The sequence below is a fragment of the Falco rusticolus genome, chromosome 4 (genome assembly GCF_015220075.1).
Source record: "Falco rusticolus isolate bFalRus1 chromosome 4, bFalRus1.pri, whole genome shotgun sequence".
In the NCBI taxonomy this organism is placed as follows: Eukaryota; Metazoa; Chordata; class Aves; order Falconiformes; family Falconidae; genus Falco; species Falco rusticolus.
The window spans coordinates 103,905,517-103,966,936 of record NC_051190.1 but is presented as its reverse complement, the minus strand read 5'-3'; the positions used below and the strand labels follow the sequence as shown (position 1 = coordinate 103,966,936).

Sequence of the window (61,420 nt, the reverse complement as noted above, 5' to 3'; positions counted from 1 at the left end):
GAGAAGAGACCAACCCCCACCTGCCTACACCCTCCTTTCAGGTAGTTGTAGAGAGCAATAGTCCCCCCTCAGCCTCCTTTTCTCCAGGCTAAACCCCAGTTCCCTCAGCCGCTCCTCATAAGACTTGTTCTCCAGACCCTTCCCCAGCTCCATCGCCCATCTCTGGACATGCTCCAGCATGTCTGCAACCCTCTTGTAGTGAGGGGCCCAAACCTGCACACAGGATTCGAGGTGCGGTCTCACCAGTGCTGAGTACAGGGGGACGATCACTGCCCTGGTCCTGCTGACCACACTGTTCTGCTCTTTTTCTTTAACGTGGTATAAAGATGCGTCTAAAATGCTTTTCTTTTAGAAAATCTCAGAACTAGCATTTAGCTGAAACTAAATACAGGAGGAATTTTGAATGGAAACTGGCAAATTCACTCTGCATTAGTCAAGTGCTGATGAACACCCTTTCAGACAGTTCCCTGTCACTGTGCTGTTCTGTATTAAGAGTGAGACTAGCTCTTTCTAATTCCACTCAAAGTGCCAATTTACATTCTGATGCAAAGTACGTAGTCCATCATACATCATTCTGTCACTCCTGAGCTGCCATAACCTACTACTTTTTAAGATGCCTGTGACACAATTTTGATGCCTACACTCACTATGCATATGCAATTTCCAAATAAAACCTGAATAGTCTTACACTTGCTTGGATTCATTGAAAGGTCAGCAAACATTTATTTCAACATAAACTATTCTTGACAATCATTTCAAATGAATACAGTGGTAGAAGGGTCAGAAAAAGGAACAAAAAGCTTTAAAACCACTGATCTTGAGAACACCATCCCTAATTTTCACTTATTTTAAAATAAAACTATAGTTTTAACTTTGCGTTATAGTCCTGTAATAGAAAATTTCTTGTAAAATCCAGCCATAGCCTTCCTCAAATTTTCTGATGGCTACCTAACCTGAACATTCACTCTGTACTTTAGTCACAGTACTTCTACATCTGACATCTCCTGGGTGGCAGTTTTAATTACATTTAATGAAAAGAAATTTAAACACTTCAATAACAAACAGAAAAACTGTATGCGCTTTTACATCAAATCTGGGAATAGTATTCAAAGCAACTCAAGACAACAGCTCAAAAAGTGATTTAAGCCTACGTGGTTAATAAATCTTTTAAAAAGTGGGCACATATGAATTTGTATCATTTAAAAATATTTATAATGAATAAACTATTTTTTCATAGAAAAAAGTTCTAACGTTCTTACTCAGTTTTAAGTCTCAATTTCATATCACAAGCCATGATAATTTTAGGTAGATAATGAACACTCCATTCAAAATTAGTTTATTTTCCTAGCACACCATCGTATTTCCAAACAATTTTAGGTATTAAACGCAAGTTTAATACTTAGCTATGTAATAAGACCATTTCAAGATTGTTTCAAAATTCATCTTAATTTCAGCTCTTCTGGTTATTACACGAAATCATAATTTTATTTTAAAATGTCTAAGTCTTCTATTGTTCTTTAAAATACTTTTAAATCATCACAACCATCTGTTGTAATCAGGAAATGGAATTCAAACTGTTTTTCCAAGAAGTAGATCATAAAAAAAAACCCAGCAAGCCAACCCCAAAACTCCAAATTAAAATCAATTACAATTGCTCTGTGCTCTTATGATCATGTTTTCTTCCTATAACCTGTTGCCTTTTCATCATAAAGTTTAAGAAAAGGGTATGTAATGGTTCAATGCCTTGATTTTGGTGTTTGCTTTTAAAGCGAAGAGGTTGTCATTGTGATGTTTACCTATTCAATACACGTGCAGTTTCAAGTTGGTTAAATGGAAGTAGTGAAACAGGAAATAAGCTGCCAGCAGGATGAACAGTAACTGCAAACCAAATCTTCATGTTGTATCTGTGGCATAACGTCTTCATGGACTCCAAAGAACATCTTTTCAGTTCAGGTTCTCAGAGGTCACTGAGTTTTATAATTATCTCCAAGCCATTTTCTCCACATCCTGTTAAGCTGTCTCTAAACAGCTGTGTGTGTTGCCATGCAGCTTCGCCATCCCCTCCATTTAGAACCGCTTCCAACATAACTTCCGTTGCACCAGAAAAATCTGAATAGGAGTAAAGATTTTTATCTATTGGAGGAAGAGATAAACAATTCAGTAAGCCACTGCTCCAGACAGCATATACTGCTAGAATGCATGTTAAGAAGGGTAAGTTGTAATAAATGTTTAAGGATCTCAGCTGCAACTACTCAAATTCATCTGTCAGTCAGTGGCAAGGAAAAAAAACAAAACCTGAAAATTTTTGGTTATTATTTGTTAAGTGCTCATGCCTTAGAGGACCTATTAAAGATTGAAGCCACCGCACACAGAAGCATCTATCCTTCCTAGTAAAACACGAAAGTATCTTGTATCCACTCTGTGTTCTTGCTAACCCTGCTCTGTTGCAGGTAGGGGGTGTGTATATTAATAAAACCGGTGTTTGTACCAGTTTTGGTTAAAAGCACAGCACTTTCTTGACCTTGCTAAGAAAAACTGAGTTTAAAAAGTCAAAATACATTTGCATTTATTTTTTTAGTATTTGGACAGTGCTCTCTCCATACAAACTATTTATTTCCAGTTACACCTTTGCTGCTTGATATAATTATTTAAAGTCCACACTTACCTCCTACCAGAGCAATTTCTGCTGTTGGAGAGCAAAGTCTCCACTTTATTCTTCCACTCTGAAACGTCTGACTGCTTGTTCTAACTGAAATGTTATCTATTTTTAGACCAACTGACTTGCACTCAAACTTCCAGCTGATGGAAGCAGAGGATGACCCCTCTTTTCGGGCTAAATAAACCTAAATGCAAAGACGACATAGTTAGCATATCAAAAACTGAGACCACCAACAATGATTAATTAGATGTGTGTAACAAGGACATAACATCTAAAGATAACACGCTTTCATTCATTATCAAGCCTCTAAACATTACAAAATGGTAGTATCTACAGTTTTAATATAACCTCATTCTGAATCCTTAAGTCTATTCCACAGTTAGGTAATAGTATATGTTCATAGTCCTTCACTAGGGAACACTATTTCAACATAGCTGGTGAAGTTTAAGCCACAAAAATACCTAAGTTTATTATTTTTACAAAAAAGCAGACTTCTGTTTTTCATATAAATGCACAAGCCCACACACTTTTGTTGTTCATTTTGGTTGGTCAGTATCGCTGATGAAGAAAACTGTGTAACCAGCATTTTAGATTCTTCAGATGTGGCTGCATACTACTTGTCCTAGGACTTGACAAGTCTTGGTTAAAGCAAATTATACATGCTAGCCATATATAAATCCTGTATTAACTTTACTTGAACTGTTAGGAGATTTGCGTAATTTAATGTACTCCCAATGCTGTTCTAAACTTCACCTGACTTCAGTCAAGCCCATAGGTTAACATTCATTAAAGTTATTACCAACCCTCATGATAACTTTGTGGTAAGTGTCTGATGGTCCTTTCAAGTCTAGTTATCTATTATCAGCAAACCAAGGTAAAAGATGTTACAGATTGCTGCCATGATCCTTTCAGAATCCTTAGTTAAGAAAACTTATCAAAACTCTGTCATGTCCAAGCTTCTGATTATCATCATACTGAATGGATTTAGATAGCTCTTTAGTTTTCAATCTGGAAAGAACAACCCTGAATAAAATAGTAAACACAGTAGTATGTTTTGCTAAAGATCTCACCCTAATATAGAAATGTCATTGACAGACTATGAAGCAGAATTTGTGTTACTACGAACCAGACAAAAATACTAATTCCCATGTTTAAGAAAGCTGAGAAACCCCAAAGGTGTGAGGTGTTATGTTCCCTAGGTGTGAAGATCAACTATGGAAATCAAACAATTTAACCTGCTTTCATGTGAATATAATGATGTTCATGAAAGGGCTGATCTCCACACTGTATTTTTTAAGTACCTAGCTATTTCTAGCAAGAGATTTCCCTTGATCAGTTCCCACGGAATTGCCATATTTAAGCAAGGAAAGCAAAAAAATCCGTTAATTACTACTTGGTTGAGGTGCACTAAACATATGCTTTTAGGACCTGTCTCATCTTCCATTATAAAATCCAAGCATTTAACCAGAAAAACAGAAGTTAGTTTCCTTCTGTGTCTTTTTGACTGTCCTCTAACTTTCATACCTGGCTACTCATTTTCCAGTATCATTTGAAAAAAGTCTTAATTCGGGGCGGGGAAGACTCAAATTCCTTCTACTGGAGCAATTCTTCAGGAAAACAAGCTTTTAGAAATCCATGGATTTCAGATCTACAGGTTCTTAGATTCTCATTATCACCTACTGCAGTCTGCTTGTTTGAGCCCTGGGTGCCAAATTACCTCTAGGTAATGTGATTACATTTGTATTTTGTATCTGTTTAATTTGTATACCATATAGTCAAGTGATACAGAATAGCAAGAACATACACAAATACAGGCTACAGTCAGATCGGCCAAATCTATCATCTATCTGAATCATTCTGATCAACAACACTGCAAAGACAGAATAGGTAACTGATGGTTCTTTTTTGTTACTCTTGGGCTAATATCTATAGTTACTTTTTCTTACTGTGGCTTTTGTATTTAAATTCCTTTCTGTTCATCACATACTAAATGATAAACAAAGTATGAAGGCTCCTTTGGCTGCCAAGTTTCTCGGACAGCTGCTGAATCAATCTCCAAATCCATACCTTGCAGATCTGCTACAGGCATTACAAAAAAGAACAGGCAAACACCAAACAACCTTTCCCTCTGTCTCCCGTAATACAATCAAACAACAAAAAGTCATTTTAGATTCATACACAGACTTTCAGCAGGATGCTCTTCCTGCCTTACCCACAAGTCTGAGATACACCTGGATCTGTAGTTCCCGATTTCTCAAGGCCACCCTCTCATCCTTTATTTAGAAAAATTGAGTTGCTGTTAAATAACAAGGGTAAAACCTTTTTGTCTGGTCTCATAGATTGGACCCTCCCTGTATTACACAATTAGTAGAGCTAAGCAGAACAGCAGACTTGCAGTTGGTTTCAGTGCAAAGGTAGTATGTTTCTTGCAAAAGTGAGGATAACTGATCATTGGAGACTTTAAGATATAACATGCCATTAGATTTTTAGCAGATCCTAGGGAAGCAGAGAACAGTTGTCCCTCATTTTGAGTTTTTGTTACTTCTCTTCTCCTATTAGCCTACTCTGTTGAAACATTTTTTATTCTCCATATATTATTATTTCGTCCCTTATTCCTTCTCTTTTATGCAGAATAACTTCCCCAAACTATTCCCCCATCGCATTTTGCAAGTCAATTACGTAGAGACCCAGCACAGAAAACTTCAGAAGACAGTTATATACTTAGCTCCATTTTACATCGATGGGAAGTAAACCATTGCCAACGCTAGAAGAGTATTTGGCCAGAGACCTTTCAGACTAGTGAAATGACATGGGAAGAAAGCAATGACATGCTATAGTCCTTGACAGGAACGCTCAGTTCCATAGTGGTAGCTGTTGCAGGAATTGCTGTTTGCTAGTAAATGACCCCTTCCCATCTTACAGGCATCGGTTCTCTTCTTAGGTTAGAGCATACGACTCTGCTGCTGCTCAGTGTCCCGACAGATGGAAAGGATTCTGGGCAGGGTATACAATAATCTGGGTAACTAACAGGGTTTTGCATTCTTCCAGACGGAACTCGTAATATTTAGGAAAACAATTTCTTCCTTTGGCTGTGTATCAAAGAGATATGATATATGATAAAGCCATTCTCTAAAACAAGAACAAACCCATCTTTTTTGGAGAGAAGTACTGCTTTTCAACAAGACAGTATTTCTATGTTTGCCCAAAAGCGTTAAGAAGAATGCCATTTTTTTTTTATTTGATAACTTCAGCAAGGATTTTACTTATCTGCAGAAAATTCAGTTATCCTTTCTGAAAGACAAGCTAAATTTATTTCCAATTTCTTAAATCATCTGGTAATCCTACCCGAAGCTTAACAGTTATTTTTATTAACATTAGCTAAATTCTATGGGCACCAAGAGAGGTTTTGATGCCAAACACTGGCAAGGGTTTTCTACTTTACTGGAGTTACTGTACTTTCAGGGTAGATTTTACACTTCTTATAATTGTTATCCTTACCATTTTCCAATCCGTTTCAACCTTTCTCCAAACAGACTCTGCCTTCCAAACACCTGTTTCCCAGCCATTTATTTTTTCATTATTATTGGAAATACGTGTGTAACAATCTTCTACTACATTGTAGATGAGGTGGAAGAATTTAGATGTCTTCTCTTTTTCAGAGGGAATAAAAAGTACTTCTTTTCTTTTCTGAAAAAGGCAAAAAATACAAGCACCTTCATTCCCCAAGACATTTCAGTAAGACTATCTTACTTTTAAACAGCATGCCATGATTTCCCAATTCAGTTTTGCTGTCAACTGAAAAAAATGTCATTTCTAAGAGAGGTCATGGACTAAAGCATTTCTGCAAAACGAAAGTTTTAAACCAGTTTCCAACAATAGATCTGCACCTTTTTCAAAGGGGAGCAGTAATTTTATTTTTGAAATTTTCATATAATTACTTTTAGAAGTAAATTATTAATAAAATAATATAAAATTAGCAAATTTCAGTAAGATATTACCGTTAGGAATAGAAATTTTTCATGTGGAGTATATTTCTTGTACAATTAATAAGTAAATGGTTATTTTGAATAACATATAATTCTGTGACTATCATACACAGCTGCTTGTATATGACAGTTTACAAATCTATGTAAAAAAACTTAAGGTACAAACTTCCTAACTTCACAGTATTATATTTTTTTTTTAAGATTCATTGTTCTTACGCGTTTCAGAAAAGCAGAAATTCAATCTTCTAAACTATGGAGAACTGAAATAAACTCTTAATATCTCAAAGTTAAACAACCCTAAGAAACTCATTAATTTCACTTAACTGTGAAGGTTTAGGATTCTGTTTAGGATTTTTAGTCATTCCACACGACAGGATCACTAAGTAACTGATGTAACGAGTGATGGGGTAAGCCATACCTTTGCATGCTGGCTCAACTCAAATATAGCTATGGTTCTGAGAAACTGTATCTTAGCATAAAATAATTAAAAATAAAAACTTGCTTTTGGAAACAGTCAAAAAACATTGATAGGAAAAATCAATTGAGTTTGTAAATTCAAGTTGTCTCAAACTTGAGAGATTGTTCCACTTACACAATCCTAAGTGCTCCCACATTGTTTTATTAACAAGAACAGTTGGTCAAAACCTACTTCCAGGCTTTAACCAATGGAAACTAATAAAACCACAAATAAACATTTCTTAAAGTTTTCCCAATTGCTTTCAACTGCCTTAAACTTTTAATTCTGTCACACTGTAATTACTTAAAAGGAAAAAAAGTGTTTTTTATGAACTTGTACATGCAAAACACACTTTAGATCAAGGATTCCCAAACATTTTTAGAATCAACACACCACCACTAATCCTCAAAAATTACTTGTGGACTTCTGATTTCACATTAAACTTGCACCTCATGTTTTTGCAAATTGCACTGTTTGAACTAAATCTGTAGGCTACCTACCATAAAGTGCTATTCCTCTGTAGACCACAATCATAGAACCTCTAGTTAGCTACCTCTAAGATGGTCACCAGTGCAAAAGTTAAATACCTCTGGACCAACTTCACCTCTGGCTACTCGCCAAGCCAGTGAACCTGATGTCCTTCCACCATATTCTCCAGGTTTAGGTGTTTTAGGAGAAATAAATTCAACAAGCTCCACAATTGTTCTTTCCAAAAGCTCTCTTTTTCTATTTTCTGACAAAGATTGTTGTCTCTGAAAATACATTTAAGAAACAAAGTAAAAAATCCAGAAAAATAGTATTTGTAATTCTGCTCTAGTTACACCAATGGAGGGGAAAGAGAACTGAAAATAAAAAAAAAAATAAAAAAAGGAGACCAACATTTAAAGTCTAGACTGAGTGTTACAAACACTGATTCTATACCACATGTACAAATATAAATGAGTCATAACTGCATGGTTATTAAACAGCGGTGCTTTTCCTGTGAACTTGCATGCACTATGTGGATTTCTTTTAAAATAAGGTTTGTGCTGGTTTTTGTACATTTGCTTGGATGACAAAACACTTCCATAGCATATTTTATAGCTATTCTTATGTATTCTGTACCACAGTTGTTCTAGGTATTATTTGGGGGAAAGAGAAAGCAAGCATAATTTTTGGGTCGAATTTTTCTAAGGTGGAGCGATTTGATTGGCAACATTCTTCGTTTTGTGATTAAGCCCAAACAAAAGATTCCGTCGGTCTCCGAAACAGTTATTTCACAGTGACTGATTCTATCATAAACAATCTATGACATTCATATTTTTGCAGGTATCAGAAAACAGAAAAGCGTGTCACGTACATTTCCTGGTAAGTTAGTGGAAAAGAGAAAGAATTACATAACACTTTCTTTGCTCCCATGAATAAAACTATGGGCACAAACTTCAAAAAAATTAATTGAGAAGCTGGGGTTTTGTCTCCATGATTTTCACATCAAATATACAGAGCTGACATGCAAAAACTTCTTCCTTAACTGTGGATACACCCACACAGGGCTGGAAAATTAAGTACAATTTTGAGTATGCAAATGATTACATATCATCTTTTTTTTCCTGCTTTGGTGATTGCCCAAGGCATGCATACTCAGCCCACTAGGACCCAAAACTTCAGGGCAGTAAGTATTCCAATTATCTCAAAAGCAGTCCTGACCCCAGAAAGTTTTGCTATTAAGGATCAGGAAAGGCATTTGAGGAGGTTTTGTTCCAGACAACCACGTGGAACTTGGTAAAGAAAAGCAGATACAGAGAAATGATGAGAAACAGCTCCAGCTCAACAAACTCCAGCTGCCAAACACCAGTTCTAACACAGCAAGAGGGCAATACACTTCTGTGTTGATGGATGACAAGCAGTGACTCCAGCAGCTCATGAAACACCAGACCTTCCTGAATCTAACACTTGCCTGGGCACTTCGAACACCCATATGCTGTACTACAGATCTCACGCCAGTTCAGAGTAAGTTTGATATGGATTACTCTAAGTTAACGACACCAATCTACAATTTTCTTCAAGCCACTTTGATGTAGGGAAACCTAGCATCAGGAATCATCACGACTGAAGTTAGCGATGCCACACTGAGGCTTCCTTGCCCTTCCTCTGCAGCTGTTAAAGAGCAGTGCTTCAGCACAAAAAAGTTACTTCAGAAGACAGGCCTTTTATGTACGATACAAGAAATAAGGAAGTTCCTCAACCATAAAAAGCACAAGTATGCCAATTCTTGTCATCTCACTCCATCCAGCAAACTGTTGCATATGAACACTAGCAGCAGTTAAGATGTGCATAATGCTCAGACGCTGCAGAGATCAATGCTGCCTGGGCTGGGAAAACCTGCAACTAAGTTTCCTACAAATGACACTGTCATCAATAGCATCCACGTACTGAAAGGGATTCCAAGAACTCCATTATCAACTGCCACGGCTCAAGCTTCCTGCTTTTGTTTTTTTCTTAAGGTATTACCCTCTAGACACATGCTCAGGCCCCACCTTTCTTTGGCAGACAAAGGGAAAAGGAAGGAAGACCGATTGTGAACTGCAGCTTTAAAATCAGTTCTGCATCATGTGCAAGTTATGCTGTTGATGGTTCCTGAAGGACTCTGTGCTTTCAAGAGATTGATAACCTATGATTTAAGTGGACCCACTGCCAGGCAAGCAACAGTTAATTTGAGGGTAAAAATTCAATTTTAAACCTTTAAACAGAGAATACTGGTTCACCTCAAATCAATCACCACAAAATGGTTGCAATTCAACCTAAAATACTAGTTTGCCTTTTAAGAGCTGATGTGGCTGTAGCTAGACCCATTCACAATCACTACCAAAAAACGGGGCCTGTAGCAAATAAAAATAAGTAGTGTGTTTCCCTGTCCTACCATCCAGTGTCCAATGAAAGCAGTAGAAAGTTGAGGGTCTTCTCCCCAATTTCTATAGGGCTGATATACAATGGACTGGAATAGGGCAATGCCCATACAAAGTAGGTGAAGAAAATTTGTAGTCAGGGTGTGATACAGTACTATAGAATAACATCAGATGGTTGGTAATCCAGAGGCTACATGCCCATTTAGGAATGCCTGACACAAATAAAACACACACAGTATTTCTGAGAAGTAAAACAGTGTACTAAACAGATTAAATTATCCTTGCCTGTTTTCCATTTAACAGTGAGTCACTCAACATGCTTTGAACTGTTGCATGGTCTCTGCTCGGTGACTAAACAGACAGACATACAGAGAAATAATGACCACAATCATTGCTCTTGATGCAGAAAAGAACAATAACAATGTCTCAGATTCCATTTGTACTAAAATTGCAGTATAGGTGACAACGTATACTGCATACCATGCTTCTCTTGAGTTGCAACTTAGAAGAACTGAGCTTGAGAAATGCAGTGCTGGAGCTCTGCATCAAAAGATACGAAGACTATAATCCATCCTAGCATGGAACCAGTCTCTAGGAGATGATGGGAAAAGGGAAAGTTAGTAGAGGCCTCTGCCTACGTCACTTATCTGCTGAACAGGCTGCAGTGAAGGAAATTGCATACTAGCTGAAATGGACGCTTCTGACTGAGCAGAGTAATGAAAACATGCTATAAGATGTCTTGATAGCTGTAGGGGTGAGCTGCCTTACCCTTCCTCTACTGACTGCAGAAGCTGCCCAATATAACAGAGATCCCCAAATAGCAACTTTTTAATGGCCCCTTGATTCCCACTGCGTTAGCAACTTAGCAGGAACTTTAGGAAAGGCCCTTTGGCTAGGACTAATGTTGGAAGCCCCAGGCCCTGCCCTCAGATTGCTAAAACAAACTGCCTCCAAGTCCCTGAAATCCAATTCCAACTATATCAGACAAAAGAAAAAAGGAGTAAGAGCAGTTACTTACAGGGTTTAAATTCATTAGTTTAATAAATTAATCAAACAGGCTGAACAGGTACTGAGCAAAAGGAAGCGCGTGTAGGAGGCCAGGAGTGTGAGTATCATTCAGCTTATAAAAAGGGGGAGTAAGTTGTTGCTCAGAATAAGAGATCATCAAAAAGATTGACTAAGGTGTTCTAATAAAATCACAAGACAGCTTTAATAATACTGGAAAGCAATAGGGAAAGCATGCAGCATAGACAAGAAAGGGCCAGGCTATGGGCAGAGAAAGGAAGACAGGAGAAATAAAGGAGTGTCCTGGAAGCACATGTATAGCTTTCTTCCCTGTACTCAGTTTTTAATGAAGTTTTCATTTAAAACATGAGCAGAATGCCCAATCTTTCTGTTTGAAAACTGCTCATGTCAGCTTATGAGCTGCACAGGCCTGTAAAGTAGATGGAAAGGAGTAAGAAATGTGCCAATAGACCAACACGCAGCACCACCTGTTGGAGATGGCAATGGCACTTTTTTACCGGAGTTCTCTAAACTTAAGTGAAACAAAGCATGATCCTAAGGTGACATTCATGAGGCGAGGAAGAGGTGAGGCAAGCGAGCCCATGAGTCAGTTGCACATACTTTCCTGATCCCATTAATATTGTCAGGTTGATTTTTTTAACTTAATAGTGTCCCATTTCCCATGTTCTTTCCCTACAGACAACTGGTGGAGGAGGAGTCTGGTGACTGGTTTCTATCACCAGTCGATCAGAAGAAAGGCCCCTCAGATCAGTTTTTTAGCCAGTAAGGGTCCAATGCTCAGAGAGGATGCCATTAAATTCCTGCAACCCTGCACAAAGTGCATGCATTTCTCAATGTGAATTTCTCATTTACCTCCTTTTATTTCGCTAAATTTCTCAGTGCTCCACTCTGCTATGTAACTGATTTTTCTTTATTGATTTCAGGCCCTGGCCTCAAACTTAAGTCCAGCTTAATTCCTTCATACTCTTAGCGCAAGGTTATAACCCTCAAGCCAGCAGGCCTCCAAGAAAGGCATAATCTCTCTTTATTAAGCCATCAGCTGTATACTATCACTGGAACTAAAGTTTTATGCACAGGAACTAGTCATGGAAGGAAGTGGGGACAGAATGGAACCTTACACAGGTCATTCAAGGTTTTGTGACATTCTAGAATACTGAGTCAAGAAAAGTTCACCCTGCCTCAAGCAGGGAGTGGAAAAAGCTTAGCAGAGGTGCTGAGTGCACTCATGTTTTGTGACTATGACATGCAGATGGCAAATGGCTCCAAGTGTTTTGGGGACATCAGGCATGAACAGTCTACATGGCTCTGAGCCAAAACTCTGCCGATGGTATCAACACTTCTTGAAAGTCTTAGACACAGCCTGTGAATCATTCCTCCTGCTTCCTAGAGCTTAAAGAGTCACAGAAAATAAATCAGTATTTATAGTTATAAGAAACACAGCCCTCATTTGTTTTCAAGTTTTAGTATTATTGAAAACGCTCAGCCACCCCCAGGGATTCCACATAGTTACAAAGCAGTTGTGGTTTACCCCCAAAATCTTTTTATGTACAAGTCTACTCCAAAGCCATCAAGAAAAAATATATATATACACAGAATTTTTTTTAACACGTACATGTATATACACACACACATTTGACTGTGTAAGACATAATATGATCATCCTCTTACATACAATTTTTCATCTTATTTCACAGATTCAGCACTGTGACTGATACTTAGGTATTCAGTGTAAAATGAGGTCTGTATAGTTAGCAGCATTTTATATTCCACACCGCACGGACATTCCTATCAGGTTACCAAATGCATTCCTTTGTTCAAGGACTTCACATTCTGGAAAGACACTTATGTTTCACTTAAAGAAATCCATTTAAGAAAAACTACATACCGTTCTATTTAGTGCGTTAATTGTCTCACGTAGCGTAGCTTCACTGAGCGCTGTTCTTCTGGAGAGCACTTCTTGATGTTTACAGCTATATCTCCAGGTGACATCAACAACCTCAAGCACAAGTTGAAGAAGAAAATAAAAATTCCCGTGTATCTTGCTTCATTTAAAGAGGCTAGCTAATCAAAGTATGTTTTTCTATAATAATTCTGGAAATACAGATAGAACATATTGCACACTTGCCTCAGGGCAAGTTTATTAACATCATTACTCCTACCTCGTCTTTGGAGAACGCAATTACATAAGAAAGCTTCTTTCCCCACCCAGTTTCATAGAGAAGAGGTTTATCACAGACATTTTCACATGGATCACAGTGAAGCCATCTTTTCTGAGATGAAGAATATACTTCAGTCCAAACATGATCTATATAACAAAGACCAAGGATAAATAATGAATTATTATATAATATTGTAAGTTTTCCTGATTTAAATGAAGGAACAGGTGAAAAAAAGACCTCATTTTCTGTTCATCTACATTCAGAAACATTACCAGAGCTTTCTCTTTCTATCTTAGGATCACAGTCCTTTATGAATTAACTCAAGATTGTATCATTTTGAAGTCAAACATATAGCCTTACTTCCAGAGATACATTTCACCTCATCAGACAAGAAGTAAACTGAATTCATATTGTCTTTGTTAGCTGAACTGCATAACTCTATATGCTGCCTGATGCCTAATATAATCTGAGAACCATAAGATATATCACCTCATTTTGCACAGGTTTGTATTAACATTACAATATTTTAGAATACTAATACCTGTACAGTCCCAAACGTATCTAGCTTCAAAACCTACAGCTCTGCAACACAGTGTAAAACAGTTAGCCCACTCGCCACAGCGTCCACATCTAGTTTCCAGAAGCTTTTCAGGGTTGTTATACCTACAGGAGAAAATCAAAATAAAACCCAAATTATTGAAAATACATTTCACCTTTCAAAAGCTTTACATCATGACTGTCCTTGTCACGAGTGCCATTCAGACCACAGAAGACAATGGAAATGATTGCTGTACTGCACAGAACAAGCGCAAGCAGAATGCTACTTTTGACTCACATGACTCCATCATGTTTACAGCAGCACTGAAGGTTTTTTGTTTGGGTTTTTTTTTTTTTTTTCAGTTTTCAAAATTGACTTAGACTTCATCTTAAAACATGATTTTTATATACTGGTCTTTTGAGAGTTAACAAAAATATTTTTTAAAAAATGGATATTCACGCTTTTGCTATAGACTCAGCAAAAGATACACATTACCCTTTGATTTCCTTTAGAAGTGCAAGTTTTCCCTGAAATAACAAAACCCTACCTACACACTATGCCAATATTAATTTTAAATAAAAGTTGTACTTTTAACAGTAAAAAATAATAATAATCAAACAAGTCCACAAGAACAAGGCCACATAAGAGAAAGCTATATATTCTTTTTAAAAATCTCTAATCTTACAGAGCAATTGCAGGTTCATCAACTATCTTTATCATGTTTCTTAAATCAGCTTCTCTAATCTTTCAACCAACAACTTATCACTTGTTCACAAAACGCACAAATGCAAAGCTGTTTCTTGAAAGACAACAAGAAAAAGACAAAGCAAATCTTTGTATGCTCACCTTGGGAATCTGTTACAAAACTGACACTGGTTGCAGTAATGATTTTCCACTCGACTGGCATTCCACCTTAGATCATCTTCGGTAGGCAACAAGTAGTCACTTTTAGGCTCTGTCTGCCCACCACACCTGCTGCAAGGAAGATTATTCACCCAATGAAAAAAGTAATTCTTAAACCAGTCCAAGAGCTCCAACAGTAAGAAGTCCTCTTCATTCACATGTGCACCTGTAAAATTTATACAGCACAGTTAGGTCAAATGGAAAAATAATTTAGTTGAACTTTCCAGTATCTACATAAATCACCATCTCTAGGCCTTTATTATAATTCAGAAGTCCCGTTATAAAAAAAGCTTCATATGTTAAACACACACAAAAAAGAAAATCTTAATTCTCAAAACTGAGTAACGTCAAACTGTCTATGTAAAGAACAAAAAACTGCATGAAACTGCTCAAAATGAGAAGATTTCAAGCACAGGCCATACTTTCTTTTCTTGGATAACAATATTTAAACCAGAACCCATCTATGAAAATTTAACTGCTATCATATGAATATCCTTCTCTTGGTTTGCAAAATAAATCCTTCATGAAAACATTGCATGGAAAGAATGACAAATGTGATTTATTTGAACAGAAAGCAGTTGCAGTCGGCTGTGACATGCAGCTATTCTTGACTGCACAATCCATCTTTCTAATGAAAGTAATAAAGGGAAACAGTAAAAAAAATATCCGTACTTCTGATCAAATGACTCTTTAGCACAGTCTTTATGAGCCAAAAATGTCTATTAAGCATTGTAAGGGAAGTCCTAAAAACAAGTGTCCCCCAGCACTAAGCAGTTATTCCCACAGGTGACAGTCTTAAAACAGCAGTACAGATAAACCAAAGCAGCTGAAAGGGCCAATTACCCATACATCTCATACACAGTCCATTCCCAAAGGAATGTTTCTATAAAGTTCTTTCAATGTTTTCAAACTGTCACAATCCAAAACAGTGGAGTTCCACCCCTGCCCCATTATTGTATCTAAATTCAGGTCTCAAAGCCATTGACTGAAGCCATCTAGATCAGCTTGATGGCTTGGGAAGTTCTGTGCAAAGCAGTATCAGAGCAGAGTCTAAGCGGGATGCTTGGATTTTTTTTCCTTTTTAAAAGAATTTAAAGTTTTCATTACTGTTAAGTCTCTTTTCCCCATTGCATCGTTCTATGCTGCTGAATGAGAATGCTTTGTACTTGTTCATTTAGTTTCCTACTTCCCAGTATGGCTTTATAAAAAGAGAAAAAAATACTAAGAAAATCCACTGACGAAGAGCTCTCTAATGCCAAAGGTACAATTACATATTAGTGTGTGGCCGTATGAGACATCGCAAAGTCTTTCATAAAAAAGATGAGAAAAGCTTATTTTTGGTTTGCAAATCAACAGCGCTCCCATCAAGTTAGCAGAATTGCTTCAGTCTTCTATCAAAGATTCACAGTGAAAAGGATTTTTTTTTTTGTTTAAATATGGTCTTGGAATCATTTGGGTGGGGTTTTTTTACATATTTATCTCATACAAGTAAAATTTCACTGTATTGCAAAAACAAATCTAAAACTGTCACTTAAAAATATTTTAACTGACAAAGATTTTGTACCTTCAAAAAAATCTGCATTTATGAAGGAAATACACGTGTTTTAGCCGTTGATGCCACAAATATTTATGCCTGTGTTTCACTTCTGGCTCTGAGAAGATGGCATGTGAACAACCCTATTCATTTAAGCATTAGCAAGAGGTGATTTTTTGTATCAATTGTGTCTTGGAAAGGTCTCATACAGTGTCTCACCAATAACATCACTTCAAAAAGAGAAGCAGTATTTCAAAATTTTATTCTGAGTTTGCAGTTGTAGTACGTATGGGAACACTGCACTCCAACAATTTCAAAACAATGACTACCCAAGCAAGAAGCTCCCCTCCTCTTGTAGCTATTCCACTCTAGATGCAAGGAATGTAACAGTACATGCTCATCTCATTTTTTCCCCTGCATTGTTAACTATTAATTCAGAAATAGAGTTCAGAATTTCTACATGAAAGCAGTAAAGGATGAATGACAAAAATGAAAAAAAAGAAAAAAACAAAAACAAAAACAGAAGGAAAGAGAGAAGTAGAAAATTTGAAAATTAGGAAGGTAATTCTGAATTAGAGACAGCAATTGGAACCTGCAAGCATGTGACCAAATCCACATACCTAAAGCATAGTAGATACACGCATCATTCCAATGTTTGAAAGAATATTTCTAGTTTCATATCCATTATAACTTGACAGCATTACCTTTGTCCAGTCTTGTAGCTTGTGCTAGCTTTTTCTGAGCCTTCGTTTTCAATTGCTGGAGGGGAATTGAAGCTAGCGCTTTCTGCTGAATAGAAGGATTCTCATACATCAATACATGATGCTCAAATTTTGTTTGAAGTGTTTTCAAGATATCTGCAGCCTGCAAAAGGATTTTCAGTCACAAGATGATTTATGAACTTTCACCTTAAGCGAGAAGAACCAAGCTCTCCTATTTTAGTCAGTCGTAATTCTATACTTACAGTTACATTATATGTTGCTTAACAGGCGAAATATTTATTTGTAAAGATATCAGTAAAATTCTGGACACCACCACCCAAACTGTAAAGCCAGCCTTGTCATCTTTGAGCATTCTGAATGGTGTCCCAAGTATACTGATTCTGGGAGAAAACTGCTTTTCTTAAAGATACCTCTGTAACAAAATTTGACTTAGTTTCCACCCCCTGCTTTTCTTTTGGACATCTTTTATCTGAAATCCATGGAAGAAACTGTAATTCACTCCATTTCCTGGACATTGCTGCACCAGTTCAAAGAAGCCTACTATTGATGAATGTTGCTTTCCTGTTTCTTACTCACGAATGCTACTTGTCTATTTCTTCTTCCTTCTCTCACAGATCAACTCTGATAAAGATTTGGATAGCCTTGTGACCATGTATTGGACAGTGTCTTTCACTAGAAATCAAATACAAGAACTAGGTATCTTCAGTCAGTTATCCTAAGCGTCACTTAGTGGCAACTACATGTTGCACCCAATAAGGTACACCCGTATCTACTAAAATAAATAGCTAAAGTTAATAGTAGTGGTGTTAGTAGCTGAGCAAACTATTTACTCCCATTTAAAGTGGGACAACACAGAAAGTGAAATGGGATTTTATAATTAAGGGTGTGGCATGTTTTGGGGGGAAGCCTGTGGCACTGCTAAATAACCTTTTCTCTACTGCTAGATCATGCTTCAGTCTTCAGCCTTGTTAACTAATTTTTGTTTCATCAAAAATCCCACACCTTCCTGAAACGCTAGCAGCAAATGCAACATAACGCACAGTGTGAAAACTCTTCAGAAGGAAACATCTTTCAAAAGAGCATTTAAATTAGGAGTGATTATTTTGATGCTGGACAGTACTGGTCCTTATTTTTTGTAACTGCTGAAACAGAACTGGTTTCGTTCTTACTGCCACTCATCAGCTGCAGGTGATTGTTTTAACATCCTAAACCCAACTGTGTTCAGATTCACTTTAATGCAAGTTGAAAACACAGAAATGAGGGAAGTTAGGGACTGCCAATGGCTTATAGAATTTCATGTTCTGCCAGCTTCCTGAAAAAGTGTTCAGAAATACTGCTCAGCACAGCAGAACATCTCCCAAATTCTTTGACAATTCAGATTGCCCCACTGGCAGACACCATCAGTGTTACAGTAGTGCTTAATGGTTTAATGGAAGCCACTGTATATCAATGAAGTCTTAAATAAACATCTAGAAGTGTGGTGAACCTCACTGCAAAGTTTGGATACCTCTTTCCTCCTATAATTACTATGTCAGCCATGAAGATCAGAATCCATCCACCCAAATCACTACCCAAAGCCTGCCTTCCTTCCTCCAAGTCTCAAGAATGCCTTATGATAAGAAATGCAGAAGAGACACAGATAAGGCATAATAACGATGGGTTAGGTCCCTGAAGTGTGCCATTACATTCCTGTGCTGTATCAACTAAGCCACTTCTCCCTGTGCTTACCAGGGCTCCCATGATTCACAGGTGTAATGCATAGGCAAGAAATAAAAATGCTTGCACTACAAAACCCACCCTAGAACTCTCTTGACATCTGACAGCAGCACATATAACGGTAACACAACTATACCGCTGCAGCATACTCACTGAAAAACAAAACACATACTGCTGTGCAAGCAAAATGACCAAATAATAGCCAGAAGGTATTTTTCAGATTTCCTTCCAAGCAACCCAGACTACACAGACCAAACGCAATGGCTCAGAGAACCATCAGTGCAATTTCCTCAAGAGATCAGCTGAAATGCAACATTCTAATAGAATACCAACATTGTGTTAGCAAAGTCTCTAAATTGTAGTATTCAGTCCCACCATCCATGTTGAATCTCAAGAGGCATGGAAAAATAATAGTTGCAGAGAAATGGATCTACAACTCTGACTGCTAGCATAAGTCAGGGCAGATTAACTACAAATGAGAAGGATTAACCTCAGAATACATCTTGTCAAATTGAAATCTGCAGCATTTTTCTCACTGCAAAATCAACGCAACTTCTAAAACTTCAAAGCTTCTCCAGTACTAATCAGTACTGCCACAAGTCACTCTAGAGGTTTCACAATCACTTCCAACCACTGCTGCAAAAGTGGCTGAAACAGTAAAAACCAAGAAGCAGACAAGAAAAGCCCAAACCCCAAATTCATATAAACCAAGTCAGTATATTCAGAGGCAACTGCTAGCATGCTAAGATAATTATATTAAATGGCTCAATATTCAAGTGCCTACAACAATTCCCTTCCCAATGGACATTATGGGTGATAATGCATCACTGAGTGCTCTGTCTCCCCATAACTTTAATCTATGCTTTGCCATTTCTCTTCCATTGATCTTGGGTAAGTCTTGGGAAGAAACAGCATGTAATATTTCTGTATCCAATAATATACTGATAATATAATTTAAGACACAAACTCTGTTTAAGAATGTATGAAAAGTGAGCTTTTGGAAGAATTCAATCTTAAAGCTGATATAAGATGAAGTGATACCGGTTCTAGGGGGAAAGCACTCTTTAGAAAAGTTAAACCAAAGCATCCTTCAGACCTTCTATCAAAAGGTGTAACTTAATTTTTCAGAGTTGTATGAGGTGTGAAGAGCCTTCTCCCATCAGGCCAAGTAACATCAGATGAAAGAACTCTGCCTCTCTGTCTTGATAGGGAACTTCATCTCAACCCTTACACATGGGACACACAGCAGAACTATAGATTTGTCCTTGCCTGGCTAAATTTCTGTCTCTCACAACAGCTACATGTGAAAAAAAGAAAGCTTTCCTCACAGGAGGCTCACACAGAAGTCGTAACACATTAACTGAAATGCTACAATTATAAACATTATGGTTGTGCTCCTGTTCTTTCGCTGGCTCTCAAATACCAAACATGGTATACAGCCCCAGCCTTAGCTTCCCACCCCTCCCTTTGTTCCCCCACCTTGCTGTTCCCTTCCAATACAAATGAACCTTCTTTTTTTTTCATGACACCCTGATCAATAGAACATTTATGGACATCTTCAACAAAATCTCTTGCTAATAGTCTATTTATACCATGTTTCATGTTGAAATCGAAACCAACGAAAACACTCAAGAACTTCAGAAACCACTGGAAAAATAAAAAATTCCTCTAGTCCAGCCTCCTGCTCAAAGCATGGTTAGCTATGAGGTAAGACCAAATTGCTCTGGGATTTACCAAGTCAGGTCTTGAAAATGCCCGGATTTGGAGACTACAAAGCCTCTCTAAGCAACCAATCCCAACAGCTAACTCTTCTTCAATCTTAATCTTGAATATAAATGCACCTACAAAGTTTCCGGATTGCAATTACCATTTCAAGAGATTGCACAAGTGATGTTTCTGGTTGCTGACGGGCAGGGACAAGAAGAGAGTCAGCAGGTCTTGAAGGCTGATGTGCAACTCTCTGAGTGCTGGCCATGGTTTCAGAGGATCCTGATCTGTGGGTCTGATTTGACTCATTCAGTCTGCTGCTCCTCTCTCCAGCAATTAAGTCTCTGATTTTACGTAGCTGTTCAATAGAAGCTTCCTTAGGGAAAACCAGATGAGTTTCTCCCTGAAAGATAAACAAATTAATTCAGCAGTTAATGCAGGTCCAAGCTAGTGAGCCCATTTGTATCTATAGCTAACAGCTGTATCATATACTGGAAGTTAGCACCTTAAGGGATGGCAGGATTCAGCCTTCAGATCAGGCCCCTTACAGCAGAAGCTTGTAGATCAAGAACTTACAGTCGAAAAAAGGCTCGTAACAACACGCTTTTGTCAGTAATTTATTTTGCAGAGCCACACATGGACAACAATTATAGTTTGGCAGAGAAAGCAGCAACAACAGAAATGAACAACACACACACAAATGCTCAGTTCTCACTCTACAGCAGTGAAATGCTAGGCAGCACAGGAGGACAGCCAATGCTGGGGGAAGAAGCCTCTAGAATGGCATCTGCTGTGAACTCTATAGTGCTATCTTTTAAGCTTGGTAAGTTTTCAGACAGGAAATATTCTTATTGAGACCTGTACCGGGTTGATGTTTGGGTTCCTATTTTTGATCATAACATGATTACTGGCAGCAAAACAAAAGATTAGTGATTATGGCAGAAGCAAGTATTAGTGTACTTAACATGAAGGAATAGGTTACTAAAAGCATTCATATCCTGAAACATTCATACTTCAAGAGTTTCAGTTTCTATCACTGCAGCACTTCTTTTTATTAAACTAAGTAATTTTTTTATCCACAGTTATCTTAGGTCACCTATCATTGCAGATGCAGTGCTTCACTTTAACTCTTACAATCACTGCAAAACTAATTGGAATGTATCAATCCAGCAGAAGAGTCCTCATTTTTTAATTGAAAAAGTTGGCTTACCAAGCAGAGACAAAAGAAAGAACAATCTTTTTTTATCACAGTTGAAGAGAAGTTCATGAGCTCAAGCCTCAATTGACACAATAACCATGGGACAGAGCCAACATGCTGTTAAAGATCTGACAGAAGTCGCGAGTAGCACTTTAACACGTTTAAAATGACTGTTATTACTGCTTAAGTGCTTCACTAGCTACACTGACAACCTCTTGGCTAAAACACATCATTAAAAGTCATCTCCTGAGTACCAGCATGAGAATAAATCCACAGACCATTTATTTCTCTCTCTGCTGTCACCATTTCTTTCAGCATACCTTCCCCCCCCCCCCCAAGTAGGACAATTACAGTAACTTTACCCAGAGCAGGCAGAAGTCTCATGACAGCTGGACCTAAATAACATAATATATGCACCCATACAGAAGTGTAGCATCAAACAGACAAATTAAAGCAAAGCCAGAGCAAGAGCTTTGCACCATTAAACAAGAGCTGGGTTTTAACCCCAGCTCTCCTGTAATTACAAAGGCTCCTTCTAGCTTAACAAGGTTTGGTAGCTTGAATTCCACCAAGACAGGGATCATTTCAGGACAAAACCCAACCTTCGAAATACATCTTTTTGACTACAACAAAATCAAGACTCACTCAAGACTATTTTAGGATTCAGTTGCATAATTATTTTAAATGGGTGAAAGCCCCACCCTCCCACTATTTCAACAGTCTGTTGCCCTCCACTGCTGTCAAAACAAAACCAGTACTTGCACAGCTGCACTGTGAATTGGCTGAATTTTTTTTTTTTTTTTGGGGGGGGGGGGAGTAGGAGGGGGTAGGATTACTTTTTAATCAGATCAGCTTCCCTTAGCTAACTCACTATGGGGCCACACAAGCCCTACTGATGGTAGGAACAAGGAACAGAAGAGCAGGACTTCCCCCCCCACCTTCCAAACGTTGGTTTCAACACACAGATTTACAATATGGAAACTACTGCCCAATGGCGCAGTCTGATGTCCAACTAATAGTGGGCTGCTACTGAAAGAAGGGGTTTTCACCCCTGTTTCCCACCATTTCCTTTGTGCTAGCAGGGATATGTATCTGACAATTAAGCAAACCAGCAGTGCACCTGATCAGCAGAAAACCGGGCTTATCACAGATCAGGTTAGCTCTGACTCCACCATATTTCTGAAGTAGCCTCATCTGAATTTTCTGTTGGTTAACTGCAGATATTTGCATACAAGAATTGAAAGAAAATAGCAACTGGCTTAAAATCTAGTGCCTTACAACTGGCAAAGCAGAAAAAAAAACCCAACCAATTTTAAATTTTAGTGTGTAAACTGATGAAGACACCAGAAATTACTAAATCATACTCACCTCTTGAAACCCCATCTCAAATAAACATTCAACTGCTCCTCTGACAGGCAACAGCCTCGTGGAAAATGCTGGATTTCCAATCCGAATTAATCTATATTTTTCTTCATAAGGATTCCTGAAGAAATCAAAAGTTTTAATCATGTTTGCAAACTAAGTAAACACTTAAAAGCTGGGCAACTGCACTAAGCAGTGTTAGTCATTCACAAGAGATTTTTTAAGAAGTTTAGTTTCATCCATACCTCGTAGGCAGTGTATGAAACCTCTCTAAAACTTTGACTTAGTTCACGTCCTTCCACGCTTAACTCCAAGAGTTACAAACTGGATCCAAATTGTAGTTTGCAACTTAAGTTGATAAATATGTTTTCTTCTAGCCCTACCCAGCAGTGCTTATTCTGCGGTGATACTTAAAGACAACTTCACACCCCTCACCGCCTGGCAGCATTCTAACTGAACTCCTCAGCTGGATGGTTTTAGGCCCACTATGGAAGCTATGCTCAGCTTCCTGGTATGGGGGCAAAACTACTGCAGTCTCTCTACTTCTCGAAGGGCTCCCTGTCAGCTCCCCTCTCCTCTTTCGACTCTCCTACACCTTCTTATCTCACTTCTTCCTTTAAAATGGGACAGCCCAGGACCCACTGTTCTCTGCCACACAGCATGGATTTTGTGAGTGGTTGACAAACCAGATACTGAGAGGGAGGGGCACTCGGAACGTCCTGAGTTGCTTGAAGACATCAAGGTCAATCACACATACTGGTGCGTATGTATACCCCCCAGAGCCACCTCACAAAACAATTGTAATTAACTCCTGATACCCAGTCTTACCACGTCAGAAAAGAAAGGCAACAGAAAAATCAAGTCACTGTTTTAGCATCACCTGTTATGCATCTGCTGACCTTTAGGTGACCTCAAAACAACCCAACCAGCAATCAAGAAAGAAATAAAAATCCAAGCCACTACACACTTGTGCGAAAAGTAATCTTATGTTAAAATAACGACAAAAAGCAGCAAGATGTTTTTGAGCCCCGGTATTACGTAACAGACCGAACCACAGGGCGCACCTCGAGCTGTGCTGCCGTGAGCCCCGGAGCGCCCGGCGTGCCGGTGCCGTGACCGGCCGCTCCTGGCGCCGCGCCAGCGCCCCGCCGGACTCCCCCCACCCCGAGCGCGCTGCTCCCCCGGACCCGCCGCGCCCACGGCCCCCGCGGCACCCACGCACGGCTGCGACCGGCCAGCCACGGCCGGGAGCCGGGCGCTGGCCCCGCGGCGGGACAGCAGGGCCCCGAGGGCCGCGGCCCCACCGCCTGGGCGGGTGAGGGGCGCCACCGCCGCCCTCAGGGCCGCGCTGAGGAGGCGGCGGCCACAAGCGCCGCCGGCCGCTCCCCAGGCGAGGGGCAGGGGCTGTCGCGGCGCGGGGCCGGGGGGCGGCGGGCCGGGGAGCGGCGGGCCGGGCGCGCACCCTGCAGCAACGCCCGCCGCCGGCCGAGCCCGGCCCGGCTGGAGAGAGCGGCGACCCAGGGCGCCTCCCGCCGCGCCCCGCTCACCGGAGGATGTTGTCCGCGTAGGTGAGGAGCAGCCGCGAAGCTTCCAGGAAGATCTCCCGCCCGTTCTGGCAAAGCTCGCTCACGGCGGGGGAGCCCGGCGAGGAAGAGAGGCCCACGGCGGCCGCCATCGCGGCGCTCGGCGCGCACCCCCCCGCCCCCGCCTCAGGCGGGCGGCGCCGGCAGCACCCAGCGCTGCGCCGGGAGCGCCGCAGCACGCATGCGCAGCGGGCGGGGAAGGGGGGTGTCACCGCCCCCAGCCCCGGCGGCAGGCGGTGGTGTTGCAGGAGCGTCGTGCTGGCGGCTTTAACGACGTGGCGATCGGTGCCCGGTGGCGCTGGTGCAGCAGGGCCGCCTCAGGCGCCCCTGGCAGGCGGCAGTGTGACAGGCACGCAGGCCCCTTCCGCACCGCCCTGTCGCAGCGCTGCCCGCGGGTGCCGCAGCGGCAGCCCCGCTGTGCCGCAGGGACGGGAGCGCCGCCGCGGCTGCGCCCCCCGCCCTGGCACCCCTTCCAGCCCTGCCTGCAGTCTGTCCAAATGGCGAAACAAGCCCTTAGTTTGCGTCTCCGCTTTTTCTAGGGGTCTGGTTTGTGCCATTAGTGAACAAACTGCAACGGAGAATCTTAGACAAAAATGTCTGAGGGGCTTTGCTTTTTTAAGAATGCAAGATTTTAAAAGTTCCAAGTAAAAGAGGTCTTTAAAATTCAGGCAGGCTTCGATTATTGGCTGACATTTTGCTCTCTACCTCTGCTGCCTGCTCAGACAGGTCAAAGAACATGGTACCTATCCCTTTCAAAAGCTGAGATTTAACCCAACACAAATAACTTTTGCTGAGATTAGCTATTAATCCTACTAGCATATTTTAAGTCATTAATTCAGCCCTCAAAATCATGGAATTGGTATCAAAGTAATAAAATTTTAATTTAAGATTATGTTCCTTGTTTCTTGGCTGCTGCTTCAGCTTTTCACTTCCTTTCCATGCTTTTCATATAGGTATGTGGCTCTTAATGTCAGCTCCCCTCTCAAAGATTTAACTGTATTACCATATGCGTAGCATAAGTACATAAAGCATATACTGTTAGTAAATAATGCTTTGGAAGTCCTCATAGGAAAGTGGTGTGAAAAATTAGAAAACCAAGCACCAACTTCCAACAAATTACTAACACATTAAATTAAATGTCCAAGGAATGTTACTTCTAAAAGGATATTAAAGGCAGAATCTTCATCTAAAAAAACCCTACACAAGTGTTTATTTTTTCTTTATTAAATATTGCATTTCCCTCCTTTTTGGCATCTGTTTTTTTTTGTTTTGTTTTGTTTGTTTTTATTTTCCAGCAGTACATGCTTGAAGTCTTTATTGATGAGACTTTGGCACACATTTTGTGCTCTGCCATGATAGCTCTTGGACTTAATATATTTCATGGTGCCATTGTCTTAAGTATGTTCCTACATATCATCTCAGGCATAGCTAGCAGCATGGTCTCAGTTCAGATCGTGCACCTAGGTTCCTGGAAGCAGCAACAACATAGTTTACTTTCACGTGTTGATGCAGTTGGCCCATTTGTACATGTATTTTAAAGGCACTCCTGTAAAGTCAGTAATCAACTTGTCTTTGCTTACTTCTGTCTTCTCTGCCAGCATTTCAGCATCCATGTGGAGGAGAACACTTTCATAGAATCATAGAATCATTTAGGTTGGAAAAGACCTTTAAGGTCATCGAGTCCAACCGTTAACCCAAGTCCATCACTAAACCATGTCCCTAAGCACCACATCTACATATCTTTCAAATACCTGAAGGGTTGGTGACTCTACCAGTGCTTGACAGCCCTCTCAATGAAGAAATTTTTCCCAACATCCAACGTAAACCTCCCTTGGTGCAGCTTGAGGCCATTTCCTCTCATTCTATCACTCCTCACCTGGGAAAAGCAATAGACACCCACCTCGCTACACCCTCCTTCAGGCGGCTGTAGAGAGCAATGAGGTCCCCCTTGAGGCTCCTTTTCTCCAGGCTAAACAACCCCATTTCCTCAGCTGCTCCTCACAAGACTTGTTCTCTAGACCCCTCACCAGCTTTGTTGCCCTTCTTTGGGCACGCTTCAGCACCTCAACTTCCCTCTTGAAGTGAGAGGCCCAAACCACCACATTATTCAAGGTTCAGCCTCACCAGTGCTGGTACAGGGTGCTGGCCCCACTGTTTCTGATACAAGCCAGAGTGCTATTGGCCTTTTTGGCCACCTGGGCACACTGCTGGCTCATGTTCAGCCGGCTGTCAGCCAGCACCCCCAGGTCTTTTCTGCCAGTCATGTCAGCAGCTGGGAGCTGGAGAAGGATGGGGACCTGAAGGGTGCAGCATAACAAGAGATCAGATGGGGACTGGGACTACAGCAAGGGAACGAAGCGTAGGCAGGAAAACTGTGCCAAGGAATTAGTTACGGTGGAACCTAAAGTAGGCCTGGCAGAGACCGCAGCGTGCATGTGTGTGATGGCCTTCCTGGTTACGTACTGTTTACCGCTGAGTTCTGACAGTTCCTGCCAGCTCAGTGCTGAAATGCCCTGCAGTACGCATGCAGCATTAAGGGAACCGACGGGCAACGACCTCACGACCTCAGCGCAACCCTCCTGTGTATCGCTGAGACCGTGGGCTCGTTTGGGGGGGTAGGCTTTTTACTTTTCCCTTGCGTGTTTCAAATATGCGGTTTGGCGGAGGAAGGAATTTCCTTGCCCTTTCCAGTTCATCGGGCTACTTAAGCGGCCGCGCCCCCTGCCCGCCTACACCGGCGACCAAGCGGCCGAGCCGCACCGCCTCCAGCCAGTGCCGCCACCATCCTCCGCGCGCCGCGGGCGGGAAGCGCCGCCGGGCCGCGCAGTCCACCGCCGAGTTACCGATTCCCTTGCCGGCTTCCTCAGCAATCGTGGCATCGGGGATCGGCTACAAAGCCGTCGCGTGCCTCCCCCCCCTCCCACCCCACCCCCCCCAGCCTCCCGGGTGGTGCAGCACCGCGCCGTCGGAGCGGGGGAGCGAGGCAGAGCCAACCACCGTGGAGCGGGGGGGGGAGTGCGGCCGGCGGAGGTACGGCTGAGGGCTAGGGCGCAGGCAGGCGGGGGCTCGCCGGCCCCTGCGGGAGCGGAGGGGCTTCCCGCCGGCGGCGGGGCGGCGGGGCAGGCTGCTCCTAGCGGGGCGGGCCGGGACGGCAGTGGCGGCGCAGGGCGGGGCGAGCCCGGCTGAAACGTGGGGTGTCGCAGGGGAGCCCCGTGGCGTCAGGGTGTAAACATTAAAAGTAGTTAAGGCCCTTTGAACTCCCAGTGGCGCCCGGTAGCTCTTGCTCCCGGGGGCATGTTACTCCAAGTTACTCCCGGTGGCTGTTCGGCGCGCACAGTAGGTAACGTAGCGCAGCGTGGGTCAGGCCAGGCCTGATTATTTTATACCGGTATTGAAGGCTGCACTTGGCTGTTAGGCACGCACTGCTGTAAAGACCTCTGCACATACGTTATTGCCTCTTTTTATAAAATCCAAGTTAACTGGCTTAAAAAATTAAAATGGCAAATTTGGGTCCGGGTTTAAAGCAGGCTCCTTTAAAAAACCCATATTAGTAAGGACTGTTTTTAGCTTTTTTTTTTTTTTTTAATAGCGCTGCTGCGTACTTGTGCTGCCGCAACGCAGGAAGGAGCAGGGCTGTCTATTTTAGCAGGCGCACGCTCGCCCGGTGGCCCCGTATGGTCCCCATGCGGCTCCCCGCATGTGCCCAAAGACCTGGCGATGCCAGGTTGCCCTTTCTGTGAGGCGAGGACCCGTTGAAGCCCATAGCATAGGTGCTGGTGAGCTGCAGCCTCTGCCCTGCTCAGCATGCCGGCCACGTGCGGTCAGGCCGGCTCCCGAGCGGTGGTGGCAGAGGCAGGGTGAGAGCGAGGGGCTGCAGCGCGTTGCTGCGTGGCACGGGCCTCTCGCCCCGCCTGAAATGCTTGTGCTGAGCAGTGGCCTTCTGCCATCACCTGAGACCTCACGGTAACGTGGGATCTAGTCGTGTTACCTTCAAGGGAGGTGGTGGCGTGGTACATTTTTCAACCACTGGGACATGCTGCCCAGGGAGGTGGTGGAATCACCCACCCCTGGAATTGTTTAAAAAAACGTGTAGATGCACTGCTTAGACACATGGTTTAGTGGTGGACTTATGAGTCCTGGGTTAACGGTTAGACTTGATCTTAAAGGACTTTTCCAACCTAAATGATTCTGTGATTCTATGATCTTGCTCCAATGCACTTGAGGTACTGCCCCCCACAGTCTAAATACCCCAAGAGTGATAAAGGTAGGTGGGGGTAGAAAGACGAGGAGTCTTGTCCAAGATAGGTAATTACCTTGGTGACAGAACCAGGAGGAGTTTCTTGACTCCTGTTCTGAGTTTTGTAGACCATTCTGTCTGACATAAAAGTTGTGATGACAACATCCTTCACACGATAATGGTAGGGCATACACTTTCAGGTGAACGCACACTTTCTCCCTTACAAGAATGAAGCTCTTAATGTTCACTGTTGATACCTCCAGCCCTCCAGCCAGCTGTGGTTAAAGCCCCAGGGGGAGTTTTGCAGCAAAACCAGAGAATGCCTCACAGTCCACACTGGTGCAAAGTCATACCCATTAGCAGCTTATGCTAGGAGAGCGCACTAGAGGCATTCACAAAATGAACACGTTTCTAAGCACTGTCTGCCATAACACGTACTGATCCTGGTTACAGACACGGAAACCTCATCCCTTTCTGCAGGGCTGAAAATAGGCTTTCATTTAAAAAGCAGGTTATTAATTTAGTGTACTTGGAATGTTTTTCACATTGGCTGTTTTATTGTTGTGTTTGTGGTTTTTTTTTTCCCCCTAGTTACGGAAATGTGCTTGAAGTGATCAATTTCCACCATGTTCTCACAGTGCTCACGTGATCTATTAAAGATTGCAAATCTTCATTTCTGGAATCTGAATTTAAATCTGCATTTACAAAACCACAGAAGAGCTTTCAGCAAGTCACTGCCTGTATGTCGAAGGAAAGTAGTTGTTACAGGTATTGGCTTAGTGTCCCCTCTTGGTGTGGGGACTCAGTTTGTGTGGAAGCACCTTCTCCAAGGAGACAGTGGGATTACATCGCTAGATGGGGAAGAATATGCAGGTGTCCCATGTAAAGTGGCTGCTTGTGTGCCAAGGGGAAACCAGGAGGGTCAGTTCAGCGAAGAAAGCTTTGTGTCAAAGTCAGAGATCAAATCCATGAGTTCTGCCACTGTGATGGCCATCGGTGCAGCAGAGCTAGCAATGAAGGACTCTGGCTGGTCTCCCCAGTCTGAACAGGATCGCTTAAGTGCCGGTGTGGCAATTGGGATGGGAATGGTTCCACTGGAAGACATTTCTGATACGGCCGCTTTGTTTAAAACAAAGGGTTATAACAAGGTCAGCCCATTCTTTGTCCCAAAGATTTTAGTCAATATGGCAGCAGGCCATATCAGCATTAAATACCAATTAAAAGGGCCGAATCATGCGGTGTCAACGGCTTGTACCACAGGCGCACATGCTGTTGGAGACTCCTTTAGATTTATTGCTGCTGGTGATGCTGATGTCATGTTGGCTGGAGGGACTGAGGCTTGCATTAGTCCTTTGTCCTTGGCTGGATTTGCAAGAGCTCGGGCTCTCAGCACAAGCTTTAACTCAAGCCCTAAAATGGCCTGTCGACCATTTGATGCGCAGAGAGAAGGGTTTGTAATGGGAGAGGGTGCTGCTGTGCTGGTCTTGGAAGAATATGGACGTGCTGTACAAAGAGGTGCTAGGATCTATGCTGAAGTTTTAGGTTATGGACTGTCTGGTGATGCTTGCCACATAACAGCACCTAATCCAGAGGGAGATGGTGCGTTCAGGTAAGAACTATATGTTGATTTTGAAGGCAACTTCATGTGTTAATTGTAGTGGGTACATATGTTTCTATTATTGTATGCTTTTCCTAGAGAAATGCTGTTCAATCTTGAATTAATATTCCAAAAGCCTGAAAACTTAATCTGAAAAATGAAAGAGCTTCTGGTAAGGTTTTGCCCCAGTTTTCTTTTTTCAGTAACAAGGCAAAGGTGAGTTCTTGCTAGAATCAGCCTTTTTGCATAGAGTTATGAAAACTTTATGTGAAAATTTTGTGTTTGGTGCCTACAGTTGTTCACACAAATAAGTCTCAACGGAAACCTCTTTTTAAAGATTTTTGTAGTATGATAGAACCTTTTCAGGTTCCTCAGACTTTGTCCATAGAGAAAAGAGACACCACTGCAAAAGCAGGTCATGTCATTAATTGTGGTCTGAAAGGGGAATAGCGTTCCTGAAGAAGTCCCAAGTGACAAAGCTGTAGAGCACTTGGAGGATATAGTTTGTTAGAATAATTACCATACATGTAATTAGCATTAATTGTGGCTATTCTTCTTTAGAAAAGACTTCAGCTCTTCATAGGGAAAGTACTTGAGTCATATGGTGGTGCAACAATTGTGTTTAAATACTTCATTCTGATGCAGCTAAGAGTGTTGGTGTAGGGGTGTAGCAGAAATACACTTCAGTAGGGTTAAGTGAGATGGTAAAGCTTCATTATTGTTAATCTTATAAAAAACAGTTCATAAGTGGATGATACTCATCTTTATCATTGACCTAATTGTCGGTTAAATTACATGTGTAAGTTTGTGAGCTTAGAATAGACTGAATGCTATTGCTAACACTGGAATCATTAGTAAAGATTTAGTTTGCATTATTCTGAATATATGTGAATATTTAATAAAAAAATTCAATATATCACTGCAAAAATAGATCAAACTTCTGCATGGTATTGTAGACCTGTGTTTGCATATTTATTGGGTTAACAGATTTTCCAGGAAGTGTAGTATACCAGGTTTCTCTCTATGCTATTTGATTCATACTTAATTGTTCTGCAGACTTAGGTGTGTGTTGAGTAATCAGGAGTGTCTTATCTCAGATTTTCAGACTTGTTTACCCTTGAGATGATATGGCAATATATTGTAACAGAATTTCATATATTTTATGATTGCAGTAGCATATAAATGAAATTCATAGGGGAAAGTAGCTGAAACTTAATCTTGGTATCTCCAAAATGTTGAGCCTTTCCACCCTTGAGATGAGATAATACATTTTAATACAGTCTTCAAACCAATATTTCATTACTGCAGCGGTACATATATTAAATCTGAAATGTATATGCTTCTCTTTTCTGTAAGGAATTTTATTTGCCACATCAAAAAAATTCAGGGTAATATATTTTTTCTCATCTTCTAGTAACTACTTCAGTTGGAGACTAATACATATGTTGAAGTAAACCTGCAGGAAGGGAGGGGCAAAGCCAGACTCAGAAGCATGCATATAGAGTGTGTTCAACACAATTAATGTGTCATCTCCTTAAGTAAATGTATTTCTTGCAGCTAACATAACTAAATGTATCTGTTTCCCTCATGGTTGATCAGTAGTATTTTTTGCATGGATGTTGGCTCACTGTGTAGTGACAGTGAGCATAATTGGCCTCCATCCTATGCTAAGCTGGATGCTTAGCAGCCTGTGGTATCTTTTTCTTTTGAGCTTCCTTTTATTTCCTTATTTTTCGTAAGTTTCAAAGAGTCAGTGTTCTTCTGCTCAGAGATATGTAGTTAACCTGTGTGTGCAAGGAGATGTGTGATTCATCTCTTAATTTCTGGGGGAAATCTGTGAGAAAATCACAGTATGGAGCTGTATTGATCCTTCTGTGGTTGTCATAAAAAAGCATGTTTTATAGAGGCAGTCACAGTCCACAGGTCATGGGGAGTCAGAATGGAACATAGTATCAGGGTAGAAGAGCGTGACTTTCAATAAATTTCATTATATATATAGGAATTTGTGCTGTCTCCTTGACATCTTCTAGCCTCTGGAAAGCATGCAAAAGCTCGCAGGGAAGATGAGTGCAGAATTTTTTTTTTAATTTCCTAATATTTTTGTTTGATAGAGCAATTATTCTTCATAATTCCCTAATACTGTAAATAAGAGGGAAAACAAAATGTAAAGACTAGGGAATCTTCTTTTCACTTACCATGGGAAGAGGATTTCTTGGACCATTGTACTGAATGTTACATTAATATTTTGCTATGCTAGAGAAACTTCAGTGGAGGGAACCTAAATTTTTGCAATAATTTCAGGTAGTTATTTCCCAGTCAAATGTTTTCAAATTTTACATTGAAAAAGGTTTTTGCTTTATTAATGTAGTCTGTAGGGATTGTTTGTTGTATCTTCTTACTTTTTCTTTGTATTTTTCCCAACTGGGGGATTTTTAGCAGCAAGTCTGATTTTATAGTGGGCCTCACCACTACTATCTTTCTTAGGTGGCTAAATGTAGATGCTAGTGTGTTTAGTTAGATGAATCCATATCTTGTCATTTACATCTCTAGTAAAGTATGTCGTGCAGATTTTCACATTTGATAAACATTTTAAAGCATCCTATTCTTTTGCGTTTGGTTTGTACAGGTATTTTAGCAACAAAAATGTAATGGCAATTTCAGCATTCTGTCTTTTTTTTCGTTAGGTGTATGTCTGCAGCAATAAAAAATTCTGGGATCAAACCAGAAGACATAACATATGTCAATGCACATGCAACTTCTACACCTCTAGGAGATGCTGCTGAGAATCGAGCAATCAAGAGGCTTTTTAAAGACCACTCACATAATATTGCAGTTTCCTCAACAAAAGGAGCAACCGGGCATCTCTTGGGGGCTGCAGGAGCTATTGAAGCAGCTTTTACTGCACTGTCCTGTTACCATGGAATTTTGCCACCTACTCTAAACTTAGAGAAAACAGAGGCAGAGTTTGATCTCAATTATGTTCCATTAACAGCTCAGGAGTGGAAAACTGAAAAACGGCGTATAGCACTCACAAATTCATTTGGCTTTGGTGGTACTAATGCCACTTTGTGCTTTGCAAGCGTTTAACTTATGCTGTACATGTCTTGAAAAATGGGACTGACAATGATTTTCTGTATTGTCACCCTTGGTGTGTACTGTGATCTTTTCTCAGCTTTGAGAATTGCTCATTTGATACATAAGAACTTCAGTCACCCGAAGATTTATATCAGTAATTCTCTTGGAAAGAGGGAACTTATTTTAATAAAAATAAATAAAAGACCTTTCTGTGGTAAAGCTTTTGTTCTTGACCAGAAGAGGAGACATTGATTGTTCTGTGTTTTTACTTCATTAAGATAGATTTTTCATATGCATGTGACACAGAATTGCTTGGGAACATTTATGCGAAATGGAGACTGGCTAACAAGCTAGGACTCCACAGTAATGACTTGATGACTTACTACGTGATGATAAATGGTTTATGACTGACCTCCCCTTTGTTACCCCTTTGTTCCATTTACAATTCTGCCTTTTTCCTCATTGTAAGATGTTTCAAATATCCTAGACTTATGCATGTTCTACCACACAGATGGCATTCAGCAAACAATAATATAGGAGTTTGTAAGATTTCTGACAGTGGTTCATTTTCTTTTCAGCTTTATTCATTCCGATATGTTGTGTTACCTCATTAGCCATGGTGTGGAGCGGTAACAGTGAAGAATGCGTACAGCATAGCCTATACATCTTCCATGTGGCACAGTGGTAGAATTAGCAGGTGATAACCTGTTCTGAAATTTTGGACAAGAATAGCAAGGTATATTCAAGTATAGTATTGAGGTTTTAAAAAATAGTTACACAGAAAGGAAAAAGACTCTTGAAACCCCTGGTGGTTTTGCCAAGTTGGAAAAGTAGAGCTAGCAAAACTTGGAAAAACAAGGGATTTGAGGGAAGGGGGGGGGGGGGGGGGCAGGAGAGGGAAAAAAATGGCACATGCAAGAAATAAACCTGAGTCTTGTGGATGAGAAAGGGTGTCGCGACGGAGGGAAGACACAGTCACTCAATATGAGTGATCAGCAGATGTCGTTTATTGTACCTTACAGCCACCTTTTATGCCTTCTTATAATTAGCTCATACATATTACAAAAGTTAAGCTCATTATTGGTTAGTTGCCTAAATACCAAGCCCGCCCCTAGTTTCTCTTCTGTAGTTATCTGTTCCCACCTGCAACATTCTTTTCCCACCGAAATCTTCCTGTTATTGTGTAACAAGAACAGCCAAGGATAGTGTATTTTTGCTTTACTTCGGATAAGCTGAGAGCCATGTGCATTTTTGTCCAGCCAGCTGGACTACGTCTATGTGACCCTTTTCAGCTAGCCAGTTATCCACAAAAGGGGAAGAAACAGAACAGGAAAATGAAATTATACATAAAGCTGACATAATGATGGACGTTTAGGTTGTCTGTTGCAAAGAACAAGACTTTAGCTGCTCCTTCTGGCACCAGTCAGTATCTTAGCCAAGTAGTGCCTTCATTGATAGTGCAGATGTGAGTGAAGTCGGATATCCCTGTTGGTGGGTTAGTTTATTAAAAGACTTCTCACCAGTTTTTTTCTTGAAAATGTCAGTCTTAGCCTTTGACCTCTGTAAGCGGAGGCAAAGTAACTCACAGGATTTGAAATGAAGGACATATGAAGTAGCTATAGCATAAGTAAATTACGTTCTCGAAAGAGATTATTAATGGACTATGATGAGGCTTAGCAGTACCCTAAAACCTCATTATTTATAAAAATGGTCTGAATGCTGATGTGGAACAGCATAATTTTTGCATTTGCTGTCTTTATTGAATAGAAATTTAAAGAGAATGATGAGAAAAATGCAGTTGGAGAGTGATTAAGACTCTTTCAGAAGCTCAGCTCATGCAGAGCAATGCAGTCCAAAATAGATTAACGAATGAAAAGCCTGAAAGTAAAATAATATATTACCAAAGGGAAAATGTGAAAGCATACAAGCTAGAGAGGGTATGGGAATTTGCTCTCAGGAAAAATACCTCAAAACCTCTTAGCCTGTGATAATTAATAGTAGCCGTACAATGAATGAGGATCTGGATTGCATGCAATATAAAAGGCAGAATATGAAATTCAACATTACTCTCTGCAAATTGTATGCAAAAAGGAATTGATTTAAAGAATTCAGCCTCCAGGAGAGAGCTAGCAGGAGGAGGAAATCATCCAGCAAATTTCTTCTGGGGCTAGTATTTTTTCAGGTAGTTGTAATCCATGGGTGGAATATGGGAAGACTAGATAGCGCTGTATTACTGTGGACCTCAAGTACAGCCTGTCTCACCCAATCTTGTTACATAGCTGCAGACCTGTAATTAATACTGTGACAGAGATATGCTTTCCTTTCCCTCAGATAGCAGAGAACATGGCCCCAGGACCATGCCAGGATCTGTTTGATGCAGACTTTTCTGTACCAACCATGAAAAGACAGATTATACTGTCACACAGAAAAATAAAACAGAAACTGAAATGATTAAAAGATCTTTCTCCTCACTTCAGCTCATTGCAATTTAATATCCGCTGCAGGTAACCTTTAAACCATGAAAGCTTTGTGACCATAGTTATTTTAGGCGTTTTGACTATGGATCATTTTTACAGGCCTAGTTACAGCAGTAAATGGTGTGCCCTGTAGGGAATTAAGATTTTGTTTTAAATGAATAGGGCCAAAGTTTAACCCCTGTCTATTTTAATTTTGTTCATATAGGTTTTGTTTTTATGTACTTGTTGGGCGTTACCTCTTTTTATCCCATACCCTGATCAGGTACTACTTACTGCTAATTACTGCTTTATTATGGTAGCTGCAAACATAAAAGGGAAATAGATCTCTCTGTTGCTAAGCTAATAAATGGGCAAATTGACCAACATATTAAAACAGAATGCTTTCCCTTAAAATGCTCCCTTCATCTTAATAATTGAGAGATGTAATAGTCCAGAGTCTGGATTAAAAGAGCTCAATGTTTAGACTCATAAACTTAGAGTCACTTACAGTCTGATAAGCAAAGCCTGGAAATGCTGGTAGAGTGTTTATTTTGAAACCTACTTCTGAAGTAGTGCAACACGCTTGTGAAAGGCAAATGCTCCAGGCAGGATCACAGAGTGGCCAAGGCTGGAAGGCACCTCTGGAGGTTGCCTAGAGCAGCCCCCCTGCTCAAAGCAGGGCCAGCTAGAGCAGGTACCTCAGGGCCATGCCCAGCTGGGTTTTAGGTGACTCCAAGGATGGAGACTACGCAACCTCTTTGGGCAACGGGTGCCAGTGGTTGGTCACCCTCACTGTAAGAAGATTCTTCTATATAAACGAAATTTCCTGTATTTAAATTCGTGCCCATTGCCTCTTACCCTTTCACCAGACACTACTGAGAAAAGTCTGGCTCCCTCTTCTTCATTCTTCCCATTAGGTATTTATACACATTGATAAGACTCCCTGGAGCCTTTTCTTCTCCAGGCTGAACATAGATAGCTCTTTCATCCTCTCATGTCAGATGCTCCAGTTCATCATCTTTATGGTCCTTCATTGGACTTGCTCCAGTATGTCCCTGTTTCTCATGTACTGGGGAGCCCAGGACTGAACCCTGCACTGCAGCTATGTCTCAGCAGTGCTGAGTAGAGAGGAAGGATCATCTCTTACATCATCTCACAGCCCGCTGCTGATGGTTTTCGTAATGCAGCCCATGGTGCTTCTGGTCTCTGCTGCAAGGGCAGCCGGTCCATCAGAACCACCAGGGCTTTTTCTGCCAAGCTACTTTCCAGCTGGATAGCCTGAGGGGGAGTGATGGATGGGGTTATCCTTCCCCAGGTGCAGAACTTGGCATTTCTCTTTGCTGAGCTCCATGAGGTTCCTGTCAGTCCATTTCTCCAGCCTGTCCAGGTCCATCTGGATAGCAGCACACCCAGCTTGTCTGTCAACTGCTTCTCCCAGTTTTGTGTCATCAGCCAACTTGCTGAGGATTCTATCCCATCATCTGTAGAAGAACTGTAGAGGAATGAAGCTGGGTTCATTAACATTGATAATATACAGCTGTGGACTGGCTTCAGGGGCGGTGGGTTGGCTGATGTGGATAAGGTGCAGCTGTGGCTGGTTCCTGCTAAGTAGTTAAATAGCTCTAAGGGGGATGGAAGAGGAGAAGCCAATGAAAAGAGACCTTGAAGAAACAGAAGGAGGAGAGAGAGTGTCCTGGAGGTAGGAGAGATAAGGAGAGGGATGCAGCAGAGGCAAGAAGCACGGTGAGCTGGCCTGGAGAGTATGAAGAAACAGCTCAGACAGTAGATGGACTTCAGAAACCTTGTGGGGGATTGGTGGCCGTGCTGGGGCAAGGCATGGCAACTACTCATTGAAGTTAACCTGGTATGGGATGGTAAAAGCCTTGTTGCAGCTTGATAGTCTTGATAGTGCTGTGACAATCACCTAGGTCAGTAATGAAGGTGTTGAACAGTACTGGACTGACAGAAGATCTATGGGGTGCTGTGCTGGTCCAGCTGCACTTCATGCCACCGATCACAATTCTTTAGGCCTGGCAGTTCATCCAGTTTTCAATCCACTTCACTGCTTATCTAGTCCATGCTTCATCAGTTTGTCAATGAGGATGGTGTGGGAAACTGTATCAAAATGAAACTGTGAGGCTTTTTAGCAATCCAACTGATGTTAAAAGAGGTATCTGTCTGAATATACATATTCCCTCAACAAAAAGCTGCAGAGCCTGATTCCTGGCTGCTACTGGTAATTGTATCTGTTTTCCTTGTTGAAATGTGCATTGAGGCTAAGAACCTGAATGTCATCTGAGACACTTCTCAGTCCCAGTTATTTACTCATTGGTGAAGTGGAAGCCAGGTAAAAATAGATTAAAGTACTGTTCTGATTTGAATCAAAGATTTTTACTTAAACTAACAGTTTTAGAAGTAAATGCATTTGAAATAAAAATTATTTTTTCCATAATTCCAAAACATGGAATTATGATGATAGATGTGAACTCCTTTATTTAAAGGAGCCTAACAAAAAATTGTGTTATGAAAAAGTGCAAGCAACGTGTGTCTGCTGAAATCTTACAAAAGTCAAGCCACTGCTCAGGATCAATTACTGGCTGTCTCTAGAAACGGTTTATTTAAATGATAAAACTCCTTTCATTTTGGACTTCTATAGCTTGTTCTGCTAGTGTAGAGAGAAAATATTCCTTATTTCTGTTTGCTCAGGTTAGTTTAGTTCACTGCACATAAGGCTTTTTTTTCTTGGGCATACAGCATATTTTTTTCTAGTGAAAGAATTTATAAAATAATGTCTTGCCAGTTCCTAAACCATTTCAAATTAACATCCACTTAAAGCCTGAAGGCAGTCCTGAGAAAAAGGTTTTCTTTTCAGTAAAAATGTGATTCATAGTTCTCTGGTTTGATAATAAAAATTAAGAATAAGTGTATGCTAAACTGCAATAATTTCAAAATTTCAAAAAATAATATAGCAACTTTTTGAACAAAAAGCTAACAGAGACTCTCTAGTTGCAGGTCAGCACATTTTCCTGCTTATCAGGTGGGGATGGTTTGCCTTTCTCTAGCACGGAAGCTCTAAGTGTACTTTGGATCATATTTATGATTTCTCAAGCCATGAGTGAGCCTGCAGTGAGGACAAGGGTGTATTACAAAACCATGGGTAGCTGGGGAACAACCTTGTCCTGTCACCCTTCCCACCATACCTGACAGCTGGGGCCATGGATAGGACAGCCATGCTGGGGGTCTGTGCCAAGTTCATTGGCTCTGTCAGAGTGTTTGGAGTGGCATCTTTGTGGGACCCGCCTTTTGAGTTTTGGGACCAGATGTGACATGGGAAAACATGTACAAAAAGGGTCCAGAAAATTCACTCTCAATCCTTTGTGACCTAATTTGTCTTTCCTTTTGTGTCTTCAAGTTTGTTCCTGTTTTAGTGAAGTTAAAAGCAGACTTGAAGGACAGTTGGATGGTGGAGTATCTTTGTTGAAATAAAAAGTCTTTGTGATAAGAGGTATGAAAAGGTCTACTGATTTTAAAATGTGGTTGGAAGTGTTCTAGGAAATGTTTTTTTCCAAAAGCAGAGCAGTATTTCACAAGTGAATGACTTTTTCAGGTAGTATGAAAGACAACTGGTATAAGCTTGCGAAAAGATTAATTTTGCTATCTCTTGTTTAACACAGACATTTTTACTTAGTAAAGCCTTATATTGATTGTTGACATCAGAAAAAAAATAAATATATTAATGTTCGAAGTTATGTGCTGGTCTTCTATTAGAAGCAAGCCAGGACTGAATTTGAATGTTTGGCAGAGGCATCATTTTACTAGTTTCTGAGGACTACATGGAGCATTTCTACATTGCACAATTTCTGAGGGAAGGTTTCCAAATAACTTTTTCTTCCATACAGTAGGATTTGGTCCTTCAGCAGCATGTGCTTGTCTTACTCTGAAGTGAAAAAATAGTTGTTGCTGTATCAGAGAATGAAAAGAATATATACAGAATTGCTACCCCCCCCCTCCTTTTTTTACCCCCATATTCAATCTCTTACGCCTTTTCTTAATTCATGTAAATAATACATTACCACTAGACTTTACTATCTGAAAAAGAAAAAAAACAACATACTTTGGCTGTGCTTTCACAGTTTGAATAATGGTGTGCATCATTTTAAAGCATTAAACACCCCAAACTTTAGAATGTATATAACCTTGCTTTATAAAGGTTCAGATGTCAAAGATAAGCCAAACCCTATGTGTTTCAAATGCAGTTGGAATGGTGGAGTATACTGCAGGATGGAAATAGTGTTTTTAATGGCATCTAAAAGTCCTAATCACACTGATTTTCCTGGAGTGCCTTTGTTCAATGGCTTGTGAAAATATACCACCTCAGCCTCTTCAGTAGCACTAAAAATGGACTAATGTGCTTGCATGGTGCTTGAAACACGTAGATTACATCCTTTTTCTGTCAGAGACTCTCTGTGCGACTTCAATCAAGTTACCAAGATTCAGGTTCAAGTTCTTAAATATGCACTTATAAATATTTTTATCTTCCTTTGTTTTTGATATATAAATCACACTTCACCTGAAACAAAACCACATTTGATCCTGAAGTACCTTTGCAAGCTTGGGTAAGTCTTCCAGGGCTTCTGCTCGTCGTCTGGACACAATCAAATCTCCCTGTCTCTTACAATGTGGGAAGGGTAACTACCAAGATGTAGTTTCTATAGTAATGTTGGCCCAAACTCACTAGTTAGCTTGCACAAAATTGGAAATTGAAGCCAGAATTAGCATTTTCCACAGCTAAGACTACAGTGAAAATTTTCCTTCCTTCTGGATATTTATCTATAAAGACCATATAGGCTCTTCAGTTTAATCAGCATAAATAATTCTTTATATATCACATTTTAGGAATATAGCTTTAGTTCCCATTTTTTGAGAAGGTAGGCTCTCATTTGATTTCTAAAGGTAGCATCAGTGACAGAAAAAACTAGGATGAAGGTAGTTTTATAACTTAAGCAAAATGTTTAATAGTTTCTGCTTGGGCAGTAGACACCACTCCAACGTTTGTAACAATGATGATTACTTTTAACTTGGTAGAAAGCCAATTTTCTACCTGGAATTATTGAACTGTAAAGAAATATGTCAGTATCAATTGCTTATAGTCAGTACCTCTGTGTAGGAGGCACAATAATTTTAGTATGACAGCTAATATACAGGAATGCCAAGCTGGTAGTATATAAGGCTATTGTAGCTCAAGGTCTCTGGTGAAATATGTTAATAGGAGTGAAGTGAAATAAAAAAGTACTAAGAAGGATTGAAAAAAGACCCGTGTTCATAAAGAGCACAGGAAATGCAAAGTAGGAATAAGAACTGAAAAAAGAGAATAATATTTTTTAATGTAGGTCTTGTAGCTCTCCTAGAGTGCTATAAAGTGCATCAGATGTTAAATGGCTGGACATCAATATGTTAGTTAGTATTGTTTTGTAGTTTTCCTTTTTTTTTGTCATTGTAAGGATTTTGGTGTTAAATGTTATTGCTGTAAGAGGCAATCAGTTGTTCTTTCATGCCTAATGGACTGTTTCCTGGAGTTCAGAATATCATAAAGCATGCTCTGGGGTGATACAAGACATAAATTTTATCCTAGGAGTTAATTTAGGAGTTAATTCTCGTAACGTCTTGAGTTTGCTGGAAGAAACAAATAAAAAAATCAGATGGGTTTTTGACATTGGGCTTGATATGGAATATTCGTGGTCAATGAGTTCTGAAGGGTTTTCAGAAAAGAATAATTCTATCTGCTATTTATTTTTTTTTTATTAAGGACCATTATAATTTCTGTTTATTTTCCTGAGGGCTTTTTTCCAGGAATGGTGTCTGTGGCCTAGGGAGGCTTACATGCAAGTTGGTATCATCTATCTGTATTTAATGTGAAATTTTTTGAATGCTGTCTTAAGTCACCTAGGAATGCTCGGGGAAATTCTTAAATCAGTGGTGGGAATTCTCTTGGCTTTTGGGAGAATTGGATGTCATTTGGGTAGCAGAACCAGCAGGTTCAACCGCATCCATAACTGTTTCTATCAGAGGCCAGGCAACTTCTCTAAGCTTGGTGACCAACCCAAGACCCTTTCATGTATGCAGGCCAGGACAGCACCGCTGAGGTTGCACTTTGCTGGTCTGGATCTAATAAACCTTGATTTGCACCCAGTCCAGAGCGTATAAAGAGAAATACAGCAGGCAGCTCTACACCAAGACCAGCCTCTAAAGCCAGACTTGTCCGAGCGCTGCCCTCTAGCCATCCCTTGCTTACATATTAAAAAATTTATTAACTCATCCCAATGACAAGTCTTGACTCAGCTGTGGGTATTGAAATATCAACAGACACAATGACTCATCTTTTGGATGGAAAGAAAAGACCATAGCTGTGCTGGGACTGGGAGGTGGGGAGGACACTGGGTAACCATGAAATCCCTGCTCATTCACTCATCTGAGCGCGTGGCAGTCATATGCGCAATCCTGTGTTGGGATGTGGGAGAGGGAATCAAAAGAAATGGGTCCCACAGATTGCCTGCGTGCAAAGGAAAATGAGAGCCAGTTTGGGCAGATGGGAGCGTTGCCTAATGCAAGAGAGAAGGGGAACGAAGGGACAGATTAAAGCCCCTCAGAGACAGAATTATATGGGAGGCCTAGGAAGAGGCACATAGGATCAGGTATAGGGGTAGATGATGAAGCCCAGAGAGCAGTAGTAGGGAAGGACCTCCAGAAACAGCAGGTGAACAAGTGTAATCATAAAAGCTGGTCTAGGGTTGTTACCTAAGTACGAAGTCATTTGAAAGATATGAAACAAATGTTTATCTGAACAAGATGATGGCTGGGAGCAGAAGATTTGCTAGCTATAGGAGGATTTACATACTTTTTTTTTTGTATATTCTAGTACATAATGAATTAAAACCATATTGCTTTGTCCTCACAGTCCCAGTTTAACATGGTTCTCTCTGTTGTATAGAGATAAGGTTTGGGAATCGTAAGGGATTGAAGGATCTGTCAGAGCTGGAAAGAGAATTCTGGAAGTACTACTTTCTAGCTCATGTGCAGTCCATTAGATCTCACTGTCTGTGCCATTGGCTTTTCTGAGCAGAAGTTCATTCATTACCTGTAAGTTGAAACTGGTTTATAAGGATATACAAAAGTTTCTTAATTTGTATAAAACTGAGTCTGATCTGCATCCCATAAGATTATTTTTAAATTATTTTAAGTATACTTTTAAATTTAACTGCTAAGTGGGGGATGTTACTGATTTTTGCTTTTCATATCAGAACATAAAGGAATTGCCTCTGTCCCCCTGTTAGAAAAAGGAGAAGAATGTGAGCCTTTGTTACTGTTGCAAGTCAGTTTTTGTCAGTGCTTTTTCCATATTTGTATAGGCAAATTACTCATAATACATGGCCTTCTTAGCAGAGTACATGGGGGTGGAGTTTATAGAAATAGCTCTCATTGAATTTCTTTCAATAATAGAGGAAATGACCTTTACTTGAGGGATTCAGATGAATGTAAAGTAGTTAAAAAAAATAAATAATCAAAAGTCAGAAATGCCAAGAGAAGCATATTTCTGAGACTTAGCTAATTGTGCAGGGAGTCTGCCACTGCAACAAAGTCAAGGAGTAGTAGCTTCTCTGTTCACATCTGATTTAGGGACATTCTCTTTGTAATTCAGCAGTATAAGACAGAATGAGAGTAGAGGACATCTTTGTTCTGTGTTAGACTGCTCAAATGCGTGTGGAAGTGTTCAGAATGACAATTGCTGAAGCCCTTGAAAAATAACAGTACATGCTCCCCCAGAGGCAACTGTAATATCCAACAAAATAGGTGAAGTTACCGCGGGATGCATTTGGGATTCTCTCCAATGTCATGCTTATAATGAGAGTGAATAATTTGGCCTTTATTCAATTAATTAGTCTTTGTTCCTCCTCTGACTGGCAATGAAGGTGCTGGTTGCGGTGCTTGTGTTTTGAATGTGAGTGTCTGTATTGGCAAATGGGCTGGCACAAAAGATCTCACTCCCGTGGGTCACCTTGCCTGAAATAATCATGCTTACTGAAGACAGCTGTATTCACTGTTTAGATCCACAAATTTTACAGGGCCCCTAGGAAGAACTTATACCTGGTCACCATGTCACTGGGACATTATGAATTTTGTACTGAATGATTTGTTCCTGGTCTGTAGGTACTGTGGAATAACACTGTCTTCCTCTGAAACAGATAAAAAAAGAAAGCATCGTGGTTCACACTATGTTTGTGAGCCCAGGGTTTACTGGCTGACAGCCAGGTTCATTCATCAGCACACTGATCTGTACTGGAATGTTATGGATTCTAGTCCTGCATTGGGTCCAATCAGTCTGTGCCTCGTGGGGAATGCTATAGGACAGCTTTAGGAAGAGGTGTGTTCTAGGATTTCTGGAAAGATGTTCAAGGTTTTGCCCACTTAACTCCAGTAGGTCTCCAGAGAAAACCTTAAAAATCCTCTACTTAAAGAGTGTGTGCTTGGTTTTTGGCCACGCAGCATAACAAACTCCAGAGGCACTTCTGCCACTGGTATGTATGCTCTTGAAGAAACAGGCTTAACCAGGGTGTTTGTGTCTGTGACAGCTGGTGCCCAAAGGACTGTGTCAGAGCAGGTTCGGACCACTGAAAGCCTGTTCCCTGTGCCATGTGGTGCCTGGAGAGCTGCTCCTATTGATGCTGTTTTAAGACATTTCGACCGATTTCAGTTATGAATGGTGCTAAAGATTTTAAACCATCATCAACTGCCAGTCCTGTGGGAGGAAAGTGAAGAAACCTGCTCGAGGCTGCTTCTTTGCAAAGCAGCTGTTTCTGCCCTGAGCACTATTGTTTGTCCGTCTCTAAGGGATGACACGGGGGGACCAGCGCAGAGCCATCAGAAACCACAGAAGAGCAGCATCTTCAGAAACTGGGCAAAACCGGTGAGCCACTAGCTACTGAGAGCAGCCACTCCTGTTCTCCGTGTGCGTCAAACTCAGTTGGCCTTGACCGGTTGGCTTTAGGGTTAAAATTAGGGTTTGACCGAGGGCACGTCCATGTGAGTAGTTTTGGGTGAAGACGCTTTTCTCCGCCTCGGAAGCGGGGACCCTTTTCCCTGGCGCCCCGGGTTGGTTCCTCCCGAGCAGAGAAAATGGCGGGAGAGACGATGGTGACCACACGGTGGCAGCAAAATCTCAGTTACCTGAGGAGCGGCGGCCCCACGGGCAGCTCCGTCGGTCCCCTGCCTCCCCCTCCCTGCCTCCCCTTCCCTGCCTCCCCAAACCGCGGCCCAGCCATTGCTTACAGTGGAATAGAGCAGGGGAGTGCGGAAGAGAGACTCTAAGCACACTCCATCTGTCCTTCGCTTTTTCCTTCACAAAGCTCATCTTAGTTCTTCTGTGTGAATAAAAATAAAGTTTGGTCTGACTTGCTAAAGTGCACAGACTTTGGAGGGGTCATCAGCTCCGGAAAGTTATGATGTTACAGCATGAGGCAGGAGAACCACGGGCAGAGCAGGGAAGAGGGGAAATTACCCCATGCTTCCTAAGCAGCATATCCATACACAATTGCTGAAAGGAGGGAATCATGAGATTAGGGAAAAAGAAATCGTTTGGTTCCTGGTGTCTTTGCTGAGACAGAGAGGGCAGGAGAGGTCCCTGTGGGCTCTAGCCCTAAAGGGATCGTAAGGTTTGAAAATAGAAATATGTTGGGGATAGCTCAATATTTGTTGTAACACAGCTTTTTTTATTTTGGACCTTCTTCGTAAGTGTCTTATTTCCTACAGTAAATTGCAAATGAATTGAGGCAGCTTAAGAATCCCTCTGCATCATTTGCCAGATACTGAATGTGGCTCAGCCGTGGTTTCTGCTCCTGTTCCTTTTCTCCTACGGCTCCATCTCCTCACACCTCTGTTCTGTGTGGAGCGGTCTACAAGGCTGAAAGAAATAAAGACTCTCCTGGGAACTGTTTCTAAAGAAATTTCTTAATGGCATTCATAGGCAAAAGTTAACATGTATTGCATAATGTTTGTTTAGAGGAAATGGGAAAGAGAAGGAAAGATTTAAAAGAAAAAGCATCGCTCCTGCCTCATGTTTGTTTTTAATGAAGCAGGTAAAATATACCTCAAAAAATTCATTTAATTTGGCCTCGAAGATACTTCAGGTGTTTGAGACTGAATCCCAGAACTGCTCTGATGGCAGAGGGAGGTACTTTCTACCATGGTTTCTTTCACAGCAGTGCCGGGCCCTGAAAGCAGCCCTGCCCTGGCTGTGGGGTCTGGGGCTGGCTCCCCGCTCCCGCTGAGGGGAGAGGTGCCGGGGCTGGCCCCTGCCCCTGGGAGCTGCTTTGGCTGAGGCCACAGCACTCGGCCGTGCCAGAGCTGCAGCTCCACCACACTGCAGCCGGGCCTGGGCCTGGCCGTGGTCTCTACCCAGACACCCTCAAACCAGAGCCTGGAGCGCCTGACCCAGAAATGCTGCAGCACCCTGAGGGAGGTGCTTCTCCCAGAGAAGCTGTAGACAGTGGCAGTCCCCATTCATGAAGCGTGCATCACGTAGGAGCATACTCGGAGTGGATGAGTAACTCTGGGTTGACTCACAGTTGTCTAAGATGGTGCCTCTTGAACAGCCAGTGCCACTCAAGGAGTGTTAGGGAGATTAACCTAGGAAGGCTTTTAGGTCTGTTCCTGACTTCCTTGGTCAAACCCTGCCCTGGCAAAATTGCAAAACTCCCATTGCCTTCTGTGGGAGTGAGGCTGTCAGTCTGCTCAAGAGCTCCAGTGCTCGCAGAAATCTGCCAGTTGCTGCATGTATGTTTGTTTGTATGGTGACTTGTGTTTCTCAGAGAAAAAAATCAGCCACCTAAGACGGCAAAGTAGGTTTTATTTTTCTTCTAGATTTCTGGAGCACGTAACCCAAATGACTCTCCTCTGTGCTAATACAAGAGACAATAACTTCAGGACACGCAGATGGCCTTTTTATTAGCTCTAACCAACCCTTTGAACATGTATGCATGTTCTTATGTATGTATCAGAGCCCTGTGGGCACCTGTACGTAGGCTGTGATTGTGCCCTCAGCTGGGACCCCCACCCTCTGCCATTTAAGAAAGCCCTTTAAGCTTGGACGCAGCACTCGGGCTTGGCTTGAACAATGTAGTGTGAGTATATATGTGTCTCCATTCCAGTCCCCGGCTCTCCCTGAGAGGCTGTCTGTACACCCTGCATTGCTGGTAGACCCCAGCTTGTTTCCCGGCCTTTGGCTGCTGATCACCAGATGGTGGGTCCTGTTGCTGGTCATAGGAAGAAAAAGACAGATGTAATCAGGGAGACAAGCAATTTCTTGCTAAGAGGCTGGCTTCACTGTACAGGTAGATAAGGTCAGTTACATCAATGCAATACTTTCATGTTGTCCGCAATTTCAAAAAATCCTGGTAAATGTGAGAAAAGCTGGTCTTAGCCCTAACCTGTGTTTCGTTATTCTTTTTAGGTCTTTGATGGGTAGACTGCATCTAAGGAAAGTGTTAGCAGTTGTATCCATTTCTGCATTTCATTAAGAATATAATTTATTTTGGTATAGTGCCAAAGGACCCAGAATGAAGTCAGAACTGCTGTGCTAGTTGCTGAAGATGTATTCTTTTTTCCAGGATCTAAGCAGCTGTTACTGATCAAGGAGCTATTCAGAAGATGAGGTAGCAATGACCCTAATTGTGCTATTGACTCTTTTCAAAGTAATTAACTCTCTAACCTGAGAAGGAAAATGTCAGCAGGACCTTCACATTTCCTGTATTCTACCCTGAAGGCTTAGAATGAAATTTAAAATGCTGGATGCTCCTTACCAGGAGGACTTTAAGATGTTTGATTCTTTGGGTTTTTATTTCTGGTTCTTAGGCTCTAAAGTTATAGGCAACTTGGAAATAAATTTTTTATTGAGTCTTTGGGATTACAGTTACTCATCTGCAGGTTTTTCCATCATTCTGAAATGCAACAGGGTTTGGGTTAGCAAGTAAGCAGAAAAATAAGTGTTTCATTCCCAGTATTTGTTTAAATAGGAACATGCTATCTATAAGAGATGGAAGCTTTCAAGATTATTTTAGTGATAAATTCTCTTCTCTTTGCTTATTAGTGAGCAGTTAAATAAGTTATTTGCTAGACGCACAAGCAGTGAAGGAAACGGCATTGTCTGCTCTGATTCAAGAGGCCAGGCAAATAGAGACAGTGAAGGAGATTGAGATCGAGATGCAGGGACCAGAACAAAGTACTGATTAAATAGGGATTCTTACAGCAGTACCTGAGAAATTTTTAATTCCTTTAAAACGCTTTTTGTTTGTGATGGATTTTTGTCTTCAGTACATTTTCTTCAAATAAAAGAATTCTGTGTTTTGTGATAGCTAGGCTGTCACAGAGAGGAAACACAACAGCAGGTACTGAACAAAGACTGAAAGCTGCATGGATAGTCAGTCACAGGAGGATGTAAGTAGAATGAGCCTTTAAAGGCTGATCTTGAAGGAATTATACCAGTCTGTACCATTCAGCCCTCTGGGTAATATGAGAGACTACAGCAGCAGGATACTAGTTCTCTCTTCTCTTTCAGAGGAGTGGTTTTTCTAAAGCTTAATCTCTCAGCTTAATACTCCTAGTTAGAAGAAACATGAGGCCAGCTAAATAATGAGACAGCCAGACATGTCTACTCCATTTAAAAACATATTTGTTTAGGTTTATCTGTGATTTTAAAACTGCTCTACCAAGCTCCCAAATAAAAAAAAATAATCTAAATTCAATAGTTAATATAAACCTGTCCTATTGCTTTGTATTTATCCTTCCTCTCAGATCAACCACTTTCCTTTAGAATACCACCACTTAGAAAGTAATGCTTTAATAGAACCATCTCCACATAATCCATACAAAACTGAGACATATGTTGGTCAAGAGTGAGACTTTTCCCACCTACTTCCAAAATGTTTTCCTTGTGACATTTCAAATTCTTTAACCATTCAATATGTAATGGAATCTCTGGCTCCACTCAATTTGTCTGAATTTGGTACCAGTAAGTTGATTTCCAAGCAGCATGTTCTTCTAGGGTAGAACTTTGGAGGTCTTGTTGCACTGAGCACTTCCAAGACCTCTGATGGGATGTCAGGAAGGGAAAGAACAACATCAGTTGCCATGGGGCAACAATGCTATTTGTCATTTTGTACACTGAAATTTACAATTTTAAAAGGAGCATACACAAAATTATTAATCCCCAGCAGTAAACCTTCCTTGATCTGTTTACTGCCTGAACTCACAGTTACAGAGCATGGTACATTGTCATGAAGGCACTGCACACTTTGGTGCAACAGCTCTTACTCTGTACTTGTAATACGTTCTGGTCTTCTCTTGGTATCTGAAGATTTTTCATTATTTCCCTGAGTGTTTCTTCCTATAGCAATGATAGTCATGAATATTTCATATGGAAGAGAACTTAAGCTATTAGAACTATCTAATGATAGTGCTGTAAAAAACAGTAAATGAATGAGTAATATAAAGTATCTACCAGATACTAGCAAGATGAAGTTACTTAGTAGAAAAATCCAACCTCAACACCTGTGATGACTGCATTAGATCAACAGTGTTTACTATCTGGGTCTCAAGTCATAGCCCTTGTACTTTATCAGTATTATTATCCTATGGCCATCTAATATATTAATATAGCTCAACAGTAGGCATAGGTACTAGTTCTTTCGTTCTACAGATAGTGTAGTGTATGAGTAGTAGTGTAGATGGGACTCGGGGGCAGGAACAGCAGATGGCAAACAAGGAATTCTTACTTTGTCACATTTCCACTATTTTGCTGCATGTTTGTTGTTTCTATAAGCAATTGTTTAATGATTCAGAGAGTTTTCACTGTCTTCTGGAAGATGTGTTTTAACAAGAGACTTGTTGAAAGAGAATTTTTCCTGACTGACCCGTTTAAAAGGTGGGTCAGACAGCTGGAAGAACCACAAAAGGCAAGCTAAATGTCTTGGGCAAAGGAAAGGCAGTTAATAAAGAACAGTATTAGCAGAGGATAACTTGAACTCTGAATTGTGCTAGACCTTGAGGACAAGAACTGAAAGGCAAAAGGCAAAAAGGGCATTTTGCTTCTGTCCGGGAAGTTTACGGAATCCTTACTCCTGTGAAAAGTGTAGATAGTATATTAATTACCTCTGTAACTTCTCTGGAGGCATCATGTTAGGCTTAAGCAACCTCAGTGGGTGTCTTAGTGGATTTTCTACACCTGAACTTCAGCTGTGTGGTCTTTCTCAGGTCTCCTGTACATGAGACAATGGCACCATTTCACTAGGTTTCCTAGTGTAGCTATTTCTGAGGTTGGATAAAGCTACATTTGGCAGCTGATCAGTTAAGCAAAGGGATGATACACCTTGGTTTGCCTGCTTCCCCTTCAAAGCTGTGTCCTAAACAGCTGGCAGATGTTTATTCCTTGGGATCCGACTCAGCCCATGGCTAGACCACGTTGCTATGTGCTTGCAGAAGTTGCCTTTGGTCAGAACTTCCTGTTCAGCAGCATGGGTACAGTAATCATGGCAAGGGTATAGTGGTATTCAAGACCTAAAGCCTAGAAGCATTTATAAAATGGTGAACACCATAATTTCAGGTGAATCCTTCCCAGCATTTAGTTCTTGCTTGGAACTGTTCAAAGTATTTCAAATTGTCTCTTATTCTTCCTCCTCTCTGGTTATTTTTATCTTGATCCAATCACCACCTATGTTACCATGGACTTAATTCTTCAAGGTTTTCCTGTCAAACTTCTCTGGTTTAAAGTAATTAACAACAAGGAACAATCACCAGGATTTTCCAAGTGCTTTTTCATGTTTTTCAAAATGCTTATATTTCATCTGTTTTCTCTGCTGTTGAAATACTGAACTTATTTTGATCCATTTTGTTTGAAAGTTTTCAGGTCCTGGTTTTCCTTTAAAAAAAAAAAAATAATTGAGGATTTTACTTGGTGATTGGTATGTTTAGTCCAGGCAGACTCAGGTAGTACCAAAAAGCCAAGCATGAGAGCACTAACCAAACTGATATGATCTAAAGTTCAGAGGTCTTAATAGCTTTGCGTCAGCATCACACTTCACTGAAACATGGTAACTGGTCCAGAGCATGGGAAGAATTTTCTCATATCTTCTGAGACCACGTCACACTGGTGATATTAATAAATGCTTCGACGTAGTCACTGGGGACTCTTTGGTATTAGCACAGCCTCGGGATGCCTTCCAGTGAATTGCTTCCATAGGGCTGAGATAGCTGAAAAGAATTAGAATAAATATTCTGTGCAGAGGACCTGGGGATATAGTAGCTTGACAGAGCAAAAGGAAATATGTATTTGTCCCAAAATGAAAATCATGGAGGCTACATTTTATGTGTTCTGTGGAAAATGGTTTGTGTGATATAATGTTTGGATGGTGGGGGGTATGTGTGCTGGAATATTTTTATGTGCATTAAAAGGATGTCCTGGCTGCTAATATTAAATGCATTTTGATGGCTCAAGTTCAAGATGAAAAAGGAACTTGAACAATGACCTGGGAATCAGGCTATAGGTTAGGAACTATCTTATCTCCAGGGAATTATTCTAGGAAATGTTTGTTGATATCAGTTAGATGACAAAAAAACCCTCAAACTGACAAAAGTTGCAAACATTGGCAATGGTTCTTTAGCCGTTCTCCTTTCTTATCTATCAAGGTTTCCAGAAGTTTTCATTTTAGAATATGCACTGGAGACAAAGTGATGGAACTTCACCAAACCTTCTTATTTCCTTTGTGTTCTTTGTAATGATTGGTAATTAAAATTGGCTAGAGCATTCACATAGATTAAGCTGACATTTTAAAGTTTCTGAAAACATGTAGATAATATACACAATGTCTACCTGTGCTGTATTTTCTTGCTTTCACGTTCAGAGCAGAAGTAAAAATGCTGAATTACAAGAGAAGTCTTCCAAAGTTTTCAAGGTCAAGCAGAAAAGTAGATATTTTCTTATAGATATTGGGGGTTTTTTTTGTGGTGTTTTTTTTGTTTTTTTTTTTTTTTATAAGGCGTATGGAAGGGCATCGTGGAGTTTTCCCATTTTTTGTTCTGGAGGAAAAAAACAGCAGTTCCTCAGAACTGCTTTAGACCAGTGTGCCCAGAGGTAGGACTGAAATGATGGCTTAATAGAATCAAAAAGCAAGTCTTTTCCTGTTTTCCTATTTTTAATGTCGGTGGTGCTTTGTACCACTGTGGTATGAGTGAAATGCACGCTCACTGAAGTGATTACAAGAACGGATAGTTTTACTAAATAGTAATCAGTGCTTTTTTATTGTGTAGTAAAGCCCAAAATGCATTTAAACCCTCCTTTCTAGTCTGCATGCATATTAACTTCCCTTGAACTTTAGATATTCTTAGCTGCATTACATGCATGACAATGAATCTGCATATTATGCAACAGGTTTAAATTTAGCATGGCATGTTGGGAGGCATAAATTTCCCACAGACCCATGCAGCTTTGTATCTACCAAAGTGACACTAATAGCTGCCAATTATTGCACAAAGAGATAATGCTTGTTCAGAAAGGAAGAAAATTTTCATTGTATAAATTTTGAGTAAAGATCCTAGACCCACTGGTATCAGTGGGAGTTTTGCTGCTGAGATTTTCAAAAGCTGATGCTACCCTTCTGTCAATTTTGAACAGGTAATTAGATAGAGACAATATTTATCTACCAAGATTTAATGTCAAATGCTTAATGTTATGCTTTTTCCGTGTGCAGTAGATGAAGTATTTTCTACTTTTAACAGGCTTACCTGAAAAAATAAAGCAAAATCTGTTTTATATTAAATGTGTTCACTTTCCATTACTTAAAAAGGAGAGAAAGAACAGTGAAAATCAATATAAGGCCACAGGAGCTCAGAAGCTAGGATTATAAAAATGACACAATCAGATGGATTTTACCCCTATCTCCAATAGTGGCTTTTCCCTTGGTTTTTTAATGGGTTTTATTTGATATTTTTTTTCAAACTGTGGATAAAATCCTGGTAAAATTGTCGCTGCATTCAAATATGCTGGCATTACCACACTGTTATTTGTAATACTGCACTTGCTGTATTATGCACTAACTGGAACCATTGGATTATTTAAAAACAGTAAGTATATACTACCATTGGTGAAAGATTTTAAATTTGAGTGCCTGGCATTTGGTTTCTAAAAAACTAAAATATTCATTAGGAAAAGGCTGGTAGGCTAAACCATTGGTTTTTCACTGAGAAAATATTTTGAATCCATTTTTCAGTCTGTCTGCCTGAAGTGCTGTAGTACACGATGTGAAGGCATGTCCCCTTCTTTGCCATAGCCTGCCCTCTCTCTCTGCAGGACAGGGGAATGCTGTCTTCAGGTGCTGTATGCATCAGGGGAGTGTCGTGACTGCAGCAGTCACAGGAAACGCAGTCAGTTTGGAAGGTCCAGGCTGTGAGGGATGTCAGCTCCATCTCCCCAGAGGCATTACGTGCAATGGAAGAATTTTAGACTTGAGCTCTGACAACAGGTTTTGACACCTCGAGATTTGGAGGGGAGGGGACAACTTCACATTCAGTGCGAATTGGAAGTATTCAACATCTTATTCTGTCCTGAGATGGAAACAAATGTTCATGGGTCAGAATTTCCTAATAGAAGAGAAATTCCAATTTCTGATCATCAGTATTTTATAATGTTCTTAAGCAAAATTTATTTTGGAAATAAATCTAAGGCATTAGGTCTGATGCTACAATGTTCCCCATACTAATGGTTCAATACTTATTTATTTCTGGTTAGGCTTTATGTAAGCCAAATGAATGTAACATTGGGTTACTGCTTTGATAACTTGGGTCAAAGAATTGCAGAAAATCTGTTCACTTGTCCTTTCTGATTGCCATTCCTTGTAAACAGATTTTATCTGCAACTGACTTTACATCTCTCTTGCTCAATGGATGCTGCTTTGACCCTGTTGCATGACTGCCATCCTGCTCTGTCTTCTCTCGCCTAGCAACCTCTTATCACAATTCGCTCGAAACTTATTTGTCAGCTTTCTGCGCTTTTATGAGATGTTCCTTCTGGTTCACAAATCAACATGAAAAACCATACTTAAAGATTTTTTATGGTTCTGTGCTGGCTGGATGCTTGCAGATCCTGTTATGTGTGTAGCCTTGCTGGCATTTTCAGAATTTTGAGCTATGAGTCTTCTAGTTGCTTTGCTAATTGCTTGTCCTCATTCTTCTGGCTTCTGTTATGTTAGGGTGAAATGAGGAACTTTTCTGCATATTTCTAAAGAAAATAACGAATATAGCAGTTCAGCCTCTTTACTGGCTCACACGTTTCTTGGTCAGCTAGATTAACTTCTCTGATTTGGGCTGGTAGATTTTGCAGGCTTTTTATAGAGCTGTTATTAATAATAGAATCTGGAAATTTTCACTAAGTTGTAGCACTTTGGCAACTTTTTTGGTGGAGGTGAATTGTGGAGGAACAAATGTGATTTATTTTCCATTTTTCTAGAAGGTATGTTGCTTGTGGCACTGCATGTAGATTTGGAGATGCAGTTCATCTCCCAGCTCTAAACTGGAATTAATCTCTTGCTTCTCCAAAAGTTGCTTTGAATCAGGCAGTGCAGAAACCTGACTGGATCTCCCACACCTCAGATTGTGAGTCTCACCTGAAGTGCGCTCACCGGTGTTCCTCATCCTAATTCAGACAAGTCTGGTGTGAATTTTGAGGTACAATCTTGAAAACATACTTATGCAGATCCTTTAAAAAAATATTTCAGAGTTTTGGGTTTGACTTAGGTGGAAAAGAAATATGTGTCTCAATCTTGAAAGGTGTTGCAAGGGGAACTGGATGCTGCTCCTGTTTTTATGCAGAATGTAAAGGTGAACTGCTAGCCTTGAACAGCGTTATATCTAATGTGTTTAAGTTTAGCAGATAATTCTGAAGTATTTTTGGCAGTGGTCTTAACACGGAATTAAACCCACTAATTGGTATTCACCCATCAGGGTGAAGTTTGCTGTGCATGTGCATTAGTTTTGTTTTCAGGGAAAGGTTAGTCAATCTCTGGAGTATATCCTGGAAATATAGTGCATGTCTGTGTGAATCTTAAATAACCAGTGATTGAAAATTTTTGGCTCATAAGTGGTGATTGGGAAATGTATTGCCTCTGTCAATTTGTTTCTATTTTTGGAAAGTTGTGAAATATCAGACTTGTACATCACATCAGCTTTATCAATTTCACACTGTGCTGTTCAGTTTTATTTCCAATAGGAATGTAGCAATGTCTAATGAACTGCTGGAGCTGGAGGTTAAGGATCTGTTTTTCAGACAGTGGGGGTCTGACTGCATTTTAATGCTTGTTTCACTTAAGGTAGACGCAACTTTTTCACAAGTTTGGCAATTTCCAGTTAGAGGAGCTCCAAACAAACCTGCAGGTTATATAGGAACTGAAGCATCTGAGTGCCGTAATCCCAGGCTTTTAAGCATCTGCTTGTTCTCTGGGTATCTGGTGACTAAATGTCACAATCCATTGCTTTTCAGTATCATAGAAGCCCTGAAGTGGTGTGTTCAGTGCAAAGAACTAATTTAGATTGGGTAACTGAGATTTTATTCTCCATTATTTTTATGCTTTGAGGTAATTAACCTTATTTCTGTTTGTCTGTGGCATTTGTAACTCTTCCTGTCTCAAGGTCAGCTTTCCCTGGGTGTTAAGCTGAGCTGTTTAAAAAAGTTAGAGCTGTTTTCTGGCTGCTAAAACTGTGCCCAGGCCTGAATATGCTTTGTTTAGCTTCCTAGTTCTTCTTTCAAGGGCTGGACAAGTGGGATAACGCTAAATGAGAGCAGTAGGAAGGGCAATGTGTATTTGTTTAGGAGCCCTGCCTCAGATATGTGCAGTGTGAGCACCTCCTCAGAAATGAGTAGGAGTAAGGTTTTCCTAAAAGCGGCCTCAACAGCATATACTGCTGCTTCCCCCCAGGAATGGCAATCTCCACTTGCTCTCAGTGTTTCTTCTGCTTTCCGTCCCTTGGGAAGGGGACAAAGCGCATGGATTTGGGAAGTGCCTGCTTGCTTTTTCCTCAGAGGAAAGCATGAGGGTCTGCTGAGAGGGAGGATCTGAGATGCTTCCTTCCCTGCTGTCCCAAAAGGAAAGCTTTGGTATCTGCTTAGTTGTGGCAGCTGATAACTCGACCATTTAGCTGCTTTAAGGAAGTTGTTCTGAAGAAATGGAGGGCAGCAGGATGACTTCGCAGTCACACTCCAGGCTCCAGGTGAAGGATGATGGCAGTGTGGTTAACCTCCCCCTTCTCTCCTCCAGCTGCCCCTGGCACTGACTAATAAACCTAAGAGCAGCACCTCAGACTGGTGTTTCAAAAGCTCAGAAAGAAGTGTTTCAGACAAGCTCTTTTTTTCTTGGAGTATTCCTGTTTGCTTCTGATGAGTGGGTAGGGTACCAGGTAAAGCAGCCGTTGTGTGTGAAATGCTGGCAGCTGTGTATGAGTGCTCCCTTGAGCTGTACCACTTACACAAAGTCAGTGTGCTTCAGGTGCTGCTGAAACAGATGTATTTCACTGTATTGCAAGGCAGTCACGCTTGCTCAGGAGGGCGATAGAGGTGTTTCCTTTTCCAGAGATTTGCCTCAATTATTTGTCATTAAGAGCAGACAATGTATAGCATAACCCTAACTGGAGTATTTTTTTCCCGGTCAAACTGCTAACTCAAAATCTACTTTTACTTGGATATGATACAGAATGACTTTTTTTAGTTTTCTTTCACAAACCAAAATATCCGAGGGTGGATGAATAATCTTATTTTCCTGAGAAGAAACCTATTTTATTGTAGGACACTAGCATGTCCTTTCTTAAGGAAAACACATTCAGAAAGCTACAAAGAAGGGAATAATTCTGCTTTCCTCTTTCTCCCAGTGTTTAGAGATGGCTATTCAGAGCAGAGATTTTAATGAATCTTCCCTCCTGTTTTAAAACTCGGTTCTAAAGTATTGTGAGGGAATATTTTTACCCCATTTTGTAGTAGCGGTTCCATTTGTGTTAATCAAATGAACGTCCTTTGGGCAAAAGCAAGAATGACTTCTGCTTCCTTACAGCAGAGCTGGGCCTATGGTGAGGAATTATCAGGTGCTGGGTTTTGATTCTGTGAATGTGTGATATATTTACCACAATAGAATTTGGCCACTAGAATATGAAAATTTCTTCGTGTAGCATGGAAGAAGGTGGGAGGAAAATGAAATATGCATGAAGTAGGATTCTCATCTGTCATATAGAAAGTGAGAGGGAATTGGAGTTGGTGAAACACAGAGGAAGTATGGAAGCGATATTTGAAAGTACTTTTTCAAGACTTCCTTCAAATTTTCTCTTTATTGGAGAACTTCTTTGCAAGGAAACCAAAGATGAGTGTGACTTTTGGTAATGTTTTGTTTTTCACATATTTAATCATTAATTCAGACTGCTGAGCTGAAATCTTTATGGGCTTTTAGAAGGTAATTCACAGGGTCTTGCCTCGACTGGAGGATTTATATAGTTTTAAACACTGGATTGGTTTTATATTTCCAATTAATTAGCATGCAAATGCACTTGCACACTCTCACATTAGGGTCTGCAAAATCAGTCTTGAAAACCTGGAAAATCTCCAGAATTAAGTTATGCATTAGAAGTGCCCTTTGTACGTACTTCATAAAGTAATCTTAAGTTACAAGGACATATCCTTTTTTTTTTAGCCTTTAGGACACAGGATAGATGGTGCTTATTTAGGACAGATTCATTTTACCTCAATGCAGCTGTCTACCAATTAGTGATGTAACTTAAGCCAGATGTCTAATTATCCTCTAAAGTCAAAGGAGAAATAGAAGGAGCTATTGATGGTTATTCTTCCTGCCCATCTCAGAAGACCGTCTTGGGGTGGGATGAATCGTCAACCATCCCCAGAGATGTCTGCAACTCTTCAGTGAGAAACAGAGTCTACATGACTACACTAGAGTGGGCCTTTTACACAGCTAAATTTAGGTGAGATATATCCTGCCTTTAGTGGGCAGCTATTCAATGTTGTTTTGCTGCCTCAGTGTTCAGTATGCAGTGCTGGTCTTCATTGCCATGTTGGGTAACATCCTATTCAAACCCAGCTCTGGAGACAGGATTATTCATTTCCTCTGACCTTTTCTACAGCAGTTGTCAGTATTTTATCGGGGTGCTTCACAAACATGAGCTATTCTTATAGCCGCCTGGGGAGATAAGGAGGTAATATTACCCCATTTTATAGGCAACCTTTATTTTTGACGTTTCCTTGGATTTTTAATATCTGACTTTGCAACTTCAATAGTGTACCTTACATAACTTTCCTGGAGGGTTTTGTTGTCTTTTTTTTTTTCTTTTTTTGTGGCCGTGGGTTTTTTTTCTTAAATCAAACCAAGTAAGAAAAAGCCATCCATGTCAATCTGGTGATAATGTAGAGTCATATCTTAGTTTTCCACTCCCTTTTCAGGGGGTCTCTGATTGGCAGGGAAGAAAACTTTGAATCTGCTGTTAACTGATAGTAGCCATCAAACAGATCCTTGCAGTTTGGTAGGAGAAATATTCTAACTCACACAGCCCAGGCTGCAGGTGTCCCTGAAAAGCTGAGTAATAGTACCTCTTATTTCTCACTTTTATCCAGGTTTTCTGTCATTAATCACTGACTTCAGGATAAAAGGTATTATTCTAGTAAAGAAAAGAGTTAGGTACTGATAACAAAGTTAGGAGCATACACGTGATGCTGAACTCCTAGCTCTCATGGAGAAGTCCTTAAGCCAAAAGTGAAAGGATTGACTCAGCTGCCACCTTGCAATTGCCTTGCTAATTTAGGGGGATTTACTGTGCTGCAACTTTGGTCAGCCTGTAAGGGTCAAATTAAGTTAGATGGGAATGATTTCCACATGTAAATGGTGCTTGCTCAGAAAAAATAGAATTGTAGCCACAATTGAACCTTCTTCCCTATTTGTAAGATTCTGTAAATTCTGTGTTCTCAGAAGTTACCCACTTCGCAGAGACTTAGTGGTCTGGCTTTTTCCAAGTGTGCACAGATACATTCCTGAAGCAGATGCTGGAAGGGGTGCGTGGCACTTAAAAAGCAGTTTCTTCAGCATGAGGGTGCTGTTAGCTTTAGGGATTATTCTGGCTAATTTAGGAAAGTTAAAATGACTTAAATGATCACTTCTGTTAATGGATACAGGTAATAAGGGGATTAAACTGTATTCCTTTTCACCATGGACAGTCTTTTGCAACATCAGTGAGGTTCTTATTGAGACCTGACTCACTTTAAGCCCCTGCTTTAAAGAGTACTTTTTTTTTTTAACCTGGAAACCAGTAAAAACTTCTGGGAGGAAGATGCAAGTCTGGTCCAAGATTTCTTGAAAACACTCATGTTGAGGAAGACACAGTGGAGAACTTTATCCAGGGTGGTGGAAGCCAGAAGCAACTGAAAAGAGGGTCTTACAACAGGAAATACAGGGCATATGTTAATATCAGCGCCTGCAGTAACATTGTTAGTTCACTAAGAATTCTGTAATGTGAAAAGTGAGTTTTCCAGTGCACACATTGCAAGCTAAAATGATGCTCATGATACCATTTCTTCAGAATTCTTGTTAAATATGTAAAAAGGCTGAACTCAGGACCATATTAAATAGTTTTTTTAACACTGACTGCATGTTGGTTCCCAAAGTGAAATTATCATCGTACTGCGTTACAGTGAAAAGCTCCTGTGAGAACTGTTGTGGGGGTCAGGATTTTACCTTTGGGACTGATCACAAAGCATACGATTGGAAATGACATTTAATAGGCTTTTCTACTTGTCATCCGAATCAGAAGAGAAAGTTATGTGGGAGACCTTCCTCTTATGGCAAAAAATGCTCTGTTTTGTATTTGATGTATACAGCTGTTAGCTTGGTTTGAGTTATATATTTCACAATTCAGAAATGGAGAAAGTATCTTTTGCTTTGAAGATAAGAGTTTGGAATATCTCAGACCATTTAAGAGGATGAGAGGTTACTGAAATAACCCAGAGAACTCTTCTTGCAGTCATTCATTCATTTCTAGTTTCAGTTTTCCATGTGTGATTTTTAAATTGTCCCCCAAACAGCTGTAACTATGGCTTACAGATTTCACTGGTCTTGATCAAAGTATCTGGTGATGTTTCCTCACCTTGCGATGCTTAGAATTTTCTCTTAAAATTAAGTGTTCTTTAACATTATGAACTATCATTACTTGAGGTCCTATTAATTGCAAAGAGGTCTGAAGAGCTGTGTGATAAAAAGATGTCTGCATTTCAATTCAAATATCATTAATATACTTAATCTTTCTTGATGAGATTGCAAAGATTCTTTCTAAAAACCTAAAAATATTTATTAGCCTGTGCAACCCTTAACTGTCAGGAAATGGATCAAGTGCTATTAATGGTACATAAGAACACATTTTAAGTCTGCTAAATCAGATCTTTTCTTCATGAATGCACAGTGGAAATTAATCTGCTGTGAGCATTGTAGTTCTTTAAAAGTGTTATTGTACATGCCTGCATGTGTGAAAACATTTATCTAGGCATCCCTAGAAAGCCTATATTGCTGATGGCCTAGCAGTCTTGAAATTCAGAAAAAAAATTGATCTTTTCCCCTGTATCATTTTTACCATAAAAGGAATCTTTAGCAAGGGCTACAAAGTTTTGTATTGTAAGGCTGTATAAACATGGCTGCAAATTCCATACTGAGGACATCAGAAGGAATCAGTTTTGCACCTACCTTTTCTTTTAATCTTTTGGTATGGATTGGTGAAGATGCTTGCTTTCTTCTGCATTCCTCTTTATCTGCAATAATCCACGTAACTTCTCCTTTGTGGACAGAAGATGGTCTGGGTGAGGTCAGAGCAACATAATGCTCCTGCCTCTGCCAGGATGCAGCGTAACTGCATCCTGCCTCTAGAAGATGTAGTGAGGTTTACAGTTTGTAAAATGGGCTGGTAAATTTAGTCAGAACATGGTTACAATGGACCATAAAGCAAAGGGCAACACCAGTAATCTTTCAAAAAGTGCCGTATATTTAAAGACGAGAGGCTAAGACCTTTGCTTTACACTCTCTCAACTGGTCTGAACATAAGTGCATACTATTTTTGGAGAAAAAACGATCATTTTCACTACCCAAATTAGCTCCAGATAGTCATACTCCTACAGGCATAATCACAGCTGACTTATGTTGCCACAGCTGATTTGTGTTATCACTGGTTTGCATGCCTGGAAGACTTGGGTATTTAACACAGGAAATCAACTAAAACAATAAGCATTGCTACCAGCTTATGTAAAGAGACAGAGCTCTTTTTAATAGAACCATAGAATGGTTTGGGTTAGAAGGGACCTTAAAGATCACCCAGTTCCAACCCCCCTGCCATGGACAGGGACACCTTCCACTAGACCAGGTTGCTCAAAGCCCCATCCAGCCTGGCCTGGAACACTTCCAGGGATGGGGCATCCACACCTTCTCTGGGCAACTTGTTCCAGTGCTCCACCACCCTCACAGTAAAGAATTTCTTCCTAATACCTGATCTAAACCTACT

The 61,420-nt window shown here is 40.6% G+C and overlaps 2 protein-coding genes across 4 annotated transcripts; one reads left to right on the top strand and one right to left on the bottom strand.

Moving 5' to 3' along the window:
• Positions 1-694: 694 nt before the first annotated feature.
• On the bottom strand, positions 695-24,581 carry NGLY1 (N-glycanase 1). Its single transcript, XM_037384091.1, has 12 exons — positions 24,400-24,581; positions 22,859-22,973; positions 20,453-20,695; positions 16,852-17,011; positions 14,557-14,779; positions 13,714-13,835; positions 13,173-13,318; positions 12,899-13,009; positions 7,690-7,854; positions 6,158-6,346; positions 2,666-2,843; positions 695-2,133 (listed from the first exon to the last, which is right to left on the bottom strand). The coding sequence occupies exons 1-12, from the start codon at positions 24,525-24,527 to the stop codon at positions 1,958-1,960; spliced, it is 1,956 nt and encodes a 651-aa protein (XP_037239988.1). The 5' UTR covers positions 24,528-24,581; the 3' UTR covers positions 695-1,957.
• A 2,763-nt stretch (positions 24,582-27,344) lies between these two features.
• Positions 27,345-33,550, top strand: OXSM (3-oxoacyl-ACP synthase, mitochondrial). Of its 3 annotated transcripts, none has more exons than XM_037386219.1 (3): positions 27,345-27,465; positions 29,264-30,281; positions 32,954-33,550. In XM_037386219.1, exons 2-3 carry the CDS (start codon positions 29,299-29,301, stop codon positions 33,354-33,356), a joined length of 1,386 nt encoding a protein of 461 aa, XP_037242116.1. In that variant the 5' UTR covers positions 27,345-27,465; positions 29,264-29,298; the 3' UTR covers positions 33,357-33,550. The 3 variants fall into 3 exon arrangements, with proteins under 3 accessions (XP_037242116.1, XP_037242119.1, XP_037242120.1); XM_037386222.1 differs by lacking the exon at positions 27,345-27,465 and adding an exon at positions 27,587-27,771; XM_037386223.1 differs by lacking the exon at positions 27,345-27,465 and adding an exon at positions 27,587-27,775.
• Positions 33,551-61,420: the final 27,870 nt, after the last annotated feature.

What these genes read in the sequence shown, in the direction of transcription:
- NGLY1 (XM_037384091.1), bottom strand. Translation starts at nt 24,527, where the DNA reads ATGGCGGCCGCCGTGGGCCTCTCTTCCTCGCCGGGCTCCCCCGCCGTG. An exon ending in TACGCGGACAACATCCTCCG is followed by an intron (nt 22,974 to 24,399) that starts GTGAGCGGGGCG and finishes TGATTTCTTCAG; the next exon opens with GAATCCTTATGAAGAAAAAT. An exon ending in TTGTGCAATCTCTTGAAATG is followed by an intron (nt 17,012 to 20,452) that starts GTAATTGCAATC and finishes ATCCTTTTGCAG; the next exon opens with GCTGCAGATATCTTGAAAAC.
- OXSM (XM_037386219.1), top strand. Translation starts at nt 29,299, where the DNA reads ATGTTCTCACAGTGCTCACGTGATCTATTAAAGATTGCAAATCTTCAT. An exon ending in GAGGGAGATGGTGCGTTCAG is followed by an intron (nt 30,282 to 32,953) that starts GTAAGAACTATA and finishes TTTTTTCGTTAG; the next exon opens with GTGTATGTCTGCAGCAATAA.